The sequence below is a fragment of the Leptodactylus fuscus genome, chromosome 1, assembly GCF_031893055.1.
Source record: "Leptodactylus fuscus isolate aLepFus1 chromosome 1, aLepFus1.hap2, whole genome shotgun sequence".
Classification (NCBI taxonomy): Eukaryota; Metazoa; Chordata; class Amphibia; order Anura; family Leptodactylidae; genus Leptodactylus; species Leptodactylus fuscus.
This window is the reverse complement of record NC_134265.1, coordinates 297,263,115-297,335,203: the sequence shown is the minus strand read 5'-3', so window position 1 is coordinate 297,335,203 and position 72,089 is coordinate 297,263,115. Positions and strand designations below refer to the sequence as shown.

At 41.7% G+C, this 72,089-nt stretch overlaps 2 protein-coding genes across 2 annotated transcripts; one reads left to right on the top strand and one right to left on the bottom strand.

Moving 5' to 3' along the window:
• The first annotated feature begins 25,400 nt into the window (after window positions 1-25,400).
• On the top strand, window positions 25,401-29,580 carry SCRG1 (stimulator of chondrogenesis 1). The gene is made up of 2 exons (XM_075265788.1): window positions 25,401-25,639; window positions 29,526-29,580. Exons 1-2 carry the CDS (start codon window positions 25,404-25,406, stop codon window positions 29,578-29,580), a joined length of 291 nt encoding a protein of 96 aa, XP_075121889.1. The 5' UTR covers window positions 25,401-25,403.
• Window positions 29,581-35,295: 5,715 nt separating this feature from the next.
• Window positions 35,296-54,197, bottom strand: SAP30 (Sin3A associated protein 30). Its single transcript, XM_075258110.1, has 4 exons — window positions 53,824-54,197; window positions 43,307-43,432; window positions 41,194-41,292; window positions 35,296-38,199 (listed from the first exon to the last, which is right to left on the bottom strand). Exons 1-4 carry the CDS (start codon window positions 54,058-54,060, stop codon window positions 38,077-38,079), a joined length of 585 nt encoding a protein of 194 aa, XP_075114211.1. The 5' UTR covers window positions 54,061-54,197; the 3' UTR covers window positions 35,296-38,076.
• Between the last annotated feature and the right edge of the window lie 17,892 nt (window positions 54,198-72,089).

The window sequence follows — 72,089 nt, the reverse complement described above, 5'->3', positions numbered from 1 at the left end:
AGGTGAGTACTTGCTTTTTATGGTTATATCCCCAGGCACAGCCCTATTAAACAACAATATTATAAAACCCTTTATCACAATCAAATGTTCTGTGTTGTTTGATCCAAACCCAGGAGTGGCTATAAATGGAATTGGGAAATATAAAGGAATCCACAACTGGCTATTGCTCAAAAACAGCAGCAAAATCTACAGCAAAAAAAGCTGTTTTTCTGCAATGTGAGGCCTCAGCTTTAAACTGTTTCTCCCACTGCTCTCTTAAAAGGCTGTCAGAGACTACTTTTGGATAATGCACCTCCTTGTGAGAAATTGCTGACTGCTAGTCAATCCTTTACAAAGCACTCACAGACATTTTCCCAGTTGACAGACTTCTTGAGAGGGGGCACATCATTGAGCTGAGAGAAGACGGATGATCATTTCAATAAATTGGCCACCATCTAGCCCATTCTGACCTAGTCATTAGTAAGTGTTGGGGGCAGTGGTTATATGAGGGAATGCGCACAAGACAAATAGTGTCTAGAAAGCTCAGATAGAACTTCAGTAAAAAAGACCACTTCATCCACCAATGATTGGCACCTTCATTACACATCCCTATCTCTGCCTGTAAATTTGGTGTCACAGCTCCCCTGTTATGCCCAGCCAGTCACTGTCACCTGATGTTGTGAAAGAGAAACCTGGACTACTACAGTTTGTAACCATATTGTTCTTCGGGACAAATCCAGGATCTGTTTGGGATCTGACAAGGATTTATTGTAAGAAATTCAGTCCTGCCTTTCCTTAGAGTGACACACTGCCCCAGGGACACTAAAATCTCAGCTTTGCAGGATATCCTGCTTGTGTTGCCACTTGTGGCAGGGCTTCCAACAGGCATTTTTCAGTAGGATAATGCTTGCCCACACACACAGCAAGGGTTTCCCACCAATATCTCAGCCAGATTGCAAAACTTACTTGGCCTGTCCAAACTCCAGGTTTATTGCCAATCAAACATTTATGGGACCAACTTGATACCAGCTTTGGCAACCTAAAGTGTGCAAGACCTACAGGCCCAACTGTGACATATGTGTGCAAATGTGTTGCCGAATACCACACAGAACTTGTACGCCACCATGCCCAACCATATCTCATCTTGTATCCAGCCGGTAGGTGCCATGCAAGGGGCAAAAGGGGTGGGGGCACGCAGGGGTTGGCACGTGTGCACCGCGATTCAGAAGTGACAGCAATTGGTTACATATAGGTGGCTCAGCACCACCGCCAACCCACAGACGATGTCACGGGCAGATGCTAGTTATACTCTATAACAAGACAGTAATGTTAAGAATTAGCTTTGCATTCCATTTTGGGCTGCGTCCTGGGCATTCACGAATTGGGCAGAGATTGAGAAACTCTGGCTGGCCCCAGTTCACCCTAATGCCTTTTTGTGGTCCTGTTTTCCCCCTCCTCTCCCGCTTTCTCTCTTGGCCCTATTTGCTTCACACGGTCTATTTGGGCTACCTGCTCGAAACTTTTCCCTTTGGTGGCCCCCTGTTCGTCCATGGTTTCTTTCCTCTACAATCTTCTCCTCCCGGAAAGACTCTCCACAGGGATGGTACGCCCGTGGAGTAAATTGTGTCTTTTTCATATCGCGGATTTGATTGATCCCTTGTCTTTGGAGCTCAGGCCCTTTGACTATTTGACATCTGTATTGCACTTGTCTACTTCTGAATGGCTACATTACAGGTAGATTGCTCACTTTATAGTTTCTCAGTTCGGCTCCCTTAAGGTTTCCCTGCCTACGGCCTTTGAAAGGGTTTGTAAAGTGGGCACCTCCACAGCTGGTTTAATCTCATGTATCTATAGGCTTCTTGCCTCCTCAGGAATGAGTGGCCCTCCCTCCTATAGGTACATGGACCAGTGGTCTAGGGCATTGAATAGGGAAATCTCATCTGGCCAATGGCAGGTCATCTGGTCTCATGCGGCCAAGTCCTCCACGTGCATTACCTTCCGAGAGACACAATATAAATTGTTAATGCACTGGTATCTCATCCCTGCCTTACTTCATTCTCTCAATCCCAGCATCTCACCCTTTTGCTGGCGTTGTGAGGCAGGGATGGGTACCTTGTGCCACATTTTTTGGGATTGTCCAGACATTCACTCCTTTTGGCGGGAGGTGTAGTCTCTTACGGAAGCTCTCTTTATTCGAGGGGTTCCGTTGGACTCTCTTACCTACCTGCTCAATCTCCCTCCCCCTCATTTGGGTAAGCACACATCTAAATTGTTTTTATATCTGTGTATGGCGTTCTAAACCCTCATTGAGTGCGTACCTTACCCCCCACTGGTCTTAGTGGCTCGCCTAAAAGATGTGCGTAGCGTGGAATTTTTGACGGCCTTCCTTAACCACACCTAGATGCATTTCAGGCAGTATGGTCATCCTGGGACGCTTATTGTGCTCTGAATGGCCTCTAACCCCCTTTCCCTTTTTTCCTTCCCTTTATGGTGTGTGTACCCCCTGTCTTTTTTGTATACTTTATGATTTGTTATTATATTATTTTATTTCACTAATATATGCGTGCCTTATTTTTTGGCTTTTGTATTGTTACTTTATGTATGTTAAAAATTCTTTCAATAAAAATTACAGTTGAAAAAAAAAAGAATAGCTTTTTTCTTCCTGTGAACTGTGGATATGAAGATGTTCAGAAATAACCTACTAGCAAACTACCACTACTCTGTACTGCTTATGAATCAATTGCCCTCATTATATCTATAAAGAAGGCCTATGTTTAGGTCTGGAAATGAGAAGATTATGGATATCCTAGGGATTGGACATAGCTAAAGAAGCCTGTTATTCGCAGCTACCTCTGGCCAATGCTGGCAAGAGGTGAGGAGTTGTCACTCCTAAAGAAACAAAGCTACATTTATGCTCCATGCTCTCGGCGGAGTCAGCCCACTCCCCCGTCCCAGCATTTCTCTTTGGCCCCATCACTAGCACTGTACCTCATTCTGCACACATTAGAGCAGCACTGATCTATCAAGAGGTCTAAAAGCCATACTCAAATTCCAAAGAAGGAACAGGTAAGATTTATTCATAAATTCTAACAATTCCTTGTCATAGAGTGGGACAGATGTAGCATATCTAGATATGAGAAATCTTTCTCTCCTGTTCCAAGGTGATATATTGCATTATATTTAGAGATGAGCGCACACTATTCGAAACAGCTGCTTCGAATAGCACGCTCCCATAGAAATGAATGGAAGCGGCCGGCACGCCGACTTTGCCGGCAGCCGGCCGCTTAACACACACACACACACACACACACACCCCGCGCGCGCGTGCCGTCTACGTCCATTCATTTCTATAGGAGCGTGCTATTCAAAGCGGTTGTTTCGTATAGTGTTCGCTCATCTCTAAATATAATACAATATATCACCTTGGAACAGGAGAGAAAGATTTCTCATTTCTAGATATGCTATATTTGTCTGGAGCTGTGACAACATAACACAAAAATGCTATCAATAAATACAAATGATATAAAAAAACTAACATCAGTAATCTTTATAATATGTGTATCTGTATAACGGGAGAGTTATAGGACACCTATTTAAAAGCATTCATGCACTCTACCTTATCTCTACATGGAAGCTAAAGCTCCTTTTTGTAATACCGGTACCATTCATCATGTATAAGTCCCAAATGTAGTGAAGCAAATCTTCAAATGAACAGTGTGAAATGTTAGAAAATTTAAAAAAACAACTTTTTTTAACCCAAAAATTAAATATTAGGACTACAAATATTCTGATGTTATAACTCATGATGGGGATGACTTTGATACAATGTGAGGTCAGTTTTCCTGGCAGATTATTCAGGAATGGACATAGCAGTCAACCTTTTGGGCAGTGGCCAAGGCCCAGAAACTGATTAAACTGATACATTTCTGTCCTACCAATGTAGCCTCAGCTTAAAAAGATTTTTTTTTTTTTTTTGCAGCTCACATTAAGTAAAGTCATGATTCTGGCACAGTGACATCACTAGATCCAGGAACCATTGTTTTACCTCTCACAATATATAAATTTGTGCCATGATAGAGAACCTTATAAAATAAACCATGCAGGACAGAGTTATTGTGCCTTGCGCGCCAGTTTTTTGGTGTGCATGGTATGGAAAAAGTGGTCAATATTTGCGCAAATTGGGATTTTGCCACTCCTCCATTAACTGTAAAGACCTCTTGATTTTGACGATAACTAAGGGTGGAACTACCCTAGCAACAGGTAGCAAACAGCAAATTAGCTAGAAGGGAGACACCTAGTGGCAGGAGAGTTTTCAGGCAGAAAACATCAACATTAATTCATGTAATTTTGATCCATTTAAGTATTTGAACAAGGTGCTTCATTAGATACTATTAGATAGATAATATGGAAATGTCTAAGAAAGTTGAACTATAGGATTCACTATAGATAACCAGTGACACTTTATATAGAAAGCATAAAGCGTGTAAAATTATTATTATTATTATTATTATTATTATTATTATTATTATTATTATTATTATTATTCATTTATTTATTTATTTATTTATTTATATAGCACCATTAATTCCATGGTGCTTTACATTTGGGGGTTACATAAAATACACAAAATATACAGGTAGATATAATACTAACAGTGACCGACAGGCATGGTGGGGTAGAGGGCCCTGCCCACGAGCTTTACGCAGTAGACAACTGGCGCTAATGTCTCCGAACGGTCCCCGGTCCAATATCGCAGGTTTGTCATATTGTCTACAGTTCTGATTTTTGGATGCGGCTATGTGTTTCCTCTCTTTCCCCCTAGGCCCTACGCCCTCCTTCCCCCCACCTCCTGTAATACAGCGCTGCCCACCCCTCTCCTTATGTTTATTCTTGTCTGCATACCCTTTTATTCTTGTTATCTTGGAAGACTTAATCTACTTGATTTATTCATTGCAATTTTTTGTGTAAAAGTGTTTTTTTTTTCATTGCTCACCTTCACCACCTGTGTTATTTTTTATTACACATTTTATGTCCCTTGGTTTATTTGACACCATGTAGGCAAACAGTGCAGCTGTAATGGGGTCTGTAAGGGAAGGGGACTCCTCTCAGAACTCCTGCTGTTTCCTGTATAGATCCACTGTATTATTCTGCCATTACCACTAGGGGGAGCTCAGTGCAAAGACATTTTTACAGCTTCTATTAAGTTCAATGGTAACGGCATTAATTCCTATGTACTTAACTCCTCCTACTTGAATAACAGTAATACAAAAAAAAATCAAAGGAAAAGAAGGGCACAGTAAATTTTGCTTTGAGACCCTATGATAACCATGTACACCCCTGGCAATAAGGGGTCAGAACCAGTTACATCACGTTAGTTATTCTTATCCTATCTAAGCCATTGCAATAATGTGAGAGAAACACATATTATACTTTTATGTGAATGTTAATACTTGGAAAAACATAATTCGGAAAAGTGTATCTTGGAATGGAATTGAGTCGCTGACGTATTTTACATATACGTAATTCATTAACTTTCTCCTAATGTCTCCTGCTGTATGGCACACACTCTATACACACCAGTTTTAAGGAGTGAGATCAGATCCCTGTCTGGCACTTAAGATGTTGGGCGAATATTATGCCTGATTTTATAAAGCTTTGTAATGTTTTTCTTGTTTTTTTTTTTTTCATTCCTGTTTTGTTAACATGAAGGTGAATGGGAATACGTTTCTGCACTTTAAAGCAATGAACATCCTATAAGACTATGGTCTGCAGTCCCCAAATCATTCTTTTGACTCTTATCTGTACATTTATCTGTACACTCTTATCATTCTAATTTAAGGATACTTATAATATTTCTCTTCTTAGATACAAATAACTTGTATCTATCAAAGTTATTAAAGGGATAGCCTATTTTTGACAAGGAGGCCGGGAAAGGTAAAAAAGAAACAAAAAACCCATACTTCTCCCCAGTACTCCGGTGTCTCCTTCCACGCTCCTATGGTTTTTTGGGGGGGTTTTTTGGGGTTTTTTTCACCTTCACTAGCCTCCGTACCAAAAATGGGTTATCCTGGACAAATCTTTAAAGGTGTTATCCAGGAATAGAAAACATGTCAGTTCATTTCACAAAAAGTCTTCTCCCCCTTCTCAGGCAATGACATCTCATTCAAATGAAAGCAGCCATGTTGTCTAATCCTGGATAACCCCTTTAAGCTTCTGCTAAGAAAAGAAGATAAATGTTGCTTTGAAGCTTTATCGCTCTTAGGATCCTTAGGGGGCTTTCACACCTGTACTCATTCTCCAGTTTGTGCAATCCGCCGGGTGGTCAGTTTTAAAACCCATTCACTCGAATGGGTTTGTGAAGGTGACTGTCTGTGTGTGCCTTCTGCCTGTCCATGAGCAAACCAGTTTTTTTAGCCGGACACTGCATGTCCAACTTTATGTCTGACTAAAAATAACGGTTTCCCCACAGACAGGCAGAAGGCGCACACAGACAGTCACCTTTACAAACCCATTCGAGTGAATGGGTTTTAAAACTGACCACCGGGTTTCCTTCCCCTGTCCAGTTTCGCTGGGGCTGAAGATGGAAACCCGGCGGATTGCACAAACCAGAGAATGAGCGTGGGTGTGAAAGCCCCTAAGGATACAAAATGAATCCTTTTTTTCATTGCACTTTGAGCTGTTCCGCGGTGACTTGTTGCTAAATATCTCTGATGTTGCGGTGAAACTTGTGTGACCATGTGTTGTAGGCCTTATCCATGATAGGAAGAAGTCAGCTTGTTAGAAATCAGGGTAGGGGTTTATTAATATCTTGAAGGAAAACACAGGAACAGGGAAAATGTCCAAAATAACACAAATATCCGTCAATGTCAATATAGCTTACATCTTCAGAGAAGTTAGATTTCTTCATCTGGATATCCTGTAGTTACAGCTTGGTTCATGCTTGTCATCTGGTTGGTGGACTTGATCTGGTCACGACATCCCTCATGACTGACCACCTGCCAGGGTCACCCACTCTGGTCATCCCAACGACCGACCTCCTGGTCTTCCCAAAGACAGACCCAGACATGTGTATTTCTTACTCATTTATATTCATGAGAGGGGGTGTTACCTTCCATCTTGTAGCTATGTAAGGAGATTTCTACTATGGTGTACTCTAACCGCACCCATGTTCCCAGAATATAGCAGTATGTGATGTCAGTAGAGTGTTAACCCCATGTCTGCTAGAGAATATTGTAAATATAATATTTTTGAGTGAATATTTGATGAGTGTTACCAATGAAGGTATGCTAGGGCCAATGGACAAGTGTTTGTCCATTGGCCTTAGCATACCTTCATTGGTAGCACTCATCACTCACGTCAATGGCACGTAGTTATCTGCAGTTTCCACCTTAGTTATTCCCGGTGGTGCCATATGTTCATTCATTATACACTATAACTACAGCACTTCAAGTAGCTCAAAAACTGACGTGTCTCAGAAACACCGTACTGACACTCTTGGTCTGAAAGTCAAAAATCATCCCTGTTTGCAACTTTAATAAATCGACCCTTCTGCATGTGACAATGAGTTATATGTGTTCAGACAGCCTATCACACGACTACTATGCCCACCAAGCCAGCCCACGACATATCACTTCCTTCGTGAGCTATGCGCTACTGATGTTGAAAAAAGGAGGTGGTCATATTAATGCGACTTGACTGTTTATAAAAGATGTACTACATTATATGCCAATGCTTCTCAAACAGCGCGGCCAGGTAGGCACTTCATAGATATTTTCATTTGAAATACATTCTTAATATTGACCTAGTCTTCAATGGTGGGCGGCGGGCCCCTGACCTCACATAATTCTGACTGGTGATGGCCACTATGAAGCAGTGAGGAAGCCTTGTTCTTTACTGAAGGGGAAAAGAAATAAAGGGTTAAAATAGAAATGTCGAGAAAGAATGAAATACTGTCAGTCAGCCAACATTATTTGGAGATTATTTCCATAAATTTTAATGATCTTTCAATGTTAATGCACAGTTTCTGTATCATAAATTTTTCATCCTTATGTTGTATATAAAGTACATATAAGGGTAGCTTCTCACTACTATTATTATAGGATGAGAGCAATAGACTTTAATGGCAATAGAGTGACTGATGCAGATGGGGCGCTGTCTGTCTGCATTAACTCTAATGTAAAGTAAAAAACACATGATGGAATCTTTCTTCCATCATGGCTTACATTTTCGGCAGAAGACGTCGCTTATGTAGGAATTTTTTTCTTCCATTACGAAAGTGAACAAACATGGCAGAAGAAAGCGCAACATATCCCAAAGAAACAGTCACAATCCGGTTTAACCCTTAGACTCATGTAGACGTCAGGGCTCGTGACATCAATTGAAAGGCTGAAGAGTCCAGAAGGACTGTAAGGGAATGTCAGAGGCCACAATGGAGCCCATGAGAGGTGAGTATCAATGTTTATAGTAGCAATGCCGGCTTGGACTGAACCTAAAATTAACCTGGCAGGTTTTCCTATCTCTACTGTCTGGCTTCATTCATCGAAGTGTATGGGTCCAGTGAAAGCATGGATGGTACACAGAAGCCATCCATCTGCTGTCCTAATATTAACCTGGAAGGTTTTCCTACCTCTACTGTCTGGCCTCATTCATTGAAGTGTATGGGTCCAGTGAAAGCATGGATGGTACACAGATGCCATCCGTCTGCTGTCCATTCCGTTTTTTTCATGGACCCATACATAAACTCATTCATGTGCATAGCCGTACATGCTCGCCTGGGAATATCGGGCTAAGCATCTCTAAATCATGTGTTATAACCAGGGGACGCTGCTCAATACTGCTGCTCATTTTCCTTGCAGCGCCCACTACAGGGCATATTTAGCATTAAACAATGCTAATTCTTTCTGATGCGGTAACTGAATTTCTTTACTTCATGCATATTCTCCTTTCCATTTCTAGGCAGATCCTGTGCTGAGTGCCATTATTACTTATAGCTGCAGAGACTCTGTCTCTGCTTATATTGGCCAGTTTTCCTATTTTATTTTCCAGTGATCACTCTGTAGCTAAATCACATCCAAAAAAAAAAGCATGTGGCGCCAAAGAGCCTATCCGCTATCAAACCACTGGTTCTCCCTGGATACATAAGAAAAAAAGAGTAGTGTATTGAAACATGAAGGTTTACAAGTTATGTGCCCTTTAAGTGTTATTTTTTAGAGGCTTTAAGCAAATGTGAAATGTAAGCGCTCATTCTCACTAGGCTTTTATGCTTCAGTATATTCACAAGATGAATACAGAGCATTTTCTGAAGCTCAGCAAGGTACAGTAAAAAGGTCTAAAATATCTTGCAGTCAAAGTAAGAGTTTCTCTATACAGCTGCTGCAATTTTCCAGCATAAAACACTATAGTGAGAAAAAGATTCTTGACATGTCAACAATTCTGTGTTTCTGTATAGTCTCTGCTCTTTGACTACTGCTACTATAAGATGATGCTGTTCTGTATTGTACAATAAGTCATCATAACACTTATCTTATGTATATTGTATCAACTGTATATACACGACAGGTATAACAGATATAGCATTGTGTAAGATATATTTCATTCCATTTAAAGCAAACCTGTCGCCATTAAAATGAAGTATAACCTGCACCCAGTATGTTATAGAGAGAAGGAAGGTTGAGCAAATATATAGTATAGATTCAATAACATAAATATAATCTATGTTATTGATTTTATCTTTGCGGTTTCTATGCTTCTAAATACTTATGTAGTCCTGAGGCGGGGTCCTGTCCATGATCAGAACAGCTATCTCTGCACAGTTGTACATGGAGGGCTCCTAGTCGCAAGTAGGACCACCTAATGGCTAAATGACTAGGCTGCCACAACTGCAACTTCTATTTGGAAAAGATCAAGTAGTGATCTCGTCATCTCAGTACCAAAACTAATAGCAATAACATCTCTGCAGCCAGAGCACATACCAGAAAAGCTGAAACTTCAGCCTATTCAATTTTCTTGAAAGAATTGTCCATCGCACAGTGTGATGGTGATGGAATGGGAAGTGATGTGATGCTTGGATATGCCATCACTTTCTGTGTAGTGTGAGCGCAATCCACTCTAAGTATCATCGTATTGAAGTCCGAATTAATAAAGCTGTTTTATAAGCTAGCTTAGAGAGACACACATATAAACACTCAGCTATGGTGTAGATAGTGGGTTCTGCTTTAATGGAGGGAAAGAGCTAGTTTAAATACATTGTGTAGACAAAGAACAGGTTGGACTAGTACAATTAGCATAACATGATTGGTGGCAAGGTTGTAAAATAGTTCTGGCCCATGGCTATTGGATAAGAAGCTAGCGAGAAGTTGTATCCCATTAAAAGCTGGGGGGAGATGTGAGCTCTCTAAACAAAGAGGAGTGTACAATGGCTGCAGACATGGCACCACATGGCCCTTTAATCCAAAATGGAAGTTACAAAAGCTGACATCCTTCACAGTAGACCCACCCAGTGTAGACCACCACTTTGTTGACACCCACCCAGTATTGGTCTAGAGCAACCTCACTTTTACAGTTTTTACACCCACATCAGTGTCCCTGGCTTCCTTCAAACACACACAGCATATTGGATACTCAGTCTGGCAAATTGTAAATAGGGGACTGGCTGGCTGCTACATGGAGCATGGGAGACCCTCTGTCTAGAGTACTAAGGGGCCATCTCTGTTCATGGGAAGTTAGGTACAATTGCAGTTTTATACGGGCACTCACTGTACAGCACAATGTATGAGGATACTCACACTCTTTTACAGTATGAACTTATTGGATAAATTATTGCGGCATCTTATTACATTGTTTTTCAAATGTTAATCAAAAGTACAAAAATGCCTTTGGTATGAGACAAGAATACAGAAAACTCCACAGCTTTATACATACATAATATGTGAAATGAATAAAGTGAATGAATATTAATTAATTGTGATCGATGTGGTTTCATGAGATGTCCCTCAGCTCTCTGCTTACATTCTGTATCTGACAGTCTTTGCCTAACTGATACTAATGTAACATAATTAAATTCTTGTCTATGTTCTTTACTTAGTCGCAGATAGGCGCTCTGGGTCCTATTACAGGAGAAGTGCTATACATTTAAAATCAGCATTATCATACTTATTATGCGCCTCCATTGTTGTACTGTGGCCTAGTCGAGGATATAAGTGGAGACTCCAGAGGAGAAGAAATTATTTCTAGACCAAATGTCTGTCTCACTATCCAGTATAACTAATGATAATCACATTCTGTTTACATTTCGTTTCTTAATATATTCAATCTTTTATTACGTTTTGTCTGCCAGTTTTCACTTCTATTGTGCACGGTGGAATATAATTATATTTCACTGACGTTGATACAGATTTGGTTGCTCAGTCCTCTGACACTCATTGTTGGCTGTGGATTACGAAGTTTTTTTTCTCTCGAGATGTCAAACTGGCCTTGCAGCAGTGCCAATAAAAAGATAACATGGTGAGTATGCCAAGGTCGTCTTTGTTTTTAAACCCTAGTCTTGGTCTTATTCATTTGTAAATGTACAAGTTACCATTTCTACAGTGGCAGCTTGAATACTTAATACAATGGAAATAAATACTATCCGTTAATTATATAGTTGTTTGATCACTGGTGTAACTAGTGGACGCAACTCTGACCTGACCCATAAACCACAGGTTGTCCTCCCAGTACTAGGGCTGATGAAATGTCTTTGATCTCTTTTCTGATTTCCTTTGATGGCTAGTACTGTGCATCATAAATTTATTACCTCTGCCATATTGTGTATTGGCGTGACACAGGGCAAGGAAATTTATGATACAGAGCCTTTCACTGCCATAAAAGAAAGAAATAACCCTTTAAAGTAGATGTTTGGCAGCATATAGTTAGGTAGGGATTCTGTGGGGAAGGCTATGGGAGAAAAGGGGGTACAATTACCGTGTGGGGGTACTGGCGGGATAAGAATAATGGGAATCCTGTACATACAGACATACTATGAACAAGTCTGCATAAAATAGAAAAGGAAAGGGGAAATGTTACTGCTGCTCAGAGGTTGTGCAAGGGGCCCAAATGGAACTTTTGCATTAGAGCCAATGAGCCTTTAACCCTGTGTTTGATCTCTCTTGAGATAAATGTCAAATGTTTGGTTTTTTTTATCTCCTTATCTTTATCATAAGTTTTTATTTTCTTTGATAGGTAAATTAAAGTTAAATAAAAAACCCACCAGTCTATAAAGCTTGGGTCGAACAAGTTTCAGATTAAAACAAATATGGTATGCATTCAGCCCCTTAATAGTAAGATAGTTTTTGAGCAGTGTCCAAAATGAAAAAAGAAAAATTGTTGACTTACAGTTCCATATCTACGGTGTTCTCCTGGAGAGTCCTCACGGATGCACAGGTAAAAGACTCCCTCCGGTCGGAGCCGCAATGATGCAGTAAAGAAAAAAGGATCCAGCACCCAGAACTCTTGTGTAGGGAGATTAGATTAAAACTTCGCTTTTATTTTTCACATTAAAAATTCGGACATCTCAGAGTAATGTAGTCCATGTACAGAGGTGGTACTGTTTAACGCACTCCGGCGCTCGCGAACTGACATTGCTTTAAAAAAATGGCCTGGGCACATGCGCAGTAGCTGTAGTAGAAGCAGCATGCTACTGCACATGCGCCCAGGCCATTTTTTAAAGCAATGTCAGTTCACAAGCGCCGGAGGAGGACGGGACCCGAGGACATTGGAGGAAGAGGAGGTGTGGTTGAAGAAGACGGCGCACCCTGAATGGCCGCCCCCCGTGCACGATGGATAAGTTTATCACATTCTGTTTTAGGGTTTTATTTTAAAACGGGTGTGGGGGGGGGGTAGTTTAATATAACCTTTACAGTGCCTGAATAGCCTTTTTAAAGGCTATTCACGCATATATACACTGCAGTGGCCCCAGACAGCATTATATGCTCCACAGAGGCTTAACACAACAATATATGCTCCACAGTTGCCTACAGACAGCATTATATGGCCTGAAGTGGCCCCAGACAGCAATATATGCTCTGCAGCGTCCCCCACAAAGCATTATATGCTCTGCAGTGGCCCCAATACAGCATTATATGCTCCAGAGTGGCCCCCAGACAGCATTATATGTTCTGCAATGGCCCCTACACAGCATTATAGACTCTGCAGTGGCCCCCACACAGTATTATATGATCCTAAGACACCCCCCCCCCCCCCCCCTTCCTCAGAGCTGGTGCTATTATTATACGCTTATACTCTCCTCAGACTCCAAAGTATAGGCCCAGTGGAAGTGATTAAAAATAACAAGCATTTATATTCACCTTACCTCATCTCTCCTGGGAATACTTGCTCCTTCCCCTCTCCTTTTCTTCCTTGGAACTGAGGTACTGCGATAACATAATTTCGCCGGTGTGCTCCACGTGACTGCTGGGGTCCAACCACAGGCCCCAGCAATGAGACCTGGGGAGCAGGACCTCAGTCACCGGCTGGAAGAGCACCGGAAAGGATGCTGAGCCCAGGACAGGTGAATATAAGTAATGAAAAGGGGCAATCGCCAGACTACCTCTCCATTAGCAGTATGTATAACGGATGGTGAACCAGGCTTTCGACGACCACTATCATGGTCTTACAGGGCCATGGCCAAGTCCAGCTGGCCGCAGGCCCCATATCTTATGCCCAGATACATTGGGTGCTGATGCCCTGTCTCCGGGGTTTACTTGAAGGCTATATTCCTCCTCTAACTACGGTTAATGTATCATCCCCAGTTATAGGGGAAATCAGAAAAATAAACTGTTAAAATTAAGATTAAAAATAAATCATATTTTATTAAAATAATTAAAATACTACTGTGCTATTCTGAAAAAAAAGACTAAAAAACAATCATATTCTCCTCCCCCTTTATTTATTTTACATTTTCACAGATTTAAAAAAAGAAAATAAATAAAATGGAAAAAATAAAACGACATAAAAATAAAGCTGTATGTATCACCAAAAAAAAAAACAAAGTTTATCTGAATAACCCAAATCAAAATTTTTTTTTAAATGTTATAGCCTTCCCAAAACTGCATTAGCCAAAAAAAAAAAAAAAAAAAATGGCCTGGTCATGAAGCATTTAAATAAAATCCAACAATCTATAAAACTTGGATCAAATCTACTAAAGATTACTTATTAGACGAATAATATTTTATTTTTTTTTAAAAAAAGGAAATTCAGAACAGAAGAAATATATGATTCTAGTAAATCCCGACTAATTATACATTTTTTGCTTTTACATCCTATGTCTAAGCTCATTGTGAGATGGTTTGACTGGTGGAGGAAGGAAATTAAAAATCTGTGGAAACGAACGCTTTCCTGGACATTGCAAATCCCCTTTGTGCTTGGACAGGATGACACAAAATAAGCAACCCCCCCTCATCCAACCATCCCCATATCTCCTTGACCACCATGTTTTTTCTTTTAGTCCTATCTGCCATAAGATATGTGGCTGGTCTTTACTTAGATGGCTCTTTTGTGTTTCCTTCTACGATCTCCGTAGGCCTTTATTTGGAGCAATGTAGATATGTTGCTTGTGTTTTCTGTTTCTGCCTGCATTGGGTAAAAGGTTTAAGAGGTGGACTGGTTTGATGGTTGTCCTTGTTGTGGTGATCACAGGTATTACTATTAGTTGCAGCTAAATGAGCCCCTTAGAAGTTCTCTGACACCAATTGTACTCTCTTCTACGACTATTAAGGAAACCATGATCATCAAAAAAAAAGATGTCTGTGATGCAATTTATCATTGCTTACCATTGCACTTGCTGGAGAAAGAATAGCTAGAGGAGTGAACGTGTTGAATATGTTGAAACACAAAATAGTTCCTTCACAAGATAGTGCTGACTTTGAGAGTCTCAGTAAACCAAAATGCCCCAATCAACTGAAGGATTTGAGCAGTTGCAATCCAATGGATAGGTCCTTACCTCCTCCAACATCTGCCATCTGGAACTATCTAATGGTGTATACCATTTATTATTATTATTACTGTTTATTTATATAGCACCATTAATTCCATGGTGCTTTACATTTGGGACCATAAACCATTCGATATTTTATTGGTCCAACTGAAATCAGCAGGTTCGAATAACAATCACCAAATACGTAAGGCCAGCTTAAGGGTCTGGTTTATCCAATTTTAAAATGATGTAGGAAAACAGAGCGTAAAGCTGTTGACCAGATCAATGTCGCTGACAAAAACTCCATACACCATCCTATCTAGCTAAAACCATGGGCAGGAGATGGCATGCGCTATGGAATTCCAGCCCAGAAAACTATTTTTTAGAAAAAGTGATGAAAAGCTTCTCAAACAAGAAAGTCCAAGACTCGCAGCCAGTGTCAACTATGTGGCATATGTTTGGTACCACCATATTTTCAGGATACCTTGTCAACCAAGGAAGCTTGTGCATAGGTGAGAGATGAAGAGGTGAACCTCCTGGAGTAGAGGCAAGTATCCTGACTTCTGACTCCACAGACATGCTTGTAAGAGAAAGATTGTCACATTATGAAATTTGATTTTGCTACAAAGTCAACTTACTTTCCAATAGCCTACATTCATGGTCTTATGGTTCAGGATATCTACTTCTCTCAGGATATTTACTAAGGCTGGTTTCACATGTGCGCTTGCTCACTATTTGAGGATTCCATCCTCCTGCAAACACAACTTTTCTTGCTACATTTTCCAGATGGAAATCCATTGATTCCCTTTATAGTTTAAGGGTTCATGGGTTTCCATGGGTAATTGCTTTGTAAATGGATTGGGTTTACGAGTTTTGGGTCCAGAAGTGCAAACAGAACGGAATCCTGAGTGCAAGTGTGAACCTAGCATCGGCCTGTTTTCACTGTAATGTCCATGCATTGTATTGAGGGGTTAGTCATCTTCTCATATCAAGATGAACAACTAATCAGTTTACTACAACAAATTATAATGTTCCTCTCCTCCCTTGCTGTGTACTGAGCATAGAAAAGTCTATAACCACTTTCTCCAGCAAGTGTTCCTAGTCTCATACTGAAATGAAAGAAAATACAGTTTAGCCTGACTGTAGAGATTGTATGAACTGACTGTAATTACAGTTAGTTAATTATCAATAGGTAATTAGTACTATAATTAGGATATATACAGTGCAGGGACTTTAGAGGCAAGCTAAGGAGCCTGCCTCTGCCTATATGCTGGCTGTACACAGTGTGTATATACCCACTATACATGCTATGTACGGAATGGACTTTCTTTAGCAGCACTATAGACTGTACAGCCAGTTATTTACTAAAAGGAAGACAAATCTGTTAATAAAATATATTACAAAAAAGCTGCCTATAGCATTCCCTAGACTACAGTACACATATAAACTATAGTTACACTTTTCTAAACAGAGAAATGTCAGAAACGCTTTCTTTTGTGCTCTGTCATGTAGAAATTACAAGCTATAAATGGGGAAGATTACTCGATTAGAGAAAATTAAAACCTTATACTCTCCATTTTTACTGCTTCATTAGAAATGATTGATCGAAGGGCTGATATGACAACTGGTTCGCTACCTTTGTCCTATTTTTGTGAAAATTATGAAGTATTTTTTTTCTGTTCCATACGCTTTATACCAAAACAAAAGATACAGATGCCAAGCAAGAGAACCTGCTGTAAAAAGTTAATTCTAAGGTTCATTGTTCATTGTCTTTCTAAAACTAGAGCTGTGCTCATGTGCATAATTTTATCTTGGTCATGCTGACACTAGTATTTAGTCCATCAAAGCCCTTATTGAAATAACATGTGCTAATACAATAGGACATTAGTGATTCATCTTTTCTATTGAAATCAACCACTACTTATACAGGCATTTAACACCAATATAGTTCTAGAAAAATGTCTCCTTTAGGCATCATTCACACAATAGTTTATCAGCGTTTTTAAATGCTTGTAAAGAAAAATGTCATTTATTTCACTCTATTTTTTTTTTTTATAAAAGGATCCTATCATTCAGACACATTTTTTTTATGACTAGCACGTCGGAATAGCCTTAAGAAACGCTATTCTTCTCCTACCTTTCGTTGTCTTCTCCGTTCGCCTGAAATCCCAGTTTTTGTCAGTATGCAAATGAGTTCTCTCGCAGCACTGGGGGCGGGCCCCAGCACTCAAACAGCATCGGGTGCGCCCCCAATGCTGCGAGAGAACTCTCTCCAGCGCCACCTCCATCTTCGTCAGCAACGGCCTCTTTATCTTCTTCTTCCGGCGTGTGGGGGGTCAAAATTCAATGCATGCGTAAGTTGGCTCTGCCAGTGGGCCTCGGAGGAGCCAACTTCACATGCGGGTGGCCATTATTTTGTGGCTGCTTACGCGAGCAGGCACAGTAAGAACGCCATAGAACTACAGGAGCATACTGTTCACGTAAGCGGCCACAAAAAAATGACCGCCCGCATGTGAAATCGGCTCTACTGAGGCCCACCGGCAGAGCCGACTTGCGCATGCGTTGAATTTTCAACCACCGCATGCTGGAAGAAGAAGATGAAGAGGCCGTTGCTGACGAAGATGGAGGCGGCACGGAGAAGACATCTAAAGGTAGGAGAAGAATAGCCTTTCTTAAGGCTATTCCTACGTGTTAGTCATAAAAAAAATGGGTTTGAACGATAGGATCCCTTTAAAGCATTTTTTGGTGTTGTTTTTTGTACCATCATTTACCTACCGGCATTTTTTCTGATGTTTTCAAGTTCTATGGGAAGAAACATAAAAACACCATGACCCATAATGCTTTGTATTTTTATTTTGATTTTGACGTAAATGGTAAAAAAATAAACAGTGTTTGGGCCAGTTCACACGGAGTTGACGCGCTTGCATTCTGGCACGTATACACATGTCAGAATGTGAGCGCTCAAAACAGATCCAATTCATTTCAATGGGTCGTTATGGGCATATAATGCGGGTTATACGCCCGTAACGACCCATTGAAATGAATGGGGTCTGTTTTGAGCGCTCACATTCTGACACGTGTATATGTGCCAGAATGCGAGCACGTTAACTCCGTGTGAACTGGCCCTTTTACAGTTTTTTAGGTGTTTCACAGTCCCTGTGAAGTGGATGGGACTCTAGTGAATCCCATCCACATACTAGGGAAAAATACGGTCAGCAGACACACCGTAATTTCCAAAACTATTGTGTTTGTGGAAATCGCAGCATGTCAATTATATCTACAGAAATGCCAGTTTCTCTATAGGTATAATGAAAGCAGGAACTCTGCAGAGTGTCTGTGAAAAGTGCAGGAAAAACTGTGATGTATTGCCGCCGCGGTTTTTCCCACAGTGCTTTTTTGCAACGTGGGGCCTCAGCCTTAGGCGTGGTTCAGACTGTTTTTTTGGGGCCGGATTTTGACACAGAAGCCGCATCAGAATCTGGCTCAAAAAACTGCCTCCCACTAAAATCAATAAGAGCCAGTCATTTTGTTTTTCCACGAGTGGTTTGTTGCCACTCGCAGAAAAAAGAACCGACATGCCCTTTCTTCAGGCAGATTCCGCGGCTGATACAGCCGTGGACGTCCGCATTGCGACACTCCCTCCCGACTAGGCCCATTTATTTGGGCCTGATCAGGAGTGGAATGCCGCGACTGGAGGCCGGTGCACTGTATGCACTGCATCGGCATCCAGTCACGGCTAGCCGTTTTTTGGACCAGATTCTGAGGCAGCCAGCATGTTGTGCTTTTCTTCTTTGACTTCAAAAAACCTCTACCATTTTAGACCATTTGGAGAGTGTGGACTTCTTTTATTTGAGTGAAAATCACTCACATACACTTTGATGCACAAAGAATGACTATAACTACACCAGAATATTACAAAATAAAAAGAGTTTAATAAATAAAGAGATAATACTTAGCTGCAGTTACAGGTGTTACAAATGATGAATAGTTGTTCACATAATAAAATGAGGAGCCATGTTGTATCTTATGCACTAATATACACCTATCCTGCTCAATGACATCCAAAGATGTATATATCCATACCATTCCTGGCTCCAGTCAAAGACAATTAGCACAATAGACTATAATGGTCTTTATACCAACTTATATTAGAAGACGGTTTCTGGGCTCCATTGGCTCTTGGGTGAAATAAGTATTGAACACGTTAGCAATTTTCTATGTAAATATAATTCTAAAGGTGCTATTGTCATGAAATCCTCACCAGATGTCTGTAACAACCTATCCAATCCACACAGGCAAAAAAGTCAAACCATAGATGTCCATAAAATAACCCTTATACACACCAAGACATTCATGTGTGTCCTGGTGCACATATCTAACTATGGCAGCTGCTCTGAAGCAGAACGCTCGCACTAGCTGCTGGGTCAGATGTGACCATGGCATCTGAGCGGTTACTTTCACTTTCTCTGTCATGTCCAGTAACACTGCAGCCCCCAGACGCGCAATCGCGGTGCTGCCACCATGGTAGCCAGGAGCCTTCTGAAGTCTCTCAGCCCTGCCATAGTATTGTAACTACTGAAGAATGGTTGCAGCGGGCTTCAAAAGATATATAGCAAATTTGCTATGTAACAATAGTATTGTAGTCTATGGTACATGTTCAAGTCTCCTAGGGGGGTAAAAATAAAATAAAGAAACAAATGTTTAAAAATATAACAAAAGTAAAAATAAATAAATAAATAAAGAATTTAAATCAACCCCTTTTCCCTAGACCACATATACATATAAAAAAAGTAAAGATACATATCATAAATGCTACAGCAGGAAAAAAATCAAAATGGCTGATTTGTCTTTTTTTGCTGATTTGCCTCCCTAAAAAAATAAGTGATCAAAACATCATACATTCCCCCAACATGGTACCAATAAAAAAGAAACTTTACAAAGCTCTGTATCACAAGACACCCCAGACAGATGTAGCTTAGCCTATGAACAGGTGATAAGATAAAAGCTTGGGACACCCACTTTAACATAAAAAAAATACAGAAGGTATTTTGTCTTTTGTAGTGCATTATCCCTTTTTGCACAGCAGGTGGTGCTGCCGAGCCCTTCAGGTCTGTTACTACATGGTATACAGTTACACCAGCAGTTTACTTCACAGGTATTGCTGGAATCACGTTTAAGTGGCAGTTTTAATGTAGTATTTTGAGTCAAAGTCAAGAGTGGATTCAAAGACAATAGGATCTATCTATCTATCTATCTATCTATCTATCTATCTATCTATCTATCTATCTATCTATCTATCATCTATCTATCATCTACCTATCATCTATCTATCTATCTATCTATCTATCTATCTATCTATCTATCTATCTATCATCTATCTATCTTCTATTTATCTATCTATCTATCTATCTATCTATCTATCATCTATCTATCTATCATCTACCTATCATCTATTTATCGCACTCATATAATTGCTCTTCTGTCTTTGACTAAAAAAGGTCAGCAAAAACAGCATGTGTGTTTAAAGGGATCCTATCATTCACATACTATTTTTTCTAGGTACCACGTCGGAATAGCCTTAAAGGGGTTGTTCCATCACAAGGATCCTATCTATACTGCTAGTTTATATGGATATAAGACTTTTCCTAAATACATTGTTTTATCAAAACTGCTTTGTTTGGCTGCTATCTTAATTTATTCTCTTCATTGTTTACACTTAGTTTCTATGGCCAAGGGGATTATCTGCTCATTTCCCAAGTGGCCTGGCTCCCTGCTCTCAGGGGGAGAGGGAGGGGCTGAGTGCTCAGCAGCAGCTCTGAGCTGTGTATGTCTGACAAGTAATGGAGCTCCTCAGATAGGTGAAGGGGGAGGTGAGAGCTCCTGCATTTCTGATTCTAGTTTAATTGAATTTGGCTGATAAGGGCTGAGATAAGGAGTCCGATACCTCTGTATGTAATGCAAGCTGTCTCAAATACAGCTCTGCTACATCAGCTTCTACATCAGCTTCATATTGTGGTAATGCATTTACAACCAATCCCTCATTACTGACTGCAAACATAGCAGATAGCAGAGCAAGTGAAACCCTGCCCACCAATGTGCCAAGAAAACCAGAAAGTGAACAGAGCACACAGCCTGCAGGTTGGTGAACAAGGGTTATGGGAATACCCCTTTAAGAAAGGCTATTCGTCTCCTACCTTTCGTTGTCTTCTCCGTGCCCCCATTTGCCTACAATCCTGGTTCTTGTCGGTATGCAAATTAACTCTCTCGCAGCACTGGGGGCGGGCCCCAGCACTCAGACAGCACTGGGGGCGTCCCCAATGCTGCAAGAGAACTCTCTCCAGTGCTGCCTCCATCTTTTTCAGCAGCATCATCTTCAGCCTCTTCTTCTGGCGGTGGCTTGTAACTTCTAGGCCTCGGGCCTTGGGCAGAGCAGACTGCAGGCCACAAGAAAATGGCTGCTTGTATGTGTGAACTAGAACCAGGCATGTACTTAACAGAGGGCCTGATTTCTATGGGACAGCTCTCTTTCACTCTATTGTCCTGCAGAACAAAGTACAAACCCCCAATCACCTTATCAATGCCTCCTTGCAAGACCTCTGCAGGGTACACAAAGCATTACAGAGTAGCCCGCCCATGGGCCATGAATAATGGGATCCTGTTTACGCTCCACTTTCAATGGATTGAAGTTAACTTTTTTTTTTTTTTAAACTAATCGTGATACCTCTGCAGGGAAAGCCTTATTTGATCTAATGGATAATAAACTCTTCTATGTCCAAAAAACTTACAAGATGCTGATCAAATCTGAGCCAAGTAGCTAATATACTAGAAATCTGCAGACAGTTTTTAACATACAGTATTTTGATCTGGATCTTTAGACAGGCCAGCATGGTTGTGCAGGGGTCCTGGGTTCTAGTCTGATCATAAACAATGGGACAGGTTTATTAAGATTGGCGTAGGCTTTGGCTGGCACATGGTAATAGTGATTTATGAAAGGTTTCAGGTGTGGGTTTCCATTATAACATATGGCAGAAAACTATTAGTTATAAAGAATATATCGGGTCAAGTCGTCCCTCGCCCATTCTGCCCACATAAGCGGAGCTGGTGTAAGGAAGGGCTGTGCACCACAATATCATCCCTCTAGGCCAGTTTTCTGACCGCCAGGGATTGATAAATCTCCTCCAGTGTCTGAATGGAATTTGTATGGTCTCTCTTCATTCTGGTTTTCTCTTATCCAAAAAAAAACCTCTACTGGTTAATTGGTGAAATTGCACTACTGTATGTGTTTGCTTGAGAAATTAGTTTGTAAGCCTTTGTGGAAACAGGAATTAATGCAGTAGCGTAACTAAAGTCTTATGGGCCCTGATACAATCTTTTGACCATGAGGGATTCTTGATAGTGATGGTTGCAGGTGCTAAGGAGTTTAATAAACCTTAGTGTGGCCATTAGGGTAATCTGTAGATCTCCTTGGTTTATGAGCCAGATGGAAGCTGCAATCTCAATACTGATGCCAGTGCTTATGGGCCCCCTAAGGATCCTGGGCCCAGTGCGACTGAACACTCTTGACCCCCTCAAGTTACGCCTCTGGACTGATGTGAATAGTGACAATCTGTACCACACTGCAAAATATGCTGTCACTACACATACACTGTGCAACATAAATACATGAATACACATTAGTGAGCTGCCAGATGAGATAGACTTCATCTAGTTTTCACAGTTTATAGCTGGCTATACACTTTAGAGCAGCACCTCCCCATCTTTGCTGCACGACCCACAGTTTTGGGGCACAAGTCCATCACTTTGCTCCCTGCATTGTACTGCTTGCTATCGACTGGCTCAAGGATCCAGGAAGATTAAAGCTCTAATTTTTTCTTTTAAATTCTGTTACATGTCTCCACCAAAATCTATGAAGTCCTGTGGATGTATTCATATGTCCATGTATTTAAGCTACTGTATGACAGACCCATCAAAATTGAAACGTCTTATTTTTGGCCATTTTCACAGAAGGTTCAAGTTTATGAGGGATCCATGAAAATAAGTGCCACATGGATGCAAATTGGCCATGAAAAATATTAGTCTTTCATAGCTGATTTGTATCTCAGTTGTGCGACAAAAACCTCCATGGATCCCTGTGCCAGCCGGCAGCTCAGGAATCCAGTAATGCATTTTGTCAACACTTCTTACCTGCGCCCTGTAGCACCGCCGACTTCAACTCCTTTTTACACAAACCCAAATGGAGGAGAAGGGGGAGACACTCCTAAATGATGAGTGCACTGTGTGAGGCCACTAAGGCTAAGAAGTCATTATACTGTGTAGGGTCACTAGAGTGCAAATGTAATGTTTGGGACCACTGAGGGAGTGTTATACTGTGTTGGGGCATTATATTGTGTGGGGCCACTAAGGGCACTTTTTACTGTGTAAGGCCATTAAGAGAACATTATACTGGGACATGAGCATGGTTACGGGCCTATGAATAAATTTGCCCATGAATAAAATATGAAGGGTGTGTGCAGCAGTCCTGTATGGTCCAGCACAGGTAGCATGAAATTTTTGTAAACTTTTATATTTTTGGATTTTAAAACAATAAAGATAACACAAAACTGCAGTCACATAGTAACCATTAGAAACAAAGCGAATTATAGTTCAATCCCAGTGAGCGCTAGTCTCAGTACAATAGAAAAATAGAAAAAAAAAAGCTCAATTACAGAAGTCTGACCAGTGACTCTTATTCACACACCATTCATACTGGCACTGTGGAGCTCCCACCATGGATTCACCAAAGCTCGCATACATCAAGAAATCTGTCAGTTTATAGAGAGGTAGACCCTTGTTTATCATATTGACTCAGCCTCCAACTGAAGGAGTTCTGTTCAGGACAATTATTTTCCTTGTATAGAACATTAGTAATCTATATGACCTTCTGCCATACTTGGAAAGGACTATATCAGGAATTAGCCCCAGTAGATTGACCTGAGGGAAGAATAGAGCCTTGAAGACCTAGCTTAGGAACAGTAACAGGATGGACACTGGACCCATACATCTGTAAGACAGGGCACTCCCATATCATATGGAAGTCAACACATCTGATTCAATCTCACTGGAGTCAAGTAGGCTCCATGTAGTCACATATGGGGAGATGAATCTCGTGTGGCCCTTGTCACAGGCCTGTGGCCCTACCAACCGATCCCCACTCCTGCCCATGGCTGCCTTTCCGTCCACTACAGCCCTCCATGGGGCCCCATGGTTTGCATATCACATTGATGTCAGTGATGTGCTGACCCTGTTTGTCGTCAGCAATGTGATATGAGAAGCACAAGGCTCAGTGGAGGCCTGAAGGGGAAGTGGAGACAACCATGGTCAGGAGCAGGGATCAGTAAGTAAATAGGCCACATTTACCAGAGTTACTCCAGCAGGTAACAGCCTATATATAAAAAACAAACAAAAAAAACCCACAGGGGTACTGACATTGGCCCTACCTAACAGAATCACATAAGCATTCTCTATTTCAGAAAACCTGCTCCCCATGGCTAAACTAAACTAAGAGCCCCAATGCATTAACCCCATAGTCCATCACAGTATATTGTACAGTCTGTCCTGCCTCTATAATCCACTACATAAAAAGAGCCTATCACCTGGGCCCAGCATATCAATGGATAGAGAGGCAGGAGTCACCTGAATCAAGCAGTGTTTTGCTTTTGTGAATCGGTGCCTCTGTTGCTGAGATATTGCTATTTTTGTCAACATGCAAATGAACATTTTGGAACAATGAAGGCATTGCTGCTTATCTCTTCAGAACAATGGCAATGCTCTCATTGCTCCAAAAAGCTAATTTTCAAAAATAGCAATATCTCAGCAATGGAGATGCCAGTTCACATGGGAAAATACTGCTTGATTCAAGTGACCCTACCCAATCTATCTGCAGGGCTGAGTGGACATGTGGGCTCTGGTGACAGGCTCACTTTAAGTTATACACAATCAGTGATAAATCCAGCTCACCCCTGTATCCTCCAATTTTCTCCTGGGCTGCACGGAAGAGGGCGGACTTGAACCCACGAAACCATATAGGTATACGACAGGATGGTGGATGCTAGATTTCTTCTTCTGTCGTATCACTTTAAGTTATATTTCATAATAAACCACCCAAGGGTGTAACAATATGGGTGCAGAAGTGGCAATCGCTAATGGACCCTGGAGTGTCAGGGTGTCCAATGGTGTCTTTATACAATATTAGAAGACTCCAGTATTATAGATGGCACATGTTAAGTGTACTGGGTCCCAGTTGCATCACATTATATCACCTATTGACACTAAATACAGAGAGACTTTTCACCCCAACCATGACTTTATCACTGTATGTTATATTACTCCTGCCACTTTGATTCTGTGTCTGCAATGTATAGAGTATTTCCCTTTAGTTCTAATATCTTTGTTGCTTCCTTTCCTCTGTCCACATCCACAGGACCTCCACAGTACAACAATGAAGGCTGTCCAAGTAGCACTACTATTATTTGCTGTATGGGAAATAAGTGCCAGTCCCGCTGGCCGCCTCTCCTGTTATAAGAAGATTTTAAAGGATCGAAACTGTCACAATATTCCTAAGGGAGTAGAAGATCTTTTTCCTCTGAAAGGAAACCTCCAGGACCATTTTTGGGAGGGAGCAGGATGTGAGATGGTCTGTTACTGCAATTTTAATGAACTGCTTTGCTGCCCAAAGTAAGAATTGCCCCGTCTTCTATATTTATGCTTATTTCATTCTAGCTGTATATTTTTGTGATTTAAAAGTTAGAACTCATGCATTAGTTTTCCGCAGTACAGGGACATATTCAGGTTACTTCAACATGTATAAGCAGCTATTGCAAAGCCTGCAGCAAAATCTGCTTCTCCACATTTCACTTTTAATGACCTTGTTCTTTGTAGTATATAATGCACTAATAAATATCTTAAGACATTTCTCATTGCAAAGTCACAAGCCCAGATTCATTATTTTTATTACATATATAACCACAACACATAAGAGGAATGCTGGAATGGCTATACATAGGAATGATGAGTTTTGTTCGCGTGCATAAAAATAATATGTGGGCAACATTTTGATGGTAAACACTATGTAGCCGGCTCAGTATAAGTAATTGCACATTACCTGCTCTGTCTGATTAAATAAAGAGTTGGTACTAGAAGTGAGCATCAGTCAGGCACGATCCATCACTGTGCTTCGATATTTCATACACAATTTAGATTTTATACCCAGCAGAAAAATAACATTCAAACTGGTATAGATTTTTTGAACAGTACCAGAGTCTGTATCCGAAAAATATGTGCTGTGCTGACATAAAAGGAAGCATTACTCAGGTATATTATCTATCTCTGGGTAGTAAGATACATAAATTCTCCTATTAATAATGCTCATTGTGTTCCCTGTGAGCCCCTATATTATTTTGCTTCAGTCAAAATATGCCATTACCAATCTATTCTTAAATTTCCTATTCATAAACCAGTACAATTGAAAAAGTTTCTTAAAAAGAACCTACATGCAATGTTGAAATAGCAAAAGTAAGAGCTGCAATGGCTGCGGCCTAAAGGACTCTAAGACTGTGGAGATCAATCTGCCACATTGTGGAGGATCTCGATCGTCACCCATGACTTATCAGAGACTTCCAAATCACATTCACCGAAGACAAGAACATACATACATTTTTTATATTTAGTCGAAAGCAGACAGTCTGGTGCTGAAATAATACCAACACATAGTGACCACATAACAGCTACATACTGTAGTATAATAATAGTAATGTACAAATATTAGTAGTACACATAATTGTAGTTATTAAAAGCCTCAGATGCCAGCAGTGTCAGACTGGGATGTCTAGGGCCCACCAGCGGAATTGTTTCTACGGGCCCAATGCCAGGACCCCTGCAGATCACCCGTGTGGCTACCGGTAATAACAATGCCATGCTGCTCACCCGTAGATGTGCACCACTGCACTACCTAAACCCACTTCTACACTATGTCTGGCAAAAGAGCAGCATGGCTCCTGGCCATACAATTATAGTACCCCCCAACTATGGTTGTTAAGAATATGGTGAGTGAGAAGCACATCACACAGCATAGAAACAATACTGGGATCTGCGGGGTCCTAAAAGTCTAAAAGATCAGAGGGGGTCTAACACACAAGTCCACACACAAGGCCACTGCAACTGTTTGAAGTGACAGTGGTGCATTTGCGAGTACCACCCCTTCGCCATTTACACTGCACAGATCTGTTTTATAGTGACAATGCTATGTAATTACAGCCTGTAATAATATTACATGTCTGATATAAAATAGATGGGGTGTTATGAAAATAAAATAGGGGCTCACATATTTTAATTTGCTTCACTGTAGCTCTTACATAGTATAATATGCTCCACAGTGACCCCCATACAGTACAATGCTCCACAGCAGCTCCCACACAGTATAATATGATCCATAATGACCCTGACATAGTGTAATATGCTGCTCAGTGGCCCCACACAGTATAATATGCTCCACAGTGACTCCATACATTATAATATGATCCACAATGGCCCCATACAGTATAATATGCTGCACAGTGGCCCCACACAGTACAATATGCTCCACAGTGGTACCCATACAGTATTATCTGCTCCACAATGTGCCCCACACAGTGTAATGTGCATTACAGACCCCACCACACAGTATAATGTGCTCCACAGAGGCCCCACACGGTATATATAATTTTACTAATATTTGTGAGGTTTGGCACTCGGAAGACTTATACTCAACTTACCTCACCTCTCCTGGGCATCTTTGCTCCATCCTCTTCAGTCCTCTTCTTCCTGCAACCCAGGTCTCGCACCCAAGATTTCACTGCTGTGATTGGTCCCCTGCACACAGTATTTTGTCTCATAGTGTCTTCTCCACACAGTATTATACTCCATAGTGGACCACCCACAAACTATTAAAATACTCTGGGGTCTTTTCAGAATCCAGAGTACAATGACTGGAGACCCAGGGGAGGTGACAAACATAAAAACCAGTGTTACTCACCTCTCCTGACTTCCAGCATAACTCCCTGCTGCTTTCGCCCCTCTTCAATTTCGGAAAAGACTTTGCAATGCATAATAATGCCGGCCTGACCCACGTGATGTCTTGGAAATCACTTAAAGAGGCCTGAAGACTGTAGGGAGTCATGCCAGAGTGCAGGAGAGGTGAGTAACACTGGTTTTTATGTTCGCTAACACCCCCTGGGCCATTGATCACTATACTCTGAAAAGACCCCCGAGTATAATAATATCAGTATTTGTTGAGGTTCGTATAACAAATACTCTTGCTGCAGGTCCACAGCTTCACTTACTGACAATCCCCGCTCCTGCTCACAGCCACATCCGCTTTCCTCCAGAAGGGGAAGCAGAGGTGCCATGAACAGAAGCGGTAATGGTAAGTAAATAGGGCCCTTTACCTGCTGGAGTTATGGTTTATTTAAAAAAAAACAAAAAAACAAAAAACACATCAGGGGTACACCAAATAGACCAATAGGTCAGCAAGCAAAAGAAGGTCCTTGTTGTTCTTTCCTGCATAATGATCAAGTCTCTTTTACCATAAGGCCTAGTGCATACGCCATGTTCCTCCTTTATGCCCCAGTTGAAAATCTGGTAGTAAGCAGCTGGGCATTATTCCCTTCCCCCTTGTGCCATCTACATCCTGCTAGCCCCAGGACACATCTAAACTCACTGAGACAGTGGACAGACTCAGGATCTTAATCTTAGAAATACTATACTTTCTATGACTGCTTGCAGGGCTGCCTTTATTTTATTTAATGAGCCCCTAAAGGAGACGCAAGCAATATCTGGAATATTATTTGACTTTATAATGTCACTTAGAATTTCAGAAAATAATATCATTTGCTGGATTTCATTAAAGGACAAGTCTACTTCACATAAAACATATTATATTTAATGGATTGTGGAGCTATTATACTAGTTTCTGGTTCTTTGAGCTTTTATATCCCGGCATGTTCATTTATTGGAATAGTCAATTAGCTTTGGAGTCTGACAATCTGGGGATGGTTCTAAACAAACTGCGGCTTCTTCTCCTTCTATTGTTTGATAGAACAAGAGGTAAACTATTGACCTCACAAGAACAAAGCCTAGAAATCTAGTTACTATCATAGACATATTGGAGTTGCTTTTTAATAGCCATGGTTGTAATGTAAGGAAACCAACACGTATTAAGTTAAGACGGTCTTCAGACTATATCTTCTCATGCTGCTGGCACAAAGGCTTAGTCGAGGCACCATGTTTCCCTTATACCAGCAGTTACAGTGAGGCTATTTGGCTGTGAGAGCACAACTGAAGTGCTATTATGTTCTCACAATGATGCCTCTGTTCCTTTCCCCTAAAGCATCAGCTCGTGAACATGCCCAGAGAGCAGCCAGCTTGTATTAGCTTGCTGTCTGCTATGTCCTGAAGTGCCAGAGAGTTGCCTTCACAAGCATCAACTTCAGCAGCTTTCCAATAATAAATTACATCCAGCAATACTATCCTCTTCCACGTAACATTTGTGGTTTTTTAACTCGTTCTACACTTTTTTGTTTTCTAGAGAAATTTTCTTTGGACCGAAGATTTCCTTTGTGATTCCTTGTAACAGCCACTGATAAACAAAGTCGCCTTGTGCCAAGAAGGACCCTGACTGGTGCAGAAATTGGGAAGATCTGGGAAGTGAAATACCTCTACATGTATTACTGCTTTCTGTTACCACTTCCTTCCTATACCAAAGATATCTTTTAACAATGAGAGTTTCTCATGTTATCCTGAATTTATTTGTGGCAGATAGCCTAACTGCATTATTCAATACACAGTTATGTATAGCATTACATGCACTTGGGAAAGTTTAGACCTGCTAGAGCTGAGAATTTCAGCTGGCAGAAAAACAAAAAAATCTTCCTTGTGCGATAAGTGAAGGGTGAAGTTTAGAAACTCACTGCCAAAGAATGCTATTCTCCTAAATAATTCAATAACTTTCTTGGAAGTCTCAGATTGTATCATCCAACTGTATTGAAAAAACATTCAAGCTTAAAGTTTGTTAGGTATGAAACACCTAGTCCATATATCCATTAAGATGTATATATGTATAGATTTCTTATACCTAACACTTACATATGTGGAGCTGCAAGTCATTTGCTTGACTTCCTTCTTTAAAGCTGCCTATAGCTGTCTCTTTCAGACGCCCTGGGGCAATCGATGCAACTGGATTTTCAAGGTGAATTCCTGTCTTTCCTTCAACATAAGTGCCTCTTGATGTGCAGAATTTTTACTACCTGGCAGTTGAAATATCTTTTCTTATGACATACATCTTTTGTCTATTGCAAGCCTAAATTTCCTGCCTCCTTTGCCCCCTCTTTAGCATTAGAAGACCCAGGCACACACAGACTCTATACTGTAGAGGATTTGTCGCTATCCTGAGGCTTCGCTCTTCACAAGAATAAAAGAGTGCCACCATGTGGCTATATTGCTATGTAAAATGGTAGCTGCTTGCTTGAAATAACAGAGTATACAGAGTAATGTTCGTAGCACACAGCCACCATCTTATTGCTCACCTTATCCCTAATTTATTTGTTATCAGTCAAATGATATACTTTGTGTGTTACATCTATTTATGCATAATAAATCTTTACAAAGCAGAACTCATTGTGTTCATACATAGTTAAACTTTTACATATAGGGGTACGCCTGTCCACTTCTTGGGCACTGATGACCTCTACTGGCAAAATATATTTACATATTCAGATGAAATAGGTTATTACATTGAGCACATAAAGGACTAGTTTTCAGAGTCAGCTGTGCCATCTGTCCCAAGATAGGTCCTGTTGAATACCCCAACAAACCTTGACTAACTGGCCCAACCAAATATTCTAGTTGGCTTCAGGGCTGTTTAACACATTGGTGGGCCCAGTGCAAGGGTTTCATAAGTGGGGAGGACACTCATATCTCAGGATCTGTTAGGGCTATCATGGTGATCTTGGTATCATTTTAAAGGTGAGATTAAATGAAACCAAGATGTTCTTTTTTATTTTTTAATAAATGTAGATTGGGAGCCCCATATAGGGCTCACAATGTACATTTTTCCCCTATCAGTATGTCTTTGGAGTATGGGAGGAAATCCACGCAAACACGGGGAGAACATACAAACTCCTTGCAGATGTTGTTCCTAGCAGGATTTGAACCCAGGACGCCAACACTGCAGTGCTAACCACTGAGCCACCATGTCACTCCCAAATCCAAGATCTTCTTTGCATTAGTAGCAATAATGTATTACATACATCTTCTGCAACTAAAGTGCCACCCTGGCTAGATGGCTGGGAAAGCATTAAATCCCCCCAGCAGTTGTCCCCTCAAATTAATGATACTGTTCTACCACACAAAAATAAAAAAAACACTAATACTTATCTCTCCTCCCTCCCCTGCTGTCTTGGGTCCGGAGTCTTCAGGTAACTGCAGGTGCGATATAAGTGACGACATTACAATGTGCCTGCAGTTTCCGGGCAAAGGAGGGGATGAATGGTGAAGCAGGGAGTAGAGGGCTCCCTTCTTCATTATTGTATGCAGCCCAGAACAGTGGGACAGCATGTGAAGGATTGTCCTGCTGTCCCATTGGGTCTCCTGCTACCATAGGTCCTGCCATTGGCAAGTGCACCATTGGCCCTATGGTTAAAGAGGCTCTGGTTGGCTTCAGAAGCATAACTTGAGGACCCTAATGCAAAATATTTAATGGGACCCCCACTTACCCTGTGTTATCTACATTGATGTTATACATATTGGTGTGTTCTTATTTTTGCGTGATCGCATTGTGGTTCTTTCCGCAGTGCTTTAAAGAGAAAGTTCAGAGTTTTCTTCTGCAGACTTTCTCTTAACATTATATCTACGGGAAAGCCGCCGGCATTTCCGTAGATATAATTGACATGCTGCGATTTGCAAAGCTGCAGAACTGCAACGGCTTTGCAAATCACAGCGTGTCCGCGCTGCAATTTCTTCCGCAAAGTGAGGATGGGATTCGCATGAATCCCATCCAATTTGTCTGCACTGTACAACGCCACGATTTTTCCTGCAGCGTCTCCGCTGCGGGCAAATTGCAGCGTTTACGTCCTGTGGGGCCCCGGTCTTATGGAGTTTCTTGGAATAGCTGTATATATGAATTTCTATCTGTCTGTTCTTTATGTGCGACCAAATGTGACCAAATGACTGAACTGATCTTCACCAAATTTAGCATACAGATACATCAGGTGTTCGAGAAGGTTTTAGACAGGTCTCAGTTCTCTAGTGTGATGGGGACAAGCGCTGAAACAAGACAGCAGAGCAGCAGGACTGTGCTGGGAGCCACTAGAGCACCATGGACAGGTGAGTATGTTTTTGTTTTGTTTTGACCCTCCCAGGGCTCATATTAAAAAAGTGGTTATCCAGAATAATCCCAATAAGGCGTTGTATGGAATTAGAAAAAAAAGACCTTTCCAAACAAATTTGAACAATCACCTGTGCAGGACAGATTCAGGTCTAAACTTGAAAGTTATTTCAGCTCCACACACATTTATTAATTTAGTGAAATATGGACCAACTTGGCTGTAGTTCTCAGACCGAACACTGAGCAGGGTCACAGACTCGGGACCCCAGTGCTCTTGGCCTTTGTCCAGTACATGTGTGCCATGTCCACCACTGAGCAAACACATAATCACTGCTCATCCACTGATCGGGTGACGTGCTCACATGCTGAAAGACGACAAACAAGGATCGGGGGCTCAAACTGAGATTTTCATCTGGATCCCGAAGCAAAAGATGATGTGAGTTTACTATTTTAAGTCTCACTATGAGGAAAAAAAAAAAAGGTCTTGGAACTCCCCCTTTTAAACATGTGTTATCAATGTTTTCTTCATTATGTAGATCTGGTTAAAGGTAATAATTTATTTTTGAATAAGGCAAACTAAATAAATCAAGAGGTCCTCAGTTCAAATCCAAGTGCCCCCCTTTAGGTGTTTTGTATAGCAAAATTATACCCTACATTGATAAACCATTTACAATAAATTATCACCTTTAAGCAGAAATACAGTATAAATATAAAAGGGGTGTTCCAAGTGCCTTTTAATACTTAGCCAGGCTTAAAATAATAACCACTATATACCCACCACTGGTCTATGTTTACCGTTACGCAAGCACATAAATCGGAGGGGGTGGCCGGTTCTCCAAAGAGGTAAGTAACAATGCCCTCATTGCTTCAAAAAGCTCATTAGCATATTGACAAAAGAAAGGCAATATCTTAGCAATTGAGGCACTGATTCATAAGGGGAAACACTGTTTGCTTCTGGTAACCCTAGCTTATCTATGGGGCTGGGGTGATGTGCTGCACAGTGAACTGGAGTACATGATGGTGTGCTAGCTGTGCCTCTTGTTTCTATGGCCCCATTTATTATAATGGGCTCGGGTGGCAATGAGCCTGGGGCAGAACTCAGGACAGGTCCTATAACTGTCTGTTTTGTGACCTGGGCTCACGAAATGAAGTGAGTGATTCCCGGGAAGAACAGCATTTTATCATGGACTGGGCACATGCACACGTGTGTGAGACTGTTTCCCAAGATATAGCATAGAGGTTTTTTTGTATAATCGTCTGAATGATTGATTTATTGATTTCTACAAACTTTGTTGTTAGTGACCATACAAGACACACCGATGGATAATATCTAATTATGTTACAATTCTATCACAATGTGGCCAACAAGGACATAAAAAAATGGCAATGTTTTAAGGTGTGACATATGGCTAATAATAAACTGGGACTTTTGTCCATGCTACTGATTTATTTTAACTATTTATGTGTGCCATAGGATTGCACAAAACTTAGTGTATTGATTTACACAGTAGTTGGTTCTTAATAGCTAAAGGTCAGTGGCAGTGGGCAAGGATACACACTGGGGGGGTGTATGAGTACTGTGACCTCTTCGCTGTTTACATCATGTGCTGTCTGCTTCATACCCCCCTCCTTACAGGGACCTTACTCCTATTGTTTAAGATGTTATTACTTTGCTACTTTGTAACATCTGCTCATATACTGTTTGATACATAAACTGCAGCAGAATATGTGAATGTTATTTTAATAAAAGTTTTAATTATTTATGGAGGAACTATGCTAAGGATTAGTCAGCAATAAAAAGAAGTTGAAGAGTCTATAATAAAGTTGCAGTGTAGCCATGGACTTATACTTTACATCAGCATTTGATAATGGCAGCGTATGTATATTGCATATTATAATGTGTCAGGAAATAGCAGGATTGAGCATGACCATGTATTATGCCTGGTTCACATTTGCATTTGGTATTCCGTTTGGGGAGTCTGCATGGGGTGCCCCCAAACACAATACCGAACCAACATAAAAACATCCAGCACACCCAAATAGAAAAATTAAAATGTAACTTTTACTTCATATCACTTAAAAATCTACAACATGGATCCAGAAAGATAAGAAAAAAGCCTACGCGTTTCAAGACCTGTATTGTGGTCTCTTAGTCATAGCATAGTTGCTATGGGATGGTGGGGTGCAAGCTGCCGCGAATGAAGACTGAAGGAAGATAAGGAGAGAAGAGACAGTATGTGTGAGTAAGAGGAGGGAACTGGGGTCAGATGTAGGGGCAGTTAAACTGAAGGCAGATGGAGGGGGGACATTCAACTAGGGGGCAGATGGAGGGTGACATTAAACTGGGGGACAAATGGAGGGGGACATTAAACTGGGGCCACTGGAGGAGCATATTAAACCGTGTTGAGTAGCTGGAGGGGACATGTCTGCCTCTATTTACCCCCCAGTTTAATGTCTCCCTCCAACTACCCCCACTGTTTAATGTCCCCCTCCAGCTGCCCCAGTTAAATTTCCCGCTCTAGTTTCTGCTAGTTTAAACTGGGGCACCAGGAAAGGGACTAAATACTGTGGGACATTTGGAGGGAAATGTTATAATGTGGGGGTGTATAATGTTAGGGTGACTGTAGGAGGATTATACTTTGTGGGGGAACATGGAAAAATTATTGCGAATGGGTGGAGTCAATGTAGAAGTGGGTGGAGCTAAATTTTCCACAGCGCGCATAGCCCTCTAGAACAGTTTCAATTTATCATGCGGCCCCATGGGAAAATTAATTGCCCACCCCTGCCTTAGACGGTTCCTCCAATGAATTGATACATAAATAAGTGCCCTTACTTATCAATGGTTATATGAATGATATTGAACAGTCAAACCCATCACGGATATATAGAAATAAATATTCTATTATATTTACAACATTTTTAAATATGAGAAATAAGAGAAATCGGAAATAACTTCAATAAAAGAGAAGCAATATTCATCAGGGGCACTTTATTTATATTTCTTATTAAAGCTGCCACAATAGTTTACATTCATAGTGACCCAGAGATGTAAGTCACTAACATTAATCAATACATGCCAACAACATTACAGGACTAAAATCCCCAGAAAAGGAAAGTGCAACTTCTATAGGGTATATCATGATAGGAAAGGTCTGGGCAACCTATAGCATTGATACATGCTACACCAGATATGTCATCCTAACCTACTGAAAGCATATTTAGTCAAGCTTGACTTGCTAGAATGAATTATGGGATACCGTTAATAAAACAATCCTCTCTACATGGGGAGATGCAGCTTCTCTAGCAACATTCTTTATGGGATAGGTGTCCCCAGGAATATACCAATATAAATACCAGATACCAAAATAAATTAATGTATAGAATTTACAGAAACACATGTTAGGAATCCCTGCTAAAGTAATAGCAGGAATTGCAGTTGTCTTGGCCAACTCATATTGGTATCTACTGATTTTTGTCCGTTCGCTGTACCCAGCACAGCAATTATTTGCTAATTTATATATTTTTTTTCTTTGGATTTTTGTCTCAAATTGGGTTCTTTGAGACTAACAAAGACTCTGACACTTAAATGCATTTTGTCATTACAGACCTTATCCCCTAATGGATATGGGATAAGTGTCAGATTACTTCAATGGAGTCTATCATTAGGATTTTTTTTTATTTTAACTAAACCTATCCTCATGTAGCCTTTAGAAAGCCTATTGTAGGCATGCCTTTTGCTTCAATTATGTTGCCAGCGTTTTCATGAAAAAGTCTGTTTCTTCTTATGCAAATTAGTGTTCATGGAGCACAGTGGGCGTTTCCACTGTGCTCAGAGCACCCCCGCGTCATCGGCCTGGACCTGCATCCCCGAGACCTTCTTGACTGTAGTTGGAAGACTTTTCCTCCTCTTCTTTACTTAGTTCTTAGATCAGCAGGCATACTGCGCCTATTCATGTAAGAAGAAGTCCAAGATGGCGCACAGAGCAAGAGCTGTATGCTCAGCTACTTCGGCTAGCCAAGCGAACAGCACATGCACCGTGCACCATCTTGGACTTCTTCTTACACGAGCAGATGCAGTGAGCTTTCTCATGCATGAACTAAGTAAAGAACAGGCTTCAACTACAATCAAGAAGGGGGCGGGGATGCTGGTCCAGGCCAATGATGCGGGGGGTGTTCGGAGCACAGTAGGAACACTAATTTGCATAAGAAGAAACCAGGAATTTTTATGAAAACGCTGACAACATAATTGAAACAAAAGGTATGCCTACATGAAGATAGGTTTAGTTGAAATTTTAAAAAATCCCAATGATAGACTCCTTTTAAGTAACCGACTGATGAGAGCTCCAGTGATCAGGTCAACAGGGGCCAAAAGTTCCCCGGCAAACTCTATGTGAAAGAAGCGCCAGTGCAAATTAACAACCAATGCTCTATTTACTTCTATGGGGTCCTGGAAGCCCCATATAAATGAATGTAGTTCTGATCGTCCTTGTACACTGCAGCTTTATTCACACAGAGGATACAGGGGGACAAAGCTTGTGCATGCATGTGCTTACTATAAGATTAATTTCTACATGAATAAATTAGTGTATAGAATTCATATTATAACTATTAAAGACAAGAACCATAACCTAAGACACTGCCCAGAGCAGTCAGGTTTTACCTAAAAGTGCAGAAAAACAAGTAGACATCTGACTACAGTGGGCAACATCGCCATCACAGAACACATTTCAATAGGGCGAGTGCATTAAATATTAACTAACATTAAAGGCATTCTACATAAAATAGGAATTAAAGGTTATGTTCACCTTAACTGCTCTTATATTGCTATAAAGTATCTGAAATGGGAAAAAAAGATACTTTTCAAATAGTGATTTCAGGTCTTCACCTCCCTTTCAGAGCTATGTGTCTCCAATGTACAGGCAAAGCCAGTGTAGTGTGTTCCTATAGTCATGCCCTTTACTTCATTTCAACCTACCAAATATATGGTATGTTTAGAACATATGGGTAGGATGACAGCAGGATGAGGCCACACATGGTTGGCTTCTAGTTTGTTGCCATACAGACACATAGACTGGAAAAGATACTGTTGTCACAAACTGTCTTCATTTTAATATGGACTACTAGAAAACTTGCTTCATTGTTCATTTTAGATGCGCGGGGACAATAAAAATGGTTGTGGAGGTGGCACTTTTGTGTAAATATAGTACTATACACATGTAATGAGCGCTAGTGCAAACTCAATGAGCAAGGCTGCAGGTGGGATATGGGGGCACTGTTCATAGGGACATGTATTGCCCTATGGAGGATATGTTAATAGAGGAAAGGGACGCTCCTCCTTACTGGGCCCCCAACAGCAATCTTTGGGATCAGGTTACAACACAGGGTGATTTTGCTATTTTAGCTATATTTATTGGCGACTATAAAAGCCCTTTAAAAAAACGTCAAGTGGCAATGCCTGTATTGTGCTAGATATCATTCCATAAATCAGACATAAGCAGAGGTTTTACAACAAGGTTTCCAAATTATTGCTGTGTCAAACGATTATTTTGTCATACTAGTCAATGTCATGCACAAAGAAAATATCGCTACAGATTAGATTTAGGAAACAAAGGCATATCTCTGATGTTAAATCAAATACCGTTTCCACAGAAATCACTAAAATAACATTGTACTTTATTTACAAAGTCCTTCTTTTCCAAGGCTTGTACAGATCTCCAACAAGTACAAATGTCCATCTAACATGAAAGTGTTTTCTCTAATGGAGACCGCCGTCAGCCTTGTGATCCGATTTGTTTTTTTCATTCTTGACTGAGCAGATGAAATATGTAAGTGTGTCCTTTTCATTCACTGGGAGTGTTCTGAAATGACCACCGATGATCTAAATAGGATAAAATCAACAATATATTATGTGTCCATCAAGCCTTTGTGCTGCAGGAATGTGAGACAGCTAGATGCATTTATCTTAATAACATGAGGAACTCTGTGGTATGTCGCCATATTTCTTGTTATAAAGAAGAAACATCATGCAATTTAAAAAATACATTTATCTATGCACTTTGGATCAATATATATAATCGTAAGCGTATAACACAATAATAGGGGACTGCAACTATTCACATCTTGTTTGAGTCTCCCATCAGATGTGTATGTCGGGAGTAGTAGCCAATGGAAACCACCTAAATAGAGAAATATATTTACTAAAAGTAACATTTATAAGGCGAGGTTCACATCTACGATGGAGTCTGCCGCAGATTCCCTCTAAAATCAGCAGACATAAAATCCCTGCTTGGAGAACTTTTCTCTCCACTGGTTTTATACTGAAACCAGCAGAGAGAAGAGTTGTCCGTGCAGGGCTTTTCCCCTACGTCCAACAGCAGCACAACAAATAGCGTATTCCTGCCCCTGTGTGCTGTCAGGACAGGAGGAACTTTTAACCAGTCAAATCCCTCTACCTATAAGAGGTCAGAGAGACTCCTGTGTCTTAAAGCCTTCTTCTTCTTTTTCTGCCGCTACCTGGAGTTCTCACCTTACATTTGTTAGACATTACAGCAGGGGTAGGAAACCTTTGGCTCTCCAGCTGCTGTGAAACTACAAATGCCATCATGCTCCATTCACTTCCATGGGAGTTCCAAGAACAGCAGAGCCAGTATGCATGCTGGGAGTTGTAGTTTTGCAACAGCTGGAGAGCCGTACGTTCCCTACCCCTGCATTACAGACTAGATTGGCGTACCTCAGAGACTGTCGCCTTTGGGTAATCAATTTTGTCATCTGCATGCCAAGAGGTTCCTCCCTAGAGGTTTTTTTTACTGCTATCTCCCCATTCATTGTGCTGCTGTTGGACATAGGGGGAATGGAAGATTATGTAGATAAACTGTTTCCCCATAGTCCAAACAGCATCACAAGCTTTCCTCCCATTTTTTATGTTTTCTGAAGATCTTTTCGGAATTATTTTACTTTATAATTAACACGGGGGGAGGGGTCTCTCTGACCTCTTATAGGGAGAGGAATTTGACTTACTAAAAGTTCCACCTGTCCTGACAGCACACAGGGGCAGGAATACCCCATTCATTGTCCTACTGTTTGGACTAAAGGAAAACAGATTACCTACATAATCTTCCATTCTCTGAACTGATTTTAGAGGGAATCTGCGGCAGACTCCATCGCAGATGTGAACCTAGCCTTATAAATGTTACAATTAGTAACTATTTTTCTCTATTTAGGTGGTTTCCATTGGCTACTACTCCCGACATACACATTTGATTATAGTTTATGGGTCCACAGGTAACCTCTTTTTTTTGGGCTCATAGTCTTTCAGGTCCCCATGTGGACCTGAATAATGGAGAGACAAACGCTAGTGTGAATCTTTCATAGCTGGGCAAACATGGGATTAGAGAAAAATAAAGGTGTTATATCAGGCCCATATTCTTTATTGTCCTTTCTAACATTATGGTCTTGGTACTGCTTGAAGTACACCTATTTTTGTACACAATCTACTGTAAGCTAAACAAAGCAGTGGGACAATTCTGTGATGTGGACAATGACTGTACCAGGTTGCAAACCCTCAATCCATTCGCTGACAGCAAGAAGTCTTGAAAACAGTGAATTAGAAAACAAGGCACAGGAGGATAGAGAGCTATGCAAGCTTTGTTGACATATGGTTACAGAACAACTTTAAAGGGATTCTACCATTAAACTACCTTTTTTTCTAATGAACACGTCGGAATAGCCTTAAGAAAGGCTATTCGTCTCCTACCTTTAGACGTGGTCTCCGCCGCACCGTTCCGTAGAAAGACCGGTTTTAACCGGTATGCAAATGATCTCTCCGCAGCAATGAGGGCGGGCCCCAGCGCTGAAAGGCCGATGAGCGCATCCCCATTGCTGCCCGAGAGCTTTTTCCTGCTCCGCCTCCTTGTTCTGCAGCAACTCCGCCTCTTCTGGCTTCTCTTGCTCTTGTAGTTCGATACAGGAGCATAGAGAGGCCACCCCAAAATGGCCGCCGGCCGGCTCCTGTATTGAACTGCAAGAGCGGCTACTCCAAAATGGCCACCGGCCGGCTCCTGTATTGAACTGCAAGAGCGGCTACCCCAAAATGGCCACCGGCCGGCTCCTGTATTGAACTGCAAGAGCAGCTACCCAAAAATGGCCGGTGGCCATTTTGGGGTGGCCTCTCTAAGCTCCTGTATCGAACTACAAGAGCAAGAGAAGCCAGAAGAGGCGGAGTTGCTGCAGAACAAGGAGGCGGCGAAGGAAAGAGCTCTCGGGCAGCAATGGGGATGCGCTCATCGGCCTTTCAACGCTGGGGCCCGCCCTCATTGCTACGGAGTGCTCATTTGCATACCGGTTAAAACCGGTCTTTCTACGGAACGGCGGAGACCACGTCTAAAGGTAGGAGATGAATAGCCTTTCTTAAGGCTATTCCGACGTGTTCATTAGAAAAAAAGGTAGTTTAATGGTAGAATCCCTTTAAGGGTATGTTCACACGGCGGAATTTGCATTCCGCGTGTGAACACTTCCGCGCGGCTAGCTGCGACATGATGCCGGTGCAGTGCACCGGTATCATGTCGCGGTATTCCGTTCCAGATTAGGCTCGAAGAATGGGCCTAATCGAGAGGGAGCCTTGCGCCGTGGACGCCGTGGCTAAGTCAACTGTGAAATCCGCGGCAAGATAGAGCAGCTCACTTCTTTTTTTCTGCTTCTGGCTAGCGGAAAAAAGAAGCGAGTGGCTTCCATTGAAGTCAATGGGAGCTGTTTTTGGAGGCAGATTCCGCGTCAAAATCGGCTCCAAAAAACTCAGTGTGAACATACCCTTAAAATGCTCAAATTTTTGCAATAAAAATACATATTATGCAGTTTCTGCAATACTAATATTTACTTCAACAAGCTGTGCTTTATTCAGACCAGGTCTCGCTTGTAGTTTGAAATGCCTCTTATATCTTCTCAATGTGTTTACTTGCAACTGGAAAAGGTCCACCTAAAGAAAAACAAAAATCAGAAAAAGATAAGCATAAAAAACAAAAACAGTAACATCAAGGTTATTGTAGGGATTGTTTTCAATGCTTATGTTGTTATCGTGAAAGTAAATGCTGGAAGTGGCCTTGACAACAGTGCACAGGAAATTTGCTTCCTTTACCCCAGACACTTATACAAAAGCTGTTTGATTTATTATTCATCCAGTCTAAGACTCAGCTTTTCCTTATTATGTATCAGAAATACAGCTTTAGAGGGGAGTATCTGCATCAGCCTTATTATCTCGCTATGGCTGGAAACTCATGAGAGTAAAGCACATGTACAACATATGATATAAAGGGAGTTCTAGTAAAGTGACTAGATGAATGGTTTATTGGGTCATGCTATACTAGTAGAGAAGAATATCTTCTTTCAGCATCCCCTTTTATCAGAGAGAGCTGGAAGCGGCTACGTACAATTCTCATTTCGGGTAAAGTATGTCTGTGTATTACAGAGTAGTACAATTGATGCTTCCAACAAGGCCTGGCTGAGAATTTGCCCTGTTGATTTCAGCAGATATCAATATTGCAAGGCTGTGCAACCCTTTCTGCTTCAGGAGTCACACACAATGTCAGATGGTAATCTGCCCAAGGGCCACAATAAAACTTAACAAGGTTGTTCACTTACCAAAAAAGAATTGTAAAAATTCCTATATGTATGAGATAATTTTCTTACCCATAGGAGTCTATTTTACATTCTGCCTATTCTGAAGTCTACTCTGTAGCCTGTGATAGGAACAATGCAGTGCTTCTTGTAACTGCATGACATTCTGTCTGACGATCACATGGTTTACTTTCCTGCAAGCCTCGTACCCTCAGATTGTCCAAAGAGGATGGCCAAGTGGGAGATGAACACGAGGGATGGCATCATGTGACAGGTAGACACAGTGCTTTGCTATCTATCTCTTTGCCCCACCACTTCAGACTTGTACGCCCACCACTTTACTGACCATGAAAAAGCAGAGCTTGCAGGAAAGTAAACAAGTGCGGCTATATCCATATTAAGTCTAACAGGTTCGCTAGTGCTTTTAACTTCTCATAACAGTAAATCTGATGGCAAGCAATGGCATGTAACTGAAATGAATCTGCATTTCATTTATTGAGAACTGAAAGCACCCTTGCCATGAGGAATGAATGCAGCTATAACCGCATTAGGTACGCCTTGTGGCAGCAGCTTTAAAATGGCCAGCGATCGAATGACTCACATTTGCGGCTGCAAAAACGACAATCTGTCAGCAGCACATCTGACCATGCAGTCAGGTAAGGTATGAGAGGATTGTGGTACAAGCAATTGCATTAATAACTGCTTGTGCACCCCTTACATTCGCTGATGGAGACAATGGTAAGCTCTAATGGGCGCTGACTAACTTATGTATCATCAGTCAACCCTTACAATGGGCAGAAAATGTACACATGTAGCAGGACTGTCAGTTTGAGGGTAGCACATGATATAATGTAACATAAATTTCTTGATATTGCTTCTGTATCATGTGTATAATTATGTTCATACCACACCCTAGTCACATAGACCTTTGTCAGACGCATAGAGATATAATTGATGTTGCCATAAAATCTCGTTCCCGATATAGTGCAGTGAAATGTAGGCCTACAGCCAGCAGAGGAATTCATGTGAACAGTGTATGTTTTCACATATAAAATGTCTTCTCTGGACTTCTCTTTGTACAAGTATTGCCTCAGAAGTCACACTATCACATACAGTCTTCATAAGCCTTTCTTTTCAAGAAAGACGTTTTCATCTCAGCTTCAGAGTCTTTAAGTAAAGACAGACAAAGCCCATTCTTCACAGTCGAAGAAATTAAAGCCATGGGGCAATGTCATTATATCTTGCTCTACACTGCTAAAGAAAAGTGACACTACACTTTCACTTGAAACTTTCAAGATACAATGAACGGACTAAAAGCTAATAAAGAGTAAGTGCACCTGGTACTTTAATAAAAACACGTTTATCAGAACATATACCTCTGGGGTATCAGCGTCGTGAACCGGGGAGTCCGCATCGTCATCATCGCTGCCCTTTCTTTTCCGTCTGTTCCTTACACTCTGAATTAAGTTCTTGTGGAAGTCACAGATGTAAAGGTGTCTTGCCTAAGAAAAGAAAGGAGACGTGTACAGCAAAAGGAAAATCACAAATCGTAAATGTTTTGGATTAAAGAGGGTTTATTTATTTAGCTATTTTTACTAGACTGGGCTCACCTTAAACTTTGAATGGAAAAAAAGAACTAAGGGCTCGTTCACATCAGCATTGTGAACTCTGTTCTCCAGGTTTCCGTTTCCTGCCTAAAACAGAGGCAGGAGACGGAAACCTGCAGGAGTCTCTCTCACCCATTCATTTGAATGGGTGAGAGAGATGTCCGGCCATGAGCGGCGGTGAGCGTTTTAGGCTCTCCGCCGCGAAACCGGGTTTTATAATCCGGACACAGAGTCGGACATGCAGTACTCTGTGTCCGGATAAAAAAATCCGGTTTCGTGGCGGAGAGCATAAAACGCTCACCGCCGCTCACGGCCGGACCCTGTCTGTGCTTTCCGTCTTCTGGCATGCAGAAGACGGAAAGCACAGAACGGAAAGAAGAACGCAGGTGTGAACCTAGCGTTAGAAGGATAATACTTTACTTTGAGGAATATAATTCTTCTGCCTTAGCAGGAATCTTTTCAGAAATGGAAATCTGCCATAAAAGCCTGCACACAAGGGTCGCGTGCATGAGGCCTAAATCTTTTTTTTTTATTTTTATTTTTTTAATGTAGATTGTGAGCCCCATATAGGGATCACAATGTACATTTATTTTCCTATCACTATGTCTTCGTAGAATGGGAGGAAATCCACACAAACACGGGGAGAACATACAAACTCCTTGTAGATATTGCTCCTGGCCAGATTCGAACCCAGGACTCCAGTGCTGCAAGGCTACAGTGCTAACCACTGAGCCACCGTCTTGCCCCTATGAGGCCTAAATCTGTGAAGCAGGCTGACTCCAGTGAGTTCAGTGTCACATACAGTCCTATGAAAAAGTTTGGGCACCCCTATTAATCGTAATCATTTTTAGTTCTAAATATTTTGGTATTTGCAACAGCCATTTCAGTTTGATATATCTAATAACTGATGGACACAGTAATATTTCAGGATTGAAATGAGGTTTATTGTACTAACAGAAAATGCGCAATATGCATTAAACCAAAATTTGACCGGTGCAAAAGTATGGGCACCTCAACAGAAAAGTGACATTAATATTTAGTACATCCTCCTTTTGCAAAGATAACAGCCTCTAGTCGCTTCCTGTAGCTTTTAATCAGTTCCTGGATAAAGGTATTTTGGACAAACAATTCAAGTTCAGTTAAGTTAGATGGTCGCCGAGCATGGACAGCCCGCTTCAAATCATCCCACAGATGTTCAATGATATTCAGGTCTGGGGACTGGGATGGCCATTCCAGAACATTGTAATTGTTCCTCTGCATGAATGCCTGAGGATTTGGAGCGGTGTTTTGGATCATTGTCTTGCTGAAATATCCATCCCCGGCGTAACTTCAACTTCGTCACTGATTCTTGAACATTATTCTCAAGAATCTGCTGATACTGAGTGGAATCCATGCGACCCTCAACTTTAACAAGATTCCCGATGCCGGCATTGGCCACACAGCCCCAAAGCATGATGGAACCTCCACCAAATTTTACAGTGGGTAGCATGTGTTTTTCTTGGAATGCTGTTTCTTTTTGGACGCCATGCATAACGCCTTTTTTTATAACCAAACAACTCAATTTTTGTTTCCAAAATGAAGCTGCCTTGTCCAAATGTGCTTTTTCATACCTCAGGCAACTCTATTTGTGGCGTACGTGCAGAAACGGCTTCTTTCTCATCACTCTCCCATACAGCTTCTATTTGTGCAAAGTGCGCTGTATAGTTGACCGATGCACAGTGACACCATCTGCAGCAAGATGATGCTGCAGCTCTTTGGAGGTGGTCTGTGGATTGTCCTTGACTGTTCTCACCATTCCTCTTCTCTGCCTTTCTGATATTTTTCTTGGCCTGCCACTTCTGGGCTTAACAAGAACTGTCCCTGTGGTCTTCCATTTCCTTACTATGTTCCTCACAGTGGAAACTGACAGGTTAAATCTCTGAGACAGCTTTTTGTATCCTTCCGCTGAACAACTATGTTGAACAATCTTTGTTTTCAGATCATTTGAGAGTTGTTTTGAGTAGCCCATGATGCCACTCTTCAGAGGAGATTCAAATAGGAGATCAACTTGCAATTGGCCACCTTAAATACCTTTTCTTATGATTGGATACATCTGGCTATGAAGTTCAAAGCTCACTGAGGTTACAAAACCAATTTCGTGCTTCAGTAAGTCAGTAAAAAGTAGTTAGGAGTATTCAAATCAATAAAATGATAAGGGTGCCCATACTTTTGCACCGGTCAAATTTTGGTTTAATGCATATTGCGCATTTTCTGTTAGTACAATAAACCTCATTTCAATCCTGAAATATTACTGTGTCCATCAGTTATTAGATATATCAAACTGAAATGGCTGTTGCAAACACCAAAATATTTAGAACTAAAAATGATTAAGATTAATAGGGGTGCCCAAACTTTTTCATAGGACTGTATGATGGAAAAACAAAATAGCCTAGCATGCAAAGCTACTTTTTACTGTGAGACAGCAGACACCTGAGCAGAACCCAATGAACCCATTATAAGTCAAGGATCAAAATTCTGTGCCATTTACAATTCCTAATGTATCAGATCGTAATATATCAAATCATATCTCCATTTTACACAGTAAATGCATAATCAAATGGTATTTAATTATATAAAAATATCCCCTATTCAAAGACATGTGGGTACATGACATCAGAGGGATACATTAACGGAATACCCTTTAAAACACCCAATAACCTCTTTTTTTAATATTTCTGCTGTGGTTCTTCTGAGTCTTAGTCCTTTCTTCATTTCCAAAAATTGCGGACAGCTTTTCAGACTACCCTATGCACACTGTGCTTCAGAAGCCCGACCGAAGCGACTGAACTTTTGATTTCTGAGACATTCTATACTACTTTTAGATTGACCATCAGACAGGAGAGGGAATGTCTCAGACTACCAAAGCACAGTGTACAGACGCAGTCAGAGAAGCTTTATATAAAGCAGATTTTAGGTGACAGATTTTAAGTCACAATAAATATCATACGTATTTTTGTGAGGACTAACCCAGAAGGAAATTATTTTTAAAGTAAATCTGAGCAGTCATCTCAAAGAGGATTCAATAGATTTGACAACTTAATGTATCAATACGCTTTTTTAGGGTGCACTAAAAATGACAGCTTGTTACATTAGCATAGATATAGCACTGAATATATATATATATATATATATATATATATATATATATATATATATATATACACACATATATACCCCACTCTCATCAGCTGTGCTGTGTAGACTAATGCCGACTATACACGACAGTAGGAGCAAATATGACGGTAACAGCTAACTGAAGGCCACTATCTGTGGAAACATTGATCTGCCATCTAAGGTTGGTCTTACATGGCCATAATGTAAGTCCGCAAATGGTCCACAATTAAGGGTTTTCAATTGCGGACCATATGCAGACACATTATATTCAATTTTATCCGTGGTGTGCCGGGCCACAACCAAGGTCTGCAATTTATAGAGCAGTTCTGAAAAGGCCGTGAATTGAACTCTATGGGCGAGTGCGGCAGGACACGGGGCGTCTGCAGTGTCTATGTTGTCGATCAGCAACTACTGTTACTGATCAGTAACTTGCAAACTGTACAATCAATACGGTCATGTAAGACCAGCCTAAAACATCAAAAATCACAGACTTAGCACTCCATCCAGTTGTGTGGTCCTTGCAATTGCTGTGTTTTGCAATCCTTGGAGATCCCATAGAGATTAATGAAGTGGCTACATGCATACATGACCATGCATACAAGACACATAAAACCCCAGTTCACATGACAGGTACCCCCCATCCTGTGACTAAAGGATAATATGCAGCTACCAGTATACCTCTATAAAAAGTCACGTGTACTGCCTAATGTACGGCTTGCCTACATGTGTTGTGCCCAGATGCTAGAAAAAGTATGTGAACAGGGCTCCTGAACAGTCATAATGTATCCAGTTCTTCTGGACTCTATTATGGAAGCAAATGCTGTTCTGACTTCAGGTCTAATGGCCCAAATTTACACCATCATAGATCCCTATTATGTTTTTAGTTTGTGTCATGTACTATATTTTTAGAAACATTTACATACTGGTAGCACGTTAACAATTATTTTTCTACAGAATCTATATTTGAGTCATCTAAAAAAAAACATTATCGGAAGTAAGAATCATAACACGTCTTCTGTCAAACATTACAATCAGTGTGAATAAAACAGAATGAAGCCGGAAGACGACATGCCAGGTATCGGAATCTGTAACAAGACTGTATTGTTACTACGTAGCATGTTGTTCACTATGAAATACCCCGAACAATAAAGAAAAGCCTCAGCTCCTGACTCACATGTGCTTGTCAACATAGCAGAACGGCAACTAAATAAAAGCAAAGCAGCTGAATCAAAATCATTTAGAAGAAGAATCTGCAGTGTTTACTATAATCCTCTGAATCTGTGAAAACGTTCAGGTCTTCCTGTATAAACAGCGCATTATAAATCCACAAAGGGCTTAGCATGAATGTTGGCTGTAGGACAATCCAAAGAGATTCTGTGCCACCAGAGGCGTAACTTGGAGCTCCCCTGATGTGAAACCTGCAAAGGGCCCCCAAACAGCCACAATATAGGCCTTAGGACAGAAGTGACAAGTCGCATCATTGACATTTAGGGAAGTAGAACATATGATTCCCACTCCTCTGCTGCTCTTTATCAACATCTGATCAATACTGGAGCCCTTCACAAAACGCTCTAGAGACCCCTATACAGACTCCTTACAGCTACCATGGAAATCAAAGTCTGCCCACAAAGAAATTCTGCAGCAAGCGTTAAAGGGGTTGTCTTATCAGACTTAAAGAAGCACTTAAATAAATAATCCCATCCAGTTGGAAAATGAGCCTGTGCTTAGTGTAATGTTACTGAATAACTTACTGACAGCTTTATTCTGAAGCACTGACATCCTCCCTGCTCCTAAGATTTCTGACATAAAAGAGTCGCAAGTGGCATTTTTGTGGCAGCGCAAAACTTTTCTGAAAGTGGGCGGAGAAAGATGGAGCCATCACCGATGTCACGTTCTTCATCATTTATGCTACTTTCGTGGTGTAAATGACAACAGAAATCTATGTCAGCTACGGTATGAGCTAGCATAGATTTCTCAGGGTAGCTGAGTTGCAGTACTGGTCCTGGCCACTATGCAGGGACCGGAAGCATCTGCTTTCAGCTCCATGTTGGGTATAGTACAGGATTGAAAAGCTGCCCTATATAGCTGATCTGTGCAGGCGCCAGCTGTCGGCCTCCCTCCAATGAAATATTTATGACCTATCCTAGGTATAGTACATAAAAAAAATAAATCCTATACCTAAATGCTAACCCCTTTAACGCAACATAGATGGATCGAAAAAAATATACACTTCACAGGTCAAAATGTTAGAATGCTACAGCAAGCAGGATTAGTTGGGGGCTTGCCACAGTAGAATGAGTGGAATCTAATATAATGGAAGATCCCGTTAAGTGAGAACATCTGCAAAAGGCTATAACTAAAACAGGTCGATGGGTGAAGGACTACTGCACTTGCTGAAAGAACAATACACTGCAATCCAATTATGGATTCCTATGGATGTCACCAATTACATCGTACTTATAGGTGCCACTTACCACTATCCATGGCACGATTACAATAAACATGTTGTGAATGTGGTCAGTCTACATGCAACATGCACCAGCAGCTCTCTTCAGCCTGTCTAGTAGGACCCTGTGACTTGTTTCTAAAGACAACATAGGTTCAGGGCCGCACCTCAAATGAGGTGAAGTGGCCACCTCAGGTGACACTTTGGAGCCACGGCAATTTTTTATTTTTTTTTCTAAACTAGCACAGGACAGGGCAGCTCGGAAAACAAACCGAGCGGCCCTATCCCAAACTGGATTAGACCTCTGCGTCCCATCGTAGGCGGCGCTAAGACACAGACATCTTATTGACGGGTGAAAGGAGGAGGCGGCAGCAGCAGGAGCAAGGTAGGTAAGGTAGGTAGGTAAGTAACATACTTTTTTAAAAAAATATTATTAATAGGCCGCTACTTGCTGGAGTATCCCCAGCTGGTAGCAGCCTATTTACCTACCTCCCCGGGCCTGCTCATGGCCGCCCCCACTTCTCCTTCTGCTATTGGACACGGGAGGCGGCCATGAGCAGGCTCGGGCCCAGGCCGCGAACCCACTACCACTGTATAATAATAGGAGACCCAGGAGAGGTGAGAGAACATAATAAACAATGTTACTCACCTCTCCAGGACCCGATAATGCTCCTAGCAGGCTTCGGGCCTGTATAGTAATGTCCCAGATGGCACGTGATCTGAGACATTACCATACAGGCCCAAAGCCTGTGCTAGCAGTAACAGCCTGTTACTGCTAGCACAGAATTCTGGCCTGTACGGTAATGTCCCAGACAACGTGACGTCTAGGACATTACCATACAGGCCCGAAGCCTGCTAGGAGTAACATCGGATCCCGGAGAGGTGAGTAAAACTGTCTATTATGTTCCCTCACCTCCCCTGGGTCTCCAATTATTATACTCGGGGGTCTGAAAATAACCCCCGAGTATAATAATAGTTCATGGATGGGCCACTATGGGGCATAAAAGTTGGGTGGACAACTGTGGAGCATAATAGAGGTTGCAGGGTCTAATGTGGCCCCTGCAACCTCTATTATGCCCTGGAGCGGTCCCTGTAACCTCTGTTATGCATAATATATATATATATATGGAAAAAGTGGTCATGGCGGCCCAAAGGGAAGAGATGAGAAATGTGGGAAGACGTAAGTATTACTGCATAAAATATTACACTGTATTGACTGTAATGTCACCACTAGCACCCCCCTCTCCACTGCCTGATCAAAAGTTGAACACCCCCCCGGAATGAATAACGGGCCATCTTTTGATTGTCCGCCTCCGGCAGCAGAAGGGCTGCTTACATTAGGGCTATAGACAAAAAGGACCCGTTACTACAAGTTGCTTACAAGTTATGTGGCAAAAATGTCAAAGTATCTCTAAGGTGTCACATTCATTATACTGTAGACTTCTAGGAAATATGCTTGCGAAAGTTTTACAACTTCTGAATTTTTACCATAGTTGTCAACAAATTTACAGGAGACTATAGCCTCTACATGGCCACGCCCACAAATCACCCACTTTTCTTAAATCCAAAACCTGCTCCTTTGAGGTTGACCACACCCCTTCCCATTCATTTTATGGGAGTATAAACACGTATGCATTTTACTGCTAAATTACTGATCTAAAAAATCTATGTGACAGTAAATCCCAGACAAGTCGCACAATTGTATTTTTTGTACGACTACACATCTCACTGTGTGGCTATACCTTTAAGCTTTGTCTAAGATAAAAATTATTTTTTTAAATTAGGACATGGAAGGTAAAAAAAACAAACAAAAAAAAAACATACTCACCTGTCCCTGATGCTTTGGCGTTCTCCCAGCATGGTCTGGTCCTGCTGCTTGGTTGTCTTCTTTTAGCGAAAGTGCTCGCCAGCTGTGACATCCCGTGTCCTTTTGCTGATTGACCTCAGTAGTCACATGACCACTGAGGCCAACCAGCAACCACAGAGAAGGACATGGGGGTCATAGGTAGTGACATCCTACGTAGCTGCTGATGGACCTTTAGTGGTGACATGCACCAGGAAGAAAACAGAGGAGCAGGACCGAACTGTGCTGGAGGGCACCAGAGACAGGTATGCATTTTTGGTTTTTATCACCTTCTCTCACCTAAAATTAAAAGAAATTTATCCTGGACAACCCCTTTAAGTCACTGTTCAAACAGGTGGCACATTGGAAGAACCCATAAGGGCACCATTTTAAAGCAACTGATAAAGGATCTGTCAGGCTGCCACTTTTTATTTTTACCATGTAGAAAACCACAATTGTGAAAACCTAACAGAACATAACTATGAAGGATACATCTACATGTACAGATCTATTGCAGTATACTATACTACCGTCCCATTTAGGCCTTGCAGAAATCCATGTACATGCTACAGAAACACCAAACAGATGTCTGGAACGTATATTTCAGACGCAGACATTTCTGTGCTGTTTGTGCGTCACACGCAGTGTACAGGTGTCTGTCCTCACATTCCCTGACACTTTGTAGGACGAGGCTGAATTGTCAGCACATTAGAAGCCATAGATGTGGGCAGTTCCTGTATCACTGCAGCCTTTGTGGTGTGACACTGACAGACTACATTCTCCATGCTTTATTTTCAGACTACCACTGTCAGATACACATAAATAACAAGAGACAACCATGACATGTTCCATCTGCAGACATCATCCATGGAGACTTGTGGGAGCTCTGCAGGAGCCAGGCGGGAATCACAGCAGACAAAACAAGTTTCAGCTCTCACAGCCAACTTCTACACTGAACAATGGACTACAAATCCCAGGATGCCGTGCGGCGGGATTTCGTCTGCAGGGGCTGCTAGATGACATGTATGCGTTGTAGGGCAGTGAGTCCAGACGTGACATGTACACTGTGTCCTAGCCCCCAGTAACAGCACTGTCCACCATTGTTACTTCTTGTCAGTAAGCACACCGGCCCCAGCCTGACATGGCTGCTGACAGGGAACAATAGACTCAATCCACCTGTACAACAGACTGAAGGCGGCCACGTCACATTACACCGGGGGGAACTCTTCTTCATTCCAGCCCCATCTCCTCCAGTCACCGGGGAAATCATCCACCACAGTGAGTGCATCGAGCGGCAAAGTCCTCCCAGCCCTCCAGCATGGTGCCTGGCAGCGCCACGTAACATGGGCACCCTGGCATCTGCCCCATACTAAGGGGCACAGCTTGTGGATTATACCCGGCAAGTGACAGGAAGCAGCTGACACAAAGTAACACACTACTATACAATATGTAACAATGGAGTCTGCGGGAAGCCTGACTTGTGGATGTGTGCACATAGCTGGACGTGTTGTATGGTCGGCAGATACACTTCTGTATATGTGCATTATGTTTGGAGTATTTATATGCGAACTGTATGTGTTTCCATATGTGCTCAATGTGTTTCCATGTTTATACCTGCGGTATGTTTGTCCCCATGTGTATCTCCATGTAGTGTGACTGCTCTCATCACTCATGCAATGTATGTGTCACTATATGTGTATGTAAGTGTGTGAGTCCTCATACAGTGTGTTCTTGTATATATTCACATGCAGTGTGTTCCTGTACATCTCCACATACAATGTGTGTCCTGTATATCTCCACATGCAGTGTGTCCTGTATATCACCACATGCAGTGTGTGTTCCTGTATATATCCACATAGTGTGTTCCTGTATATATACACATGCAGTGTGTCCTGTATATCTCCACATGTGTATGTGTCCTGTATATATCCACATGCAGTGTGTCCTGTATATCTCCACATGTGTATGTGTCCTGTATATCTCCACATGTGTATGAGTCCTGTATATATACACATACAGTATGTGTCCTGTATATCTCCACATGTGTATGAGTCCTGTACATATCCACATGCAGTGTGTCCTGTATATCTCCACATGCAGTGTCAGTGTGTTCCTGTATATATACACATGCAGTGTGTCCTGTATATCTCCACATGCAGTGTGTCCTGTATATCTCCACATGTGTATGTGTCCTGTATATCTCCACATGCAGTGTGTCCTGTATATCTCCACATGTGTATGTGTCCTGTATATCTCCACATGCAGTGTGTCCTGTATATCTCCACATGTGTATGTGTCCTGTATATCTCCACATGCAGTGTGTCCTGTATATCTCCACATGTGTATGAGTCCTGTACATATCCACATGCAGTGTGTCCTGTATATCTCCACATGCAGTGTCAGTGTGTTCCTGTATATCTCCACATGCAGAGTGTCCTGTATATCTCCACATGTGTATGTGTCCTGTATATCTCCACATGCAGTGTGTCCTGTATATCTCCACATGCAGTGTATCCTGTATAATATACGCATGCACTGTGTCCTGTATTATCTCCACATGTGTATGTGTCCTGTATATATACACATGCAGTGTGTCCTGTATATCTCCACATGTGTATGTGTCCTATGCACTGCGGATGACTGACTAGTTTGTTGTTGTTCCTCCCCACTCCTGGCCTCATGTCTTCACTGCAACCAGGAAAATGAAAGCAGCGCTGAGCAGAAACTCCTGACAACAATACCCAGCAGTCCCGGGCAGTGACATACACCAGCAGTGTGGGCACCAGGCACACAAAGGGCAGCCCGTGCCATGCCGGACACACGTACACACACAGCGGCACTTACTGTTTTGTCCAGGTCGATCTTGACTTTCTTCTGGGAAATGCTCTTCTGGATCCTCTTGCTGAAGCTGGCATTGCCCGCAGGCCGGGTACAGCGCTCCCCTTCGTCCCGTAGACAGCAGAGCTGCCCGTGTAGGGGACCCAGAGCCACCGAGGGGACCGGGGGGGCTGCAGCAGCTGTAGGGGAGGTCACCTCTCCGCCACTATCCCGGTGTGAGTCCTCGGAGGGGAAGCCGTTCATCGTGTCTTTGTGTGTGTGTACACTGCGGCTGTACAGCTGATGCTGTGAGGTATCTCAGCTGTATACACACTCACTATATACCTGGCAGCATGTGTTTATAGTGTCTGAGCTTCAGTGCATTACATTCATTGCAAGGTTATACAAGCCCCGCCCTCTGTGGACACAGGCCCCGCCCACTCTCACTCCCCTTACAAACTGCAACACAGCTCACACTGAATAACAAACTTGTGCCAGGCTGCAGGAGGAGCTGCACTACTTATTACTGGAGAACAGGGATCCTGCCAGTACACAGAGCCTGGCAAATGACTGCCCTCAACAACGCATAGGATAGGAAGTATTTAGTTACACAGTGCAGTCATAGTGCGGTTTAGCAGCGATTTTCTCGTAAGATGTATTATAATTATGTGTGTGGAGGACGGTGAGGCAGGACTACAGGAGTTAGATCAGGGCAATCCTTGTCTACTGTGTTGCTAAGCAAATGCATGTTCCATTTAAAGGGCTTATTCACACCATGCTGCAGCATTGTTGTCATGTCAGGCAGACGTACCATTGAAGCTGGAGACACAGTAGAGACTTCTGTGCAGAAATTAGCTAAGGATCTCTAGTTTGTGGTGCCCATACACATAACACTTACAGCACATGCTACTAGAATAAGGGATCTGCCACAGGCCAGGGTTAGGAGGGCTCTTGGGCAACAGAGCCATTGTTAGCCCCTATGCTGTGCAGGTCACATGGCAGCAGTAAATGGTAGACACTGCGGACACCTAATATGTGTCTACCTAATAATAAGTCTCAGACCGTATTCATTACTTCTATAGGTTGTCAGTCATGCCATGTTAGAAATTACACTCCACCCATATTTATGTCTCTCTGTCACTCCTCCCACTTTGTGTTCTCTTCTGACTTCCTGTATACACATACACATCTATCTATCTATCTATCTATCTATCTATCTATCTATCTATCTATCTATCTATCAATCAGCAGCGGGTTTGTCCATAAGCAATCCACACATATACGTGGGACTCTTATCATGGAGTGGTGAAAATGCCCACTCTGCTTTAGCCTCCAGGTTGGCACCGCACACTATGTCCAGGTGCTGAACAACATCTCAACATCACAACCTGATGTTGTTCTACCATCCAGGTGTGTTGTATAGCGCCCCTTGGAGGCCAAAATGCAGGCGGCCCTGAACAGGAGTCAGGATGGGTAAGTAAAATAATAGCCATTAGCCATTGGAATCATCCAACAGGTAATGGCTTAAGGGTGGTATATTGTGCAGAAGCCATAAAAGTGGACCAATGAACCATGTGGCAGCCATAAAAGGGGCCCAATGTACTGTGTTGGGACTAGTAAATGGGGTAATATACTGTATTGAGGCTAGTAAAGGAAACAATGTACCATGAGCGGGTCATAAAAGGGGGCAATGTGCTGTGTGGGAGCCATAAAGGGCAACAATGTACTATGTGGGGACTATAAAAGAAGGGGGTGTTATAATGTGTGTGGGCCAATAAAGGAAGATTTTTTTTTTTTTGACCTGCAAGCAGTTTTATATTTATAGATATATACACAAGTTTTAGGCAGAAAAAATTCTACAAAGTAAGGCTACATGCACATGACATCCTGTCCTGAACTTTGCCCCAGGCTCATAGTCCCATATGCAGGACCATTAAAATACAAGTGTGTATGGGGCTCCAAAAATTAATGGGTCAGTGTGATAGCCATAAAAAAACACGGCTATCACACTGACAATGTATATAGCCGTGGGCCCCTGAGTACCTCCAGCAGGTATCGGCCATATTTACTTACCGATCCTCACCGCCTGAAGTTCCCCCTCTGCGGGTGCGGCTGTGAGCAGGAGTGGGGAACAGTAAGTGAGGCTGCGGGCCTGCTAACCTCACAAACACTGCTATCATTACACTCAGGGGTCTTTTCTGAACCCCGAGTATAATGATCAGAGGGACAGGGGAGGTGAGGGAACATAAAAACCACTGTTACTTACCTCTCCTGCGCTCCGGCAGACTTCAGGCCTGATATTCCAGACATCACGTGGGCCGGGCCCCACAGTATACTACCCCACAGTATAATAAGCGGAGCCCCAGGGGAGATGATGAAACATTAAAAAATAATGTTACTCACCTTCCCTGCACTTCGTAGCCGCTCCATTCTCTTCAGCACTTCTTCCCAATGTAACAGACTGCTGATAGGACCGTAAGCAGTCACGTTTCGGTGAGGACTCGGGCTGCCTGTACCAGGGAACTAAGCATTGCATGCCACTCTTGGCACGCGTGCCGGGGGTTGCTGGTCCCTGCCCTAACCTATCTATCTGCAGGGCTGAGTTGATATGTTGGGTTTTAGTGACACACTCCCTATAAATTTTAGGAGCAGTGAGGATCTCATGGTTACGTCTACACCAGTGACACATTGATGAACATGGGTAATGCGGTAGATGTAGAATATCTGGACTTTTCAAAGGCTTTTGATACTGTTCCACATAAAAGGTTGGTATGAAAAATGAGAATTTTAGGACTGGGGGAAAACATATGCATTTGGGTTGGCAACTGGCTCACTAATAGGAAACAGAGGGTACTTCTAAATGGTAAATATTCAGACTGGGGTGCCACAGGGGTCTGTATTAGGTCCTCTCCTGTTTAACGGGATCCTATCACTCAGACATGAATTTTTCTAATTACCATGTCAGAATAGCCTATTGGCCGCTTCCAATACTGTGCAAGCGGCCATTTTCTTGTGGCCTGTGGGCATGCATAGACTGCTCCGCCCGAGGCCTCAGAAGTTACAATCCACTGCCGGAAGAATAGGAGGAAGATGACACTGCTGAAGAAGAGGAGGCGGCGCTGTAGAGAGCTCTCTCGCAGCATTGGGATGCTCCCAAAGCTATCTGAGCGCTGGGGCCCGCCCCCAATGCTGCGAGAGAGCTCATTAGCATACCGACAAGAACTGGGATTGTAGGCGAACGGTGGCACAGAGAAGACGACGAAAGGTAGGAGACGAATAGCCTTTCTTAAGGCTATTCCGACATGGTACTTAGAAAAAAATCATGTCTGAGTGATAGGATCCCTTTAACATCTTTATTAATAACATGGTAGAGGGTTTACAAAGCAGGGTGTCCATATTTACACAGATACTAAACTCTGTAAGGTAATCAATAATGCGGTGTATAGTAGAATATTACAATGGGATCTAAGGAAGCTGGAAACTTGGGTGCAGACTTGGTAAATGAAGTTTAATGTAGATATATGTAAGGTTATGCACTTTGGGCGACGTAATAAAATGTATGATTATGTACTTAATAGTAAATTACTGGGTAAGACTGCCATTGAAAAAGACTTAGGGATTTTGGTGGACAGCAAGCTTACCTTTAGTGACCAGTGCCAGGCAGCTGCTGCCAAGGCAAATAAAATTATGGGATGCATCAAAAGAGATCTAGATTCTCATGACAAGGACATAGTTATGCCTCTATACAAATCACTGGTACGGCTACACATAGACTATTGCATGCAATATTGGGCTCCAGTATACAAGAAGGACATAAGTGAATTAAAGAGAGTGCAGAGAAGAGAGACGAAGATTGTAGTAATAATACAAATAGTAATAATACATTTTACTTATATAGTGCCAACATACGCCACAGCAGTTTACAATTTGTAGGGTTTAAATTCAGACAAATGAGACACTACAGAGTAATGAATGGACTGAGGGCAAGAACTTACAATCTGTTAGGTGGAGGGGGTGACATAGGGGTTAGTATTGCTGATACAGCAGTCCAGCCGTTTTTGTAATAGTGGTTACTTTCATTACACATAAATAAAGCTGTATGAGCTGTCACCAGTCGTGTCCTTTAGCGTTCAGATGGTGCCTGGACATATAAAGTTACAGTCTGATGCAGCATCATATTGTGTGGGGTAAAGTGGGAGTGTGAACAGAGGCGGGTTTGTTTTAGGGATTCTAACTGTTCAAGACTTTAAATTAGGAATTGTGATAGGCCTGTCTGAAAAGATGTGTCTTTAGTTTGAACTTGAAGGTGTAGAAATTGGGAGTTATCTGATTGTCCGGGGTAGAGCATTCCAGAGAAATGGTGCAACGCAGGAGAAGACTTGTATACGTGCGTGGGAGGTTCTGATAATAGAGGATGTAAGTGTTAGGTCATTCAGTGAATGTAGTTGTAGTTGCACGAGTTGGGCGGTAGAGTTGAGGGAGGAAATGCACCGAGATGAAGTATTATGGAGAGCCTTGTGGATGAGGGTGATAAGTTTATATTGTATTCTGTAATGAATAGGCAGCCATTGTAGTGACTGGCACAGACCGGAGGCATCGCTGCAGCGTCGTGACTGATAGATGAGCCTGGCCGCTGCATTCAGAATAGATTGTAGAGGGGAGAGTTTAGTGAGGGGAAGACCGATTAGTAAGGAGTTACAGTAGTCAAGGTGAGAATGAATCAGAGAGACAATAAGTGTCTTTTGTGTATCTCTGGTAAGGAAAGGGCGTATTCTGGAGATGGTTTTGAGGTGGAGGTGACATGAACGTGCAAGTGATTGTATATGGGGGTGAAGGAAAGTTCTGAATCAACTACAACCCCGAGGCAGCAGGCATACTGCCTGAGAGTTATAGTAAGGCCTGAGACTGAAATGGAGATATCAGGGTTAGGTCTGTTAGATGGTGGAAAAAGCAGTAGTTCAGTCTTTGAGAGATTCATTTTCAGATAAAGTGAAGACATGATATTTGAGACGACGGCACTTCTTCTGCGGAGGCTGTGAGCAGAAGCTGGGATCGGTAAGTGAGGCTGCAGGCCCCACAATCACTATTATTATACTCGGGGGGTCTTTTCAGACCCCCCACCCCACCAAGTATAATGATCGGAGAAGAGGTGAGGGAACATAAAAAACAGTGTTACTTTCCTCTCCTATGCTTCTGCAGGCTTTGAGTCTACTTGATGATGTCACAATCGTCACGTGGCACAGGCAAGCATCATTATGTGTTGCGACGCCGGCCTGAGTCAGTTGATGTCTGGTCCATCGTTGAAGATGGCTGACATCACCGAGGTGCCAGGGAGAGGTAAGTAACATTGTTTTTTAATGTTTGCATTCTACCCTAGGTCTCTGATTATTATACTCTGGGGAATAATAATTGTTCATGGGTGGTTCACAATGGGGCACAATACTATATGCAGGAGCCACTATGGGGCATAATACTATGTGCAGGGGACACTATGGGGAATAGTACTGTGTGTAGGGGCCACTATAAAGCATAATACTATGTGCAGGAGCCACTATGGGGCATAATACTGCGTGCAGGAATGCGGGGGGGGGGGGGGGGGGGGTACAGTCAGGGTCTTTGGGATGGGGGGGCCATGTCAAAAGTTCACCACGGGGTCCTGCCATTCCTATTTACGCCACTGGGTGTGATGGATTAGTACAAAAAGGGGATGCTTCCATTTTTGGGGGGGGATAAGAAAATGGACATCTGAATGAAGACACTGAAATTAATGGATAGGCATACTATCTTTGAAAAATGCAGACTGTATACTACACAAAATGTGGACATGTGAATAAGATCTTACCGATATACTTTAATAAAGCCTTCCATTGGGTATTGTAAGTTTATGGATATATCTAGTCTGTATGTTTAGAATGTAATATAAGCAGTGGTTTTATTGAACACTTGATTTCTCCATTGCACATGGGAGGTTTGCACAATTGTAGTGTTATCCACTGTTTTTATCGAGACTAATATCAATTTAGATAATGTGTTAAATTTGCCTTACTTATTAAGTAATATCAAGGAAGAATGACATATATAATTATTTTTCTTGATGTAGTGAGTAAATGCAATAGAAGAAGAAGAAGTTTCATTGCATGGTTATTTCCTAGTATATTATTAGGCTTGGAGGTTAAGAGGCAAGGATATTTAGGTACAAACCCACATAGATCACCCTATAGAAGCAATGTGTGACTACAGAATTGGGGAAGTTTTATGGGATCACCTTGTTATATCTTATTATGGAATTTAGGGTTAGTAGATGAGTCTAGGACCATCATATGTTAGTCAGAGGACAGAGAGACTAGAGCTAGAGTAGGTGTCTGTTCACACATCGTAATTGAGGTGGTCTTCTGCTTCAAATTCCTCTCCACTTTCTGGCTCTAGGCTTTGAGTTTCCAGGATGATTTTTACTCACATGAATTGGGCTAATCTCTTGAGCGTCTCATGGTGTGGGTTCTGTGGTTACATCAACTGCGGAATCTGCGACAAGATTGAGTAGGACGCTTATCTTTGGTCTCTGCCTCCCATTGTGGGACGCAGATTCAGGAGGGAATCTGGAGATAATTCCATTCCAAATTCCTCTGTGTGAACTCACCCTAACACTAGTACAAGTATGGGTCATGTGTCATCTGTCCAATGTCATACACTACAGTCTTGTGACTATGTAAAAATATTACTATAGATTATTACAGCTACTGGATGGCTCACAAATACTGCATTCCGGAAACCCTTCAGAATTTATACTGAGTTTTCTATTGAATATACTGTTTGCCATTACAGCCCGCTTGAGGCTGTGTTCACCAAACTGCCAGATGTGAACTACAAGATAAGAGACAGCAGGTGACCGAGGTCTATTATAGTCATTGTTTCCATAATTATCAGATAGAAAAGCTATGTCATTATAAGTGTGCACACAATGCAGCTATTCAGAACATGTCACCACTAGAGATAACATTTATTATGTATTTATTATGTGACACTTAACACATTAAATACACTGATGCAACAAAACTTTAAATGGTGACAAATTTGACATAAATAATACAATAAGTTTGTATATTCACATGTAGTATTCGCCACCCAAACCGTCATTAACTTTAAAATATCTCCAAAATCCATCTTGGCTTTCCAAGAAGAACTGCAAGTTCACAGAAGTATCAAATGACAGCTCTCCATAGAAGTCTATGAAGAGGGGAGGGGAAGGAGGAGTATTAGCATTTTTCTTCTTTCTATGAAACAGCTTTTGGGGCCTTCTCAAGGTTCAAGGCCTGGTATTGACTGCAACATTTGTACCCACAATAGCTACGCCTCTCACCATAGCAATACTTGCTCCCATTCCACCATGACTACATCCATAAAAAAATCATAACATGATATTTCTGGTGCGATAATTTAGGATTTTCCCTTGTGATTTTCCGTAGTACTCAGTAAAGTTGCCAGGCTTAAAGTTAAATTGCAGTTAAAGGTGATCTGAAAAGCATCCGCAGAGTTGCCCGATATTTACATAGCAAACACTCACTTAAAGGGGTATTTTTATGACAATAATCATATTTTATGTAAAAGTACTAAAATATCACTACCATCCATTGAAAGTATTCTTCCTAATTGTATATTTTGTATATGTCTATATAGCCCAATGAAATCCCCCTTTGTCTACCACAGTTTGAGCACTCTTGAAGCTGGATATGACCTGTAGTCCATCTTCATTCAGGACGAATTTGCTAAGCTTTCTATTTTTCTTCCCTATAGCAGTTTATTAGGTCACTGATCACCACGTCATAGATTGTACATTTTATTATATCATTTCAGGTCAGATGGGATGTATTTTTAGTATATAAAGCCATGACAGCAAGGTGTCCTCGAATACAAGTGATAGCCCTATTGTCTCCATATACAATGACAACCACAAGTGCCCCCAGATATAGTCGTTGCTACAGTTTCTCACCTCGGCTATTTTTACCTCTTTGACCTTGTATAAAGTCTGAACAGGAGGCAAAATGACTAGTAAATTGGCTCTGATGTTGTCACATTATTATTATTATTATTATTATTTATATAGCACCATTAATTCCATGGTGCTTTACATTTGGGGGTTACATACAGTACACAAAATATACAGGTAGATATAATACTAACAGTGACCGACTGGCACAGTGGGGTAGAGGGTCCTGCCCGCAAGGGCTTACAATCTATGAGTGAAGGGTGGTAGAGACGGAAGGAGAGCAGGATGGTGGTGTAGTGATAGTGTTATTGGGGGTTGTAGGCCTTCCTGAATAGGTGAGTCTTCAGGGCCTTCTTGAAGGCTGTGATTGTGGGGATCAGTCTTATGTGTCGTGGTAAGGAGTTCCAGAGTATGGGGGATGCACGGGAGAAATCTTGGAGATGGTTGTGTGAGGAGCGGATGAGAGCAGAGCGGAGTAGGAGGTCATTGGAGGATCTGAGGTTACGTGTGGGCAGGTAGCGGGAGATTAGGTTGGAGATATATGGAGGGGACAGGTTGTGGATCACTTTGTATGTTAATGTTAGTAGCTTTAATTCAATTCGCTAGATGGGTCGCGTGGAGGGGCCATACGGGGTGGGGCAAAGATGATGAACTCCATTTTCTCCATATTGAGTTTGAGAAAGCGGGAGGAGAGGAAGGAAGCTACAGCTATTAAACAATCTGGAACTCTGGCCAGCAGGGAGGTAATATCTGGTTCAGAGATGTATATTTGGGTGTCATCGGCATAGCAATGGTACTGGAAACCATGAGATTCTATGAGTTGGCCCAGGCCAACGGTGTAGATGGAAAACAGGAGGGATACTAGGATGGAGCCTTGGGGGACACCTACAGAGAGAGGGCAAGGTGAGGAGGTGGTGTGCGAGTGGGAGACGCTGAATGTGCGGTCGGTGAGGTATGAGGAAATCCAGGAATGGGCCAGGTCTGAGATACCATGGGATGAGAGAATTTCTAGCAGGGGGGAGTGGTCGACTGTGTCAAAGGCAGAGGAGAGGTCGAGGAGGAGGAGGACAGAGTAATGGCGCTTGGCTTTGGCGGTTAGCAGGTCATTAGTGACTTTTGTTAGGGCAGTTTCAGTGGAGTGACGGGGTCTGAAACCTGACTGAAGTCTGTCAAAGAGCAGGGTGGACAAGAGATAGGAGGAGAGTTCTGAGTGGACGTGTTGCTCAAGCAGTTTTGAGGCGTACGGGAGCAGTGAGATGGGACGATAGTTGGCTGGAGAGGACGGGTCGAGGGACAGTTTCTTAAGTATAGGAGTGACAGTGGCATGTTTGAACTTTTTAGTTGTACTTAGTTGTATCTCCTCTATAGAACAGGTAATTCTAACTTTTGCAATCCCTTTTTCCTTCCAAAGACCTAAAATCTTCCAGACTAAGTTAAGCAAGGTTTATATATCATGTTTATAAAGCCAATGTGGCAGGAAGCCCAATTTGCCAGAAAACCGACCGGTCAATCCTGATCATCACAAAATGATGTCACAAACTCAATATCATCATGTCATAGTAACATGATAATCTGACTCTTGAAACAGTCAAATGGTTCATGCAAACTGTGACATCAGTAGTAAAATTGCACAGTAATGCCACAACATATAAAAAATTCACAGTGATGTGAAAAACCAGGAAAATTTATATAGAGAAGTTACACTATAGGAATTGTACAAACAGTACACAGAAAAAGGACAAAGCACACAATGGTAAAACACATGAATATGCTGAGAAAATATCTCTTTGCATAAGCTTGACATCACAGCACAAGAAAAAAAAAATAATAATTTTGCACACAAAGTGAATTTATAGTAAAGGGCGCAGTGCTATCATCACATACTGTAGGAGTAATGCAAAAAGTAACATGGCAAAAATGGACAATTCTATACACTATGGGATTCCAAAGCAATGCTTGAAACTGGGCCAAATATAATTGGGCCAGCTTACCTCTGTGTAAACATGGTCTTTTGTTGTTAGACCCTTGGTCTTTTTTTTATTCCAAGATGAATGTTTTCTGACATGTCAGTCAAATTTGTTAGAAAGTTACAGTGATAGCATTTTAGGCCTCAACTGATGTCAAGAACAAGTGGATCTCCTTGATACGTATTTTTGTTTTTCAACTGTATTGTTGTTATTACATATACCAGGACATCTATCAGCCTCCATTATTAATCTCAGTATTAACACGTCATATAGGCCCTGGAGTAAGTATATAAGTATAGTAAATGATCCACTATTCAATTGCTATCACAATGGCTAGTATTTCTTGACCATCAAAAGTTGAATTATTTTTAACTATATAAAATGTTGAGTTACTTTATTGATAAGCTAGAGCAGTATTGAGGCCTGGTTCACATCTGCGTTCGGTAATCCGTTTGGAGGAGTCCGCAAGGGAACCCCCCGAACGGACTACCAAACGCATTGGTAAGCGGTGAACACTGGAAGCACACGGACCCTACAGACTATAATGGGGTCCGTGTGTTTTCCGCGCGGTCTCCGCACGAGTCAGGCGGACAGGAAAGCAGATTGTGAAGTGCTTTTCTGTCCACATGTTCCGTGTGGACACCACACGGAAAGCACACGGACCCCATTATAGTCTATAGTCTATGGGGTCAGTGTGCTTTCATAAGCTCACCTCTTGCTAAAGCGTCCCAATGTGGACTTCCCGATCGGATACCGAACGCAGATGTGAACTAGGCTTCACAACTCTACTGGTTATCAGACAATCTTGTTCTTAGAAAAGTAAATATTCTGACTAATGAAAGTATATAAGTATCAGAAAATTTACACTGTATTTTCCCTCGAAGAAGAGTGAATCTATTCTTAATAAATGAATGAAATATAATGTCATTCACATATGCTTTTTTACCATATTTTGAAAAGAAAAATCATTGTTTTATAACATGTTATAGGTGTGGTATTTATTGGGCTAACCAATATAGAGTTAAAAAAAAATAATGAGAAACATTACCAATAATTTAAAGCCCCACGTAGCGAAATGCGGCAAAAAATGTGGCGGAAAAAAATGCGTCGGAAATTAATCATGCTTTTTTCTTCAGAGTTTTCCTCTGCGGACCTATAACACAGGTATAATTGTCAAGCTGCAATTTTCAAAAATATGGGTGTTTTTGGAAATGCAACTTTTCCACTGCAGATTTTTTTTCAGCAATGTGCGGATGGGACTAGCCAGAAGTAGCATTAAGTAGCATTTTTTGGTGTAGTTCTCACCCCATGTCTTCTATTTGGAAGTTATCTCTAGAAAGCTATTAATGTGAATGTCATGAGATGTAACAGTCTAACACTTATTGTTTGACATAGCTTTTGTGTACTGTGATGGTAGCTGAGTGTCCTCCTGTTATGGAGATTACTTTCCTCATACTGCATAATGGTGCCCTTTGTCCTACACAAGAGAGATAATTGGGGCATACACCCATAGTATCCCTGCTGCACAATCCATTAGAGAACTGCATATGTTCATTCACGACAAGATGCTACAAAAGTTGATATGTTTAATGAAAGAAGAATAATGAATAAACTTTACATATAAACAACAAAACCTAACATATAACACATAAACTGTATAATAAGTATTTACACAAATAAAGTATTGTAATTTACATTTTTTATAAGTATAAGGGTGAATTCACACTGAGTAAACGCTAGCTTATTCTGAACGTAAAACACGTTCAGAATAAGCGGCGTCTAAAGCAGCTCCATTCATTTCTATGGGAGCGGGGATACGAGCGCTCCCCATAGAAATGAATGGGCTGCTTCTTTCACTCCGTGCAGTCCCATTGAAGTGAATGGGGAGTGCCGGCGTATACGGCAAGCTCTGCTCATGCCGGAGCGTACACGCCGGCACTCCCCATTCACTTCAATGGGACTGCACGGAGTGAAAGAAGCAGCCCATTCATTTCTATGGGGAGCGCTCGTATCCCCGCTCCCATAGAAATGAATGGAGCTGCTTTAGACGCCGCTTATTCTGAACGTGTTTTACGTTCAGAATAAGCTAGCGTTTACTCAGTGTGAATGCACCCTAATAGTCAAGCCTTTGGCTTTAAGTATTTCTTCTGTCTTTACTCCGTATATGATTCATTCTGTATACAACGTCTCAGTTTACAATGGACTCTATGGTCGGGGGAGGGAGGAAGAGGAAAAAGAGAAAGATGGAGATATGTGGCTGCCTACAGAATGAAATGCCTTGATATTAATTCCTGACAACCAGCTCTCTTGTGAAAAAGAACTGCCTTTATATAATGCTGATTTTTGAGGAGCTCTCCTTTTCCTCCCCCTCCCTATAGAGTTCTATTGTGAAAATTTGATCTGTTACAAAATGAGACAAATAAAGTAGGCACATTTCTTATACATAGTATATTACAAAGCTCATTATTTCCACCTAAATTAGATTAGTGTAGCAGTTTATATTTATCCCGGACAACCCCTTTAAGCTAAGGCCCATGTAGCGAAATGCAGCAAAAAAATAAATAAAAACCTGCAGGAAAAATCATTGCGACAAGTGATGTCACTCACTCACTGCGCTGCAGGACAATTGTTCAACTAATTGCAGTTTGCTGATAAGGCCTGGTCTGTTGTCTCTCTATGTTAAACACACAAATAACACTGAGTCCTCTGTACAAGCATCTGCATATTATCTGATCTGCATAAGTATTGTGAGACTTCTCCTGCCCTTTAGCAAGGGGGGGGGGGGAGAGGAGAAATACAGGAAGTGAAAAGAAAAGACTGCAGCCTGACTGCTGAGACACTGAGATGGGAAAACCAAGTACAGTGCCATACATTGTATAGTGGCTGTGCTTTGTATGTTATCCCCCTTTCACTTTAATGGGACTGCTCTAGCAAATAGCCCTGTAATTGATTAGCATAATGTCACATTACCTTTGAAGCCGAAGGGGCACTCCCTACTGTTTCCAACAAGTGAACTGCAGTGGTCTGGGGTGTCAGACCCATGCTGATCTTCAGTTAAAGGCTAGCTCATCAAATACGGGTGGTAAGGAGTTTAATAAACCTTAGTGTGGTTAGGGTAATCTGTGGGTCTCCTTGGTTTATGGGCAAGATGGAAGCTGCAATCTCAATACTGATGCCAGTGCTTATGGACCCCCTAAGGTTCATGAGCCCGGTGAGACTTCATCCTCTGCACCCCCTCAAGTTATGCCCCTGGCAGTTATATCTGGGCCAGATATTTATGTGTTAAAAGTAAAAAAGAAAAGATGATGTGCTCACTTCTTTATAGTAAATTGCCCTTTAATAACACCATTTCTGGAAATATTACTTACAACTATAGTTGTGTGGTCAGAAATGTAGCAACGAGAGGCTTGTCCTGGGTAGGAGCATTTCACCAGTTCATGCACAAGGGAGGGACCTAATGAATGACAATTGTGCTCACTAAGCAGTTGGCAGTGGGAGGAAGCAGCCTGTTCCTGTTTGCTGTCTATCTGCAGTATTGTGCGTACTAGTAGATAATTGACATGTTCTAAAGAGTAAGCTGAAAAGAAACAATGGAGAAGTCATACAGGAGCTGTTGTGTTACAGAACTTACATCCACACGTGTTATATGTCCAGTACCACTGTAGACTGTGCCTTTCCCTCTACTATATACAGTATATGGCTCTATAGTTTCATTCTATATCAATAGCTTTATGTTGACTTCTGAAGGTCAGAAAAGTGTTGAATCCTGTTCTATTATAGCCAATATAACATAGATACATGAAAACCACTGAAAGGTGACGTGAATAACACACATTATCATGTTACAATGACACATATCAAGGGCTAGGACATATTAGGCAACAGTCAGTTCTTGAAAGCGGAAAAGATGGGCAAGCTTAAGGCATTTTAACCCCTCAGCAATGACATTAAAATTACAAAAACCCTCCTGAAATTGTCACTTTATTTCATTGCAGATTTAGAATTTAGGGCTGAAATAAATATTATTGACACACAACTCCATTGCCTTATGCGTATTTCTACCCTTTAGTGACATTTTAGCCTAAAACCAGTAACATTTTATCCCTTTCTGCATTTCCGTACTCATAACTTTTTACATTTTATTTCAATGTAGCATTATGAGACCTCGTATTTTGTGGGTACATAAGGCTAGAGTAACACTTGTGCCAGGCTCTCCGTTGTTCCGGTCCACTAAAATAGTAGTTACTCGTGGACACCCATGGACCGCATACACTATAATGAGGTCTGTCTGTTGTCCGACGTTTTAATACTAAAACCATCAAAGAAAAAATCCTCTGCGCAGGACTCTTCTCGCTTCTGATTTTTGGTGGAGTCTTCTATGGAGAATCTGACACAGATGTGAACCTAGCTTAAGACTTTTTGGTCAGTTTTTATTACTTTTTGAGACGTGAGATGATTGTAAAACATCAATTCTGGTAAATAAGGTTTATCATGTAGAATAAATAATGTAGTAATTTTATTTCATAGGTTGTTATGGATGTGGTGCCAATTGTGTGTTTTTCTTATTTCTTTTTCATTCATTGTAAAGCATTTCCCCTCCTGGCACTGTCATCTCTACTTGTTCTATATACTGGTTAAAGTGAAGTGTAAAGGTAACTTCACACGGGCTTTTTGGTCCGGAACCTGCAGTGTACCGGCATCCATTCGCTAATGAATGAGCCTAGTCGGGTGGGACTGTCTTCAGGCGGATATCGCGAGGCAAATCCGCCTGAAGAATGAGCATGTTGCTTTTTTTTCCAAGAGCCGGAAAAAACAGCTCCCGGAAAAAAGACCTGACCGGCTCTCATTGATTTCAATGGGAGCTGTCTTTTTGGTCAGGATTTTGAGGTGGATACGGCCTTGAAATCCTGACCAAATACTCCTGTGTGAACTTACCCTAAGGATATGCACCTCCGCTTTAGCCAGTGCTATCTTCACAATCTATGTGGGCTACAGACATGATCTTGGTCTTATTGTAAAGCCAAGATTATAGAGATAGAGATATTTAAAGTTACAATGTCCCTGAATGCGTCCTACTCAGGGTGAACTGTAATTCACTTTGCTCAAGCTCTGATTCCTGCTCATTCAGAACGGTAGTGGGTTAAAGAAGAGATTGTGGTGCTATCTACCGTATTTTTTGGACTATAAGGGTCCATTCACACGGAGTAACGTGCTGCGTGATGTGGCACGTATACGGTGTGTGAGACTTTGCGTGCCGTTAAAGCTCCCATTGATTTCAATGGGAGCCTGGATCGTATACGCCGCTTTATTTTGCAGCCGTGATTTTGTGGCCGCAAAATCACGGCCGCAAAATAACTCGGCGTATACGATCCAGGCTCCCATTGAAATCAATGGGAGCTTTTACAGCGCGCAAAGTCTCACACGCCGTATACGTGCCACATTACGCGGCACGTTACTCCTTGTGAATGCACCCTTAGACACACCAGACCATAAGACACACCTAGGTTTTAGATGAGGAAAATAGTGAAAAAAAAAAGTATAGGTGGATCTACTGCTGACAATATGGTGGAGATCTGCTGCTGGATGGCCACAAGTTGTGTAAGGGAGTCTTCACACAGAGTAAACGCTCCGCTCATTCTGAACGTAAAACTCGTTCAGAGTGAGCGGCATTAAAACAGATCCCATTGATTTCTATGGGTGCCGGCATACGCACGCTCCCCATTGAAATCAATGGGAGGCTTTTTTACCTATTGCTTTCAATGTGATACCCGCGTAAACCACAAAACGCTCACGGGCGGACCCTTTGCAAACCCATTCAAATGAATGGGTTAGAAAAGTGACTGCCGGTTTCCATCTCCAGTCCAGTTTCTTGAGCAGAAGACGGAAACCTGAAAGCGGACACCGGGGCGCAGATGTGAACCCGCCCTAACATGCTTGCATGGTTGCGATGAGTGAAACGGCTTTATCCTTTGACTATTGCTAGTGTAGATACTTTTCTGCATATATCTGCAATAGAAGTCGATGTCCACCTAACCCATACCTAGCACAGTGAAATTCATTCATCCTGACATCCTAATATTCCAAAATCCTGATAAACCCACACATGTCCATGTGCATAATAATCGGGAATATTACAACATCTGAACAACACTACATTACCAGACTTGTGTGTCTTAATAAAAAGGAAAGAGATAGTGGATTTTTATTTTTCATTTTGCGAAGTTAAATAAAATGTATATACAGTACGTCCAAGCCGGCCATCAGGTCCTGTCAATACCGGATTAAAGAGGTATTACAATAGATTATATCTGTAATGTGGTACAACTTCATTATATTAGGTCAGACAGGACGCAATAAATGAATGACAATTATTATTGAAACTTTGCATATCATGGACAGTAATACAAATCTTTTGTGACATATAGAATGATTGTATTGGTTGTGTATACGTGGAGCAGGCACAAAGCAGCGTCACCATATGATTTTACTATAATAAATGTATGTCATCCTTACACATTGCTGTCATCCCCACCTAGTATTAATTGTATAGTGAAATGCTTTCACAGCTATGCTGAAAGTACATTATTTCTGTGATTCCTGAAAGCTTTGGAAAGCTGCTAGGTACAGAACTGTTCCTTTACATTGCCGGTAAGATGCTTGGAGGTCAGAGCCCAATTAATCTGTACTGAGCAGCAAAACGCTATGTACTTAGGAGGATTACCTTTTGAAGCTTGCAGCTGATTAAAGGATAGAATTACATTTTTGTAAGAAGCCGGTCCCCAGGAGTGCTTAAAATTTGTATTCATTTATTTTCACAGGCTTCCAAATAGCTTTACATCAAATTCATTCATCACTGACAATTCAGCCCTGACCTTAAAAAGATAAAACATAACCTCTCTAACTGTAAATTTAAGTGTAAGCTACTTTTTCTACCACACATTACAGAGAATATGCATTAAAATGTAGAAACAGAAAATATTTTGCTTAAATGGTTTTTCATCTTACATTTATGACATATCCTGTGGATCGGCTATAAACGTATCATTGATGTGGAGCCCAAATCTTCTCTCCTGTCTACTGAGGCGGCTCTTCTAGTCAGAGAGCAAATGGAGAAGCGGTCACACATCTGCATAGTTGTCTCTAGTTACTTCTATGGAGGTCACAGAAACAGCTGAAAACAGTTAAAGGGGTTGATCGAGATAAAATGATGTTTGTAATTTAAGTTAACCAACCACCCCTCCCCCGCCTACTTACCTTCTAAATAAGGCTTGGTTCACACATCAGTATGCCATCCGTCCGTTTGAATTCAGTTTGAGACTTTAAAACAGACTGATGCACATACTGATTGTATACTGACACCTTTTCATGCTGATAGCAAACGCTGTGCATCCAGAGGACAGATAAGGGGATTAGGGGGCGTTCACACTACAGTCAGTGTCAGACAGGTAGTGTCCACTGCTAATGTCTGTTCAAAATCTTGTGCGGACATTAGCAGCAGACACTAGCTGTGTCCGTGATATTTTGCATTGATTTAAATGGAGATCGGGTGTGTTCTTTTACAGTCCGTGTCTGTCCTTAACTGTCCGTTCCTAAAGATGTCCGACTTTTCAAGTGGACAGAAAAAACGTACATGTTCAAGATTTTGAACGGACATTAGCAGTGGACACTACCTGTCGGACACCGACGGTAGTGTGAACGCTCCCTTAAAAGTAGCTATTTTAAACAGAGTAGAGATAAGGACATATAATAAATGTCCTTATCTCATATAATAAATGTTCTTATCTCTACTCTGTTTGAAATTTTCTACTTTTAATCCCCTTATCTGTCCTCTAGGGGATGCACAGCGTTTGCGATCAACATAAAAAGGTGTCAGTATACAATCAGTATGTGCATCAGTCCGTTTTTAGTCTCAAACTGTATTCAAACGGACAGATGGCATACTGATGTGTGAACCAAGCCTTACTGGGGTTACCAAAAATCTGTATTTACCTAGATCACCGGGGTGGGCATGCAACCGCCTCAGGCACATTTTCTGATTTTCCGATGATATTCCATTTCCCCATTTGTGGAAATTGAACGTCACCAATACTACCCCCACCCCATCATACTTACCTGTCTTCTTGTTAGGATCTTCTGGGCATGGGATGTCACTTGTTCTGGGCTACTGCGAATGCCGGCACTCAAGCTTATTGCACAGGTATGGGTCAGAAGAAATGAAGTCCCATGCCGAGAAGATCCTGCCTGGAAGACAGGTAAGTATGATGGGGTAGGAGGTTGAGTTAATTAAGAAGGGCTAGTAGTGTGCAAGCTAGCTAGGGAAACAGTGAAGGGGTTTCAGTGAC

Coding starts and splice junctions, on each gene's coding strand:
- SCRG1 (XM_075265788.1), top strand. CDS start 25,404: ATGAAGGCTGTCCAAGTAGCACTACTATTATTTGCTGTATGGGAAATA. Junction 25,640..29,525: donor GAACTGCTTTGCTGCCCAAA/GTAAGAATTGCC, acceptor TTTGTTTTCTAG/AGAAATTTTCTTTGGACCGA.
- SAP30 (XM_075258110.1), bottom strand. CDS start 54,060: ATGAACGGCTTCCCCTCCGAGGACTCACACCGGGATAGTGGCGGAGAG. Junction 43,433..53,823: donor AGATCGACCTGGACAAAACA/GTAAGTGCCGCT, acceptor TTCTTTTCTTAG/GCAAGACACCTTTACATCTG. Junction 41,293..43,306: donor ACGACGCTGATACCCCAGAG/GTATATGTTCTG, acceptor GTTTTTCTTTAG/GTGGACCTTTTCCAGTTGCA.